Source organism: Pygocentrus nattereri, chromosome 23 (genome assembly GCF_015220715.1).
Source record: "Pygocentrus nattereri isolate fPygNat1 chromosome 23, fPygNat1.pri, whole genome shotgun sequence".
Lineage (NCBI taxonomy): Eukaryota > Metazoa > Chordata > Actinopteri > Characiformes > Serrasalmidae > Pygocentrus > Pygocentrus nattereri.
The window spans coordinates 14,383,778-14,455,866 of record NC_051233.1 but is presented as its reverse complement, the minus strand read 5'-3'; the positions used below and the strand labels follow the sequence as shown (position 1 = coordinate 14,455,866).

Below are 72,089 nucleotides of genomic sequence, written 5' to 3'. Positions count from 1 at the left end.
GGTCCTACTTCGGGTTATACCATAAGCCTCGCATAGCTGCTGGAAAAGTGCAGACTCGAAATTAGGCCCTCTATCAGAATGAAATCTTAGTGGACACCCAAATGTCTGGATCACATGCAGCCACAAAGCTTTTACCGTAGTCTTAGCTGTTTGGTCTCTTGTGGGGATCGCCCATGCATAGCGAGTAAACATGTCTACTGCTACCAAGATATTCTGGTAATTATCTGTTGGCCTACCTAAGGACAGAAAGTCTAGTGCTATCACCTCTAAGGGAAAAGACACAGAAATGGGGTGCAAAGGGGCCTTAAGCTCCATATTACCTTTCTGCAAACCACAAGAGACACACCCAGACTGGAACCCTCTCACCTCTTCCTCCATTTGGGGCCAATAGAAATGCCGCCTTATGCGAAGCAGGGTCTTCTCAACCCCAGAGTGTCCTGTAGCCTCATGGTACCGCAACCAAACCTCTTTCCGCCACTGTACTGGGCAGACAATCTGGGAATAGGGCTCATTCGTGAAGGGGTCAATAACAATCCTGTACAAGAGTCCATCCTTACTTTGCAACTTTCGTCTCTGTTGGAGCAACTGTTGTGACACTCTTGGCAGAGCCTTCCTCTCAGCAGCCGTGGGGAAAACCCCTTGTTCTACATACCATTTCAGGGTACGCACACCATCATCCTGCTCCTGGGCATGCTGCCAGTCCACAGCTTCCACGGGCATCTCTGTTTCGCCAGAGGCCTCCTGCAGTTCAGCTGCCATCACCCCTACACTTGGGGGAACCTTGACACAAGGGAATCTAGATAGTGCGTCAGCATTTCCATTTTCACGACCCACCCGGTACTTCACCTCGAAATCAAAGCTGGCCAATTGGGCTACCCACCGTTGCTCAGTGGCCCCCAGCTTAGCAGTCTGCAAATGAGCCACCAGGTTGTTATCGGTCATGACGGTGAACTTGGCTCCTGTGAGAACCACGGAATTTCTCAGTAACTGCCCACTTCAGCGCCAACAATTCCAATTTAAAAGAGCTATAATTGGCATCATTTCTCACTTGGGTGGAGGCTCCGACTAGCATATGCAATGACACGTTCACGGCCATCCTGCATCTGAGACAAAACTGCCCCCAATCCTTGATTACTGGCATCAGTGTATACAATAAAAGGTTCTGAAAAGTTTGCATAAGCCAAGATAGGAGCTTCAGTAAGATGCTGTTTCAACTGTTCAAAGGCGCTTTGGCATGCAGGTGTCCAACTGATTTGGCGATGGGAGGTCTCTCTGTCCACTGGCATACCTACCAACAGTGAATTCAACGGCCGTGCCAGCTTAGCAAACCCATCAATGAAGCGTCTATAATAGCCAGCAAGTCCCAAAAATGCCCTCACCTCCTTGATGGTTGTAGGAACCGCCCACTCTTGGACAGCAGCAATTTTCTCCGGGTCAGGACGTACACCGCACCCATCCACCACATGTCCCAGGAACTTAACTTGCTTCTGGAGCAGGTTGCACTTGTCTGGCCTCAGCTTCAATCCGTACCGACTGAGGCGTTCAAACACTTGTTCCAGGTGCTGTAAATGCAGAGAGAAGTCCGCGGAATACACAATTATATCATCTAAATAAACAAACAGAAATTCAGCTACTTGGCCTCTCAGGCAATACTGCATTAGTCGCTGGAAGGTAGCTGGCGCGTTGCACAATCCGAAAGGCATCCTACGAAACTGGAATAATCCTAATGGTGTAGCAAATGCAGTCTTTGGTTGATCATCTGGATGTACACCCACCTGCCAATAGCCACTAGCCAGGTCAAGAGTGCTAAACCACTGTGCTTGGGTTAAGGTAGTCAAGGTCTCTTCAATCCGGGGCATGGGAAAAGCATCCTTAAGAGTGACAGAATTCAATTTTCTGTAATCTACACAAAATCGCCAATTTCCATCCTTTTTCCTGACCATCACGACTGGGGCAGCCCAAGGGCTAGAACTCTCAGAAATTACACCACTGTTCAGCATATCGGCAAGCAATGTTCGCATCTCTTGGTACATCTTAGGGGGTAGAGGTCGGAACCTCTCTCTAATAGGAAGGGCCCCACCTGTAGGTATGCTATGATGGATAGCATCGGTGCATCCAAAGTCTTCCTCGTTCTGAGCAAACACACTCGTCCACTTTTGGAGTAAGTGACCTAATTCAACCTGCTGCTGATCTGTTAGATCCGAACGGGTAGCAAACTGGCTCACCTCAAATGTGGGGGTACCCTTCCCCACAGGAACAGTCTCGATTACACTCACTTCCACCACGCCTTCTGACTTAACGTCCAGCTGGAGATCATATTGTCCATGGACATCAGCTTGTTGCACTTCATACAGTTTGCCCAGCTTCTGAAACTTTCCTATAAACATAGGATACGGGTGAACATTACACAGGCGGACAGGGATTCGTCCATACTTTACCCTCGCTACTGTCCGTGCCACAGTCAAAGCACCTCCATCCAACACTGGCTCCACTAGGCCACAGTATTCTTGGCCCCTCCTGTTCCCCCGGACACGTCCCCACACGATCATTTCACTTTCTGGGGGAACACAGATCCTACGCCGGCTAGCAGACCAGACATGACCCACAAAGCCATCTCGCTGCTCTTGGGCAGCAATCCGTTGGCAGGTCGCAAGTGTTTGCTGCCACAGTATTCTGTCATTCCTGGGGGAGGTTCCTTTCCACCTCAGCCACTCTCGTTCCTGGAAGAGATCATTCCAGCATGCAGACAGGACATTCATGCCAATAATCATTGGGTAAGTAGAACACTCATCTTTAACGATCACAACACCCCGTTCTGGGATCTGAACTCCAGCGACTTCGAAGTTCAGAACAGCATAGCCAACATAGGGTATTCCAAGTCCATTAGCAGCTTTTAGTGTTAAAATAGGGGCTCTACCCATCTGATACTGAGGGAAATACTTCTTCAGCATTTGGTGTTGCATCAGGGTAACCTGAGAACCAGTATCTAAAAGTCCTGTACATTTTACATTTTCCACCAGAATTTCTACTATAGGGCAATTTCCAATAAAAGTCTCTGTGGTCCTATTATGGTCTGTCTCAGCCAAGGGCCCCACTGCTTGGACCTCTGCAGCAGGGCAATTTAGTTTAAATGCGGCCCTACAACAGCAGTTCCCCTGCAGTTCCTAGCAAAATGTCCAGGTTGCTTGCAACGACAACAAATAGGCTTACCATCAGCATCCCATTGATTTGGTTGTGTCGGATCCCGGTTTCGGCTGGTAGTAGCCCTAGTAGGCGGAACATTAGGGCTGGGTTCACACCACAAAGGTTTCAGCTCTTTGATTACCTCTTGGGTCAATTCGCGCATTTGGCCACGCATTTCTTGCAGCAACTCTTGTTTCAGCTCCGCCCTCCAATCCGCCTGTTGTGGACGCGAATGAGATGCACTGGTCTCACGGATCACTGAACATGACATATCATACCTGTTGGGCCCATATTCGGTTTCCAATAGTAAGGCTTCTTGGTGTAGGTCTGCGAAGGTCCCTGCAGGCATTCTCCTAGCAAAAGTCTGCAAAGCCCGTCTGAACGGTCCATCTTCTAGCCCCAACAACAGCTGGTCTTTCAACTGTGTTTCAGTGAGGGCTCCCTCCGGGTTTCGCCTCTGCAGTCTGCAGAAAAGTTCCCTCAATCGTAACACAAAAGCTTTAAAAGTCTCACCTGGCCTCTGTCTACAACTAAAGAATTGTGTTCTTAGGACAGGAAGTGGTACTTCGGCTGCATACAAGTTATCCAAGTGTTTGAAAATTTTCACTGCTGTATCTCTATCCCCAGCTTCTAACACATTTACTTCTCGCTTTGCTTCTCCCGATAGAGCACCCATTAAAATCTGCACCTTCCTAGGTTCTGTAAGATCTTGTACCTCCAACAACCCTTGTACCTGTTCTTTCCAATCAGAGTACATAAAATCACCATCAGGTCCTTTAAACTTAGGTACCCAAGGGGCACCTGGAAACACCGGCATCATCATTATGAAATTTTTTTTTTTTTTTCTGTTATCCTTTGGGAAAACTGGCACTCTTTCACTCCCAATCCTGCCGACTACGCCAGAAAAGGGGCGGGTGTCGCGTGGGTTAGTTAAATATAGGGTAGTGTTAAACCATGTATGTATTCCTAAAATAACCAGGAACTTCCAACATATCACATAGCCCCTAGGAATAGAATTTTAAAACAATCTAGAACACTTAAAACCTACTATTAAAATTTACTACTCCTAGGAACCATTGAGATAGAGAAAGATGTACAACCAGAACCCAATCTAACCCAAACTCCACACGACTCACCCACACTAGTAAAGAAATAATAAATTCGTTTGGGAGGGAACAGAGTATGAGCCAGTGATCCCAACAGGAGACAGCATACTCAAACAAGCAATGTTTTATTTTATACTTTGAGCAAATATATACACTAAAAACTAGGTCGTTGCGGTAGATTAATGGGAACAAAAGCAAAACAACAGGAAAATAAATAAACAAAAACGCAAAACAAAAGAATAATACCAAATAAACCAAAAAAAAAACACAAAAGGGAACCAAGAATACACAGGAACTAAAAGAAAGGAAAGTCCGGTTCACTGTTTCAATAAAAAAAGTCCATAACGACCAGGGGAATGTAGACACGGCTCCCTTGAGTCTCACCACGCCGCTCTAGGACAAAATAAAAGAAAAGACTGACCAGTAATATGTCCTTTGTGTACTCAAGCTTGGGTTTAAATTAGCCTAGTGGCTACAGAGAGGGTTTCCGAGTGTAGTCAGAGTATTTAGAGTTAATTAATAAAAGCAATGGCAGTCCAGCACTCCTGGTTCCTTAAAATATACACCACCTGTAAAACAGCTGCTCGTACTCACACAGTTCCGGGTAGTGATCGAAACCACTACCCAGAAATTGCAGCAACACGCCTGTGGTGTATAGGATGACCCTCGGTCTTCTATCCAGCATTCCCTTTGAGCCGCCGCTGACGTCACCGCATGCACACACTCCAGCAGTTCCTCCTGAATCTGCTGCCAGCCGCTGCACTCACGCGCCACTCGGACCAAGCCCCTACTGCCGGCTAATGCTGCGCCGAATCCTGCTGCTCCCTAGCCACGCTCCCGGCTGCTTCCGCCTCTGCTGCACTATCCACACCCGCAGCACACCTATGCCACCAATCCTTCCCCGGATCTCTCTCCCCGGATCTCTCTCCCCTCCTGTAAAAGTCCGCTTTTAAAATAAGAGTCCCCGAGCACCCGCGCTCGCTTTCCACGCTGATAGGCTGATTAAAGAGACAGTTATTAGGTTCAGGTGGAGATAGTCAGACGGCCCCAAAAGAAATCAAAAACACCCAAAATTACACAGCACAGCACACGAAAAATTTAAGTAAAACCAAACACTCAAAACATAAATACACCAACACAAATCCAAAATGTATTTTAAAGATAAATCAAGAAAATAACACTTTTTTTTGACCCGTCTAACATTATCACTGGACCACTTAACAATGGAAGAACAGGAAGAGCTTAGAAACATCATTCCGTATGGATTGTTTACTGAAGAACCAGGGAGGACCACAGCAATCCAGCATGACATCTGCCTGCAAAAACATGACCCAATCCGGCAGGTCAAGTGCCGGCAAGACTTATCCGAAGTTTAACGAGGAGGTCAACAAGATGCTTGACATGGGCATTATAGAACCCTCTACCAGCCCATGATGCAGCCCAGTGGTTTTAGTTTTAGACTTTTCAAAACTGAACTCTGTCTCAAGTTTTGAACCCTACCCAATGCCAAGAGCAGATGAGCTCATTGAAAGGCTCGGCAAAGCCAAGTTTTTATCAACAGTACATGCAAAGGGTATTGGCAAGTACCGCTTACGGAGTCAGCCAAAGAGTTAACCGCATCCAGGGCTCCAAATGAACTATTCCATTTTGTTGTTATGCCATTCAGACTCAATGGGGCAGCGGCTACTTTCCAGAGGCTGATCGATGCAGTGCTCAAAGGGACAGAGGAATTCGCAGCATCGTATGTTGATCTTCTTCTTCTTCTTCTTTCGGCTGCTCCCTTTAGGGGTCGCCAAAGCGGATCATCTGCCTCCATCTTGCCCTATCCATTGCCTCCTCTACTTTCACACCAACCATCTACATGTCCACCTTCACTACATCCATAAACCTGGGGTCTGCTGAGGTCTACCTCTTCTCCTTCTACCCGGCAGCTCCATCTCCAAGATTCTTTGCCCAATATATCCACTATTCCTCCTCAACACATGTCCAAACCATCTCAACCTGGCATCTCTGGCTTTATCTCCAAACTGCTCCACCTTCACTGTCCCTCTGATCTGCTCATTTTTAATCTTGTCCATCCTTGTCACTCCCAACGAAAATCTCAGCATCTTCATCTCCGCCACCTCCAGCTCAGCCTCCTGTCCTTTAGACAGAGCCACAGTCTCCAAACCATACATCATAGCAGGACGCACTACTGTCTTGTAAACCTTCCCTTTCACTCTTGCTGCTATTCTTCTGTCACACATCAGCCCTGACACCCATCTCCACCCACTCCATCCTGCCTGCACCCTCTTCCTCACCTCTTTTTTTGCACTGTCCAGTGCTCTGGATGGTTGACCCAAGATATTTGAAGTCATCCACCTTTACGACCTCTACTCCTTGCATCTTCACCTTTCCACCTGCCTCCCTCTCATTCACACACATGTATTCCATCTTATCTCTACTGATCTTCATTCCTCTCCTCTCCAGTGCAAACCTCCACCTCTCCAGATTCTCTTCCACCTGCTCTCTACTCTCACCACAGATTACAATGTCATCTGCAAACATCATGGTCCATGGAGCCTCCTGTCTGACCTCATCTGTCAACCTGTCCATCACCATTGCAAACAAGAAGGGGCTCAAAGCTGATCACTGATGTAACCCTACCTTCACCTTGAAACCATTTGTCACTCCAACTGCACACCTCACCACTGTTTCACTATCCTCATACATGTCCTGCACCACCCTAACATACTTTTCAGCTACACCTGACTTCCTCATACAGTACCACAGTTCCTGTCTTGGCACCCTATCATATGCCTTCTCTAGATCCACAAAGACACAATGTAGCTCCTTCTGACCTTCTCTGTACTTCTCTACCAACACTCTCAACACAAAAATTGCATCTGTGGTACTCATTCTGGGCATGAAACCAAATTGCTGCTCACTGATCTGGACCTCTCGCCTTAGCCTTGCTTCAACAACTCTTTCCCATACCTTCATGGTGTGGCTAATCAACTTCTTACCTCTGTAGTTACTGCAGCTGTGCACATCACCCTTGTTCTTAAAAATGGGGACCAATACACTGCTTCTCCACTCATCAGGCATCCTCTCACTCTCCAGGATTTTGTTAAACAACCTGGTTAAAAAGTCCTCTGCCTTCTCTCCTAAACATCTCCATACCTCCACAGGTATGTCATCTGGACCAACTGCCTTTCCATTCTTCATCCTCTTTAAAGCTGCCCTCACTTCCACCTTACTAATTCTCTGCACTTCCTGATCCACTATGTCTCCCCCCGTTGTCCTCCTCTCTTTCTCGTTTTCCTCATTCATTAGTTCTTCAAAGTATTCCTTCCATCTACTCAACACTCTCTGTTCACTCACTAGTACATTTCCCTCTCTATCCTTTATCAGCCTAACCTGCTGTACATCCTTTCCAGCTCTATCTCTCTGTTTAGCCTGAGCCTTTGCCTTTGCCACCATTCTTTTTGCTATGCGACTAGCCTCACAGTACTCCTGCCTACTTCCTTCATCTCTCTGGTTATCCCACTTTTTCTTAGCTGCCTTCTTCTTCTGAATACTCTCCTGGACTTCCTCATTCCACCACCAACTTTCCTTGTCATCTTTCCTCTGACCAGACGAAACACCCAACACATTCTTGCCAGTTTCTCTCACCACCTTAGCTGTATTTTCCCAGTCCTCAGGTAGCTCCTCACTGCCCCCAAGGGCCTGTTGCAATGTTTCCCTGAACTGCCTGCAACCATCCTTCTCCTTCAGCTTCCACCATCTAATCTTTGGTTCTGTCTTCACTCTCTTCCTCTTCTTTGTTTCTAATCTCATTCTACAGACAACCACCCTATGCTGCCTTGCTACACTTTCCCCTGGTACCACTTTACAATCTGTGTGCACCTCCACCTGTGTGCACCTCCCTCCACTCTTGTATGTCACCCTGTGTTCTTCCCTCTTCTGAAAATATGTGTTCACCACAGCCATTTCCATTCTCTTTGCAAAATCTACAACCATCTGACCTTCCGCATTTCTGTCTTTCACAGCATACATACCCAGCACCTCTTCATCCCCTCTGTTCCCTTCACCAACATGTCCAATGAAGTCTGCACCAATCACTAATCTCTCCTCTCTAGGAACACCATCTACCACTTCATCCATCTTACTCCAAAATTCCTCTTTCTCCTCTAACTGACAATCAACCTGTGGTGCATATGAACTGACCACATTCAAAATAACACCATCAACCTCCAACTTCAGGCTCATGATCCTGTCTGACACTCTCTTTACATCCAGAACACTTTTCCCAAGCTGTTCCTTTAGGATTATCCCTACTCCATTTCTCTTCCTCTCTACACCATGATAGAACAGTTTGAATCCACCTCCAATTTTCCTAGCCTTGCTTCCTTTCCATCTGGTCTCCTGGACACACAGAATATCTACCTTCCTCCTCTCCATCATGTCTGCAAGCTCTCTGCCTTTACCAGTCATTGTCCCTATGTTCAGAGTCCCTACTCTAACCTCCACACTCCTGCCTTTCCTTCTCTCTCGTGGTCTTCTAACCCGCCTTCCTCCTCTCCTCTTTGATGGTCTTCGACCTACAGTAGTCCAATTTTCACCGGCACCCTGCTGGTCAACAGCACCGGAGGCGGTTGTTGTTAACCCGGGCCTCGACCTATCCGGTATGGCAATCATATTCATGATCCGCATGATAGTTTTGGCACAAGTTTTACGCCAGATGCCCTTCCTGACACAACCCTCACCATTTATTCCGGCTTGGGACCGGCACCAGAAGTACACAAAGTACACCCCTAATGGCTGGTTTAGCATCGTATCTTGATGACATTGTCATTTACAGTGAGTGTTGGCAAGAACATCTGCATCATCTGGAGACGGTGCTAGAGAAGATGCTTGCAGCAGGGCTAACAGCTAACCCTGGGAAATGCCATCTGGCGAAGGGGATGGTGTCCTATCTAGGCTATTTCCTTGGGGCAGGAGCTATCAGACCGCAAGTAGATAAGGTGCAAGCAAGTGATGTGGTAAGTCCTCCAAACTTCATGTGGCCTTCAGATTAGCCCAACAACAGTGCGTAGAGTATTTGATGGAATGGTTTTCCATGGCCAAGCAGTTGCATCCAAGCCTTGCATCACCAAGTGCAATGCAAAGTGTTGAATGCAGTGGTGTAAAGTGCCACCACTGGACTCCAGAGCAGTGGAGACGTGTTCTCTGGAGTGACAAATCAGAACTTCTTTGTCTGGCAATCCAATGGATGAATCTGGGTTTGGCAGTTGCCAGGAGAACGGTACATGTCTGACTGCATTGTGCCAAGTGTAAAGTTTAGTGAAGGGGGGATTATGGTGTGGGGTTGTTTTTCAGCAGTTGGGCTCAGCCCCATAGTACCAGTGAAAGGAACTTTTAATGCTTTAGCAAACCAAGAGTTTTTGCACAATTTCACGCTCCAAACTTGGGAACAGTTTGGGGATGGCCCCTTTCTGTTCCAACATGACTGCGCACCAGTGCATAAAGCAAGGTCCATAAAGATATGGATGAGTGAGTTTGGTGTGGAAGAACTTGACTGGCCTGCAAGGAGTCCTGGCCTCAACCTGATAGAGCACCTTTGGGATGAATTAGAGTGAAGACTGCAAGCCAGGTCTTCTTGTCCAACATCAATGTCTGACCTCACAAATGAACTTCTGGAAGAATGATCAAAAATTCCCATACACTCACTCCTAACCCTTGTGGAAAGCCTTCCCAGAAGAGTTGAAGCTGTTACAGCTGCAAAGGGTGGGCCGACATCATACTAATCTCTATGGATTAAGAATGGGATGTCACTCAAGTTCATATGTGTTTGAAGGCAGATGAGTGAATACTTTTTGGCAATATAGTGTATAATACACATGTGATGTTGGGGTGAACCTGTGGGGAATAAAAGTGTGAAGGTGCTATGTCCCTTCACTCTGTTCTCATCCTACACAGCCTACTGTGTGTGTGTGTGTGTGTGGACAACATGGACAGGCTACAGGTGCTAAAGGAAAGCCTTACGCTGGACACTTACATAAATTGTTACGGCTGTATTGATTAAAAAAAAATAATAATAATAATGAGGCAGGTCCACCAGACCACTGAGTAACAAAAACATGAACACCACACAAGAGTTAAAAGCAGGCATCTTGGAACATCTGTTTCAGCAGTATAGTTTGTTAAGGGCTGATATGGTTGAAGGGATAAAATAATTCGCAAAACAGGCTGTTTTACATGCTAATGTTCTATATCTCGAGCCTAATGGAAGTAGAATGAAGAAGGAGGGCCTTATTGTTCTGATTTGTCCCCAAAGAAAAGTTTTCTTTCAGATTTTCCACTACTATACCATCATCAACATTCCATATAAATATTCAGAAGACATAGGTTCATTGGTGGCTTTGAATACTAAACAAAATGGTTGTGGACTTGGCAACCGTTGGTTCCTATCACCACCACTGTAAAGCAAACAATTAACTATTTTATATCAAACCATTTTGAAGTCTTGAAAATCAAATGCTGCTGCAACAATCACAAGTTCAGATAGAGGGGAACAAGCCTTTAAAGAGGCTGAGTTGGCAGTACTTTAAAAGTTGTTTTGTTATGACCATACAAGTTGATTCCTAAACTGAGATACAAAACACTATCAGGGTTCAAGTAACAAAAACATGTGAAGTGTATTCAAACTAATATAAAAAAGTATGTGATGTAAAATTTTGTTATAAAAAATGAATAAATAGAATTCAACAAAACCATTGAATACCACTCTTCCATAACTTATCTTGCTCAGTTTCTTTTTCCTCTCAAAAATAAGTACACTTATCAACGAGAGAGTACAAACAACTTGCTTAGATACAGTGATGAAAACTGTGATAAAAGTTATTACTCCATGCGTCATAATTATATGCTTTTATTTTGAAATGTGACCTCTTCAAGCCTTATGTGGAGCTACCTTTAGAATGGTATATGTGAGAATAAATGAAAAGGTAAAGGTGAATGTAATAGGTGGGGACAAAAAGAATGTGGAATGAATTGCTGAATAAGTGTATGATGGCTGTGACAAATGAATTCTGCACAATGTAAGCAGCTCAGTGTGAAAATAATGGGTACAAATACAAATACCCTGCACTGCCACATGATGGAGACATTTGACAAATTATATGGTAGATCTTTGAGCCGCTTCACTCAAGCTCTTTAACAAAAAGTTTATCAGGAACTGTGGGTTTTTTGTCTGTTAAAATCTGGTGTAAAACATATGTGAAATAACATATGTAATAATGTAAAATCCCAAACTTTCATTTTCTTATTCTGTTAATCATATACACTGCTCTAGACTGTTGGCTCTGAATAAAGGCTGTAATGACTACAGCTATTAATTCCAACCATGCAGCACCTAATTTCACTAATGAACTGAACTCTTTAGCAAGAAAAGAATCAAATCAGTGCTGCACCACACAGTTGCCACAGTTCCTTATAGGCACATCAACCCTTTATAAATTTAGTATTGTACAGCTGGTCACAAACAGGGATGGAGAGTAGCAAAGTAGCGCACTACTTTTTGTAGTTAGCTACAAATTTTAGTAGCTAGTAGCTGTAGTGCCTACAAATTTTTTTGTAGCTATAGCGAAAATTTTGCTACAATTTTGTTGCAGGCTTCAGGCAATCTGCACAAAATTAACCACAGAGTGCGGTTGGTAACTGGGCTGGTGGTGACTGTGCAATCCTGACTGAGCCGCTGACAGTTTGAGCAAATGCGCTGATCACCCCTTACTAGTAGGCTTAACGGAGGGGTCACAATTGAAATGTTAGGAAGAGCCATTTTGTCCTTTCAGCAAAAATCAAACCACCTGACATTTTATCTCCATTTTACCGTCTTGGCTATAAATATATCACAGTATGAGCTGATATTTTTTTGATTTTTGTTAGTAAAAATTTAGAATGATTGACTTTGCATTTAGTCTTAATTTTTGTTGGGTATCACACCTTTGGTTGTATAAGTTTTATTATTGGTTACACTTAAACTCACTTTTTGGTGATCTTTTTGTATATTTGCAGCTTTTCAATTGAATCTTTCTTTCTGGCACATGATTAAATACAGTGTCTTGTTCACACTATCAGATGGGCTTGTTTGGTGTGTCAGGTGGAGTTTCACAAATGTTTTGACAATCGCACTTTGAAAGTAACTAAAAAGTAGCGCACTCCTTTTCAAAAAGTAGCCACTACTCTTTCTGGAAAAGTAGCTAAATTGTAGCTAGTTACAAAATAGTTAACTACTAATTTTTCAGTAGCTATCCCAACCCTGGTCTTAAACTTTTATCCCACAGTCCCATTTACTGTTTTGCATGTTTTAATATGCCTACATTAATTTACAAAGGATTAGGAGTGGAAGATTAACTGGAACATATGAATAGAGAAGCATAATCATTGCACACCCAAAGTTTCTTTCCCAAACCCGGTGCCAGTGGCCCCCGCTTCAATATGTTATATTAATTTATATATAATCTATTTACAGCATAGAGCCAATTGCCTCTTACTTTTGATGGAACACTTTCTTTTATTTCCATTATTTAAATAATTAACTGACCATTTTAAATGTAAGTTTAGTCAATCATTTTATTGGAACTTTGGCTCTACACACACATACACACACACACACACACACATACACACACATTCGGCTTTTTTTTCTTTCGCAGTTGGTGTGGAAATCAAATAAATGAAAGTGGTCTCTGTCTTTTACACAGTACTGTATGGATCATTCAAAATACATTTTAGACTATAATCCTTTTGCTTTGAATGACTCTATACCAGGATTATAATTATTTTTTTTTAATAAAAGACTGAATATTCTACTTCAGCATTGTCAAAAAATGACAACATTTACAACAAAAAAAAATTTACTAAATATTTCAGTGGTGACCAGAACTCGCACACACCTTTGAACACACCTTTGAACAGCTGTACATACATGAAGTCACATCTTTTAAATAAAAAAACAAAAATGTTGTACGCAATTGCAGAATTTTGACAGTGACAAACTATTAATGTTCCATGCTGATTTACTGTCCTTGGGACTCACCAGGTGCTCATGAGGGACAGGGATGCAGTCTCATTTCCTGCTCTAAAATTGGCTTATTACAGTCTGCACATCATATTGCAATTATTGCAAATATCTAAAGCCTTCATACTTAATTTGTTGGGGTTTTTTTTTGTTTATATGTCTGTTCGTTTTTTTTACTCTAGGACCACAGCTTGAACTAATTCAGTAGAATGATTGACAGTAATCATAATTAATCAAATAAAATTATTAGTATTTTACATTTGTTTCAGAAAGGCTGCAGAATATACTTTTCCTCAGTTCAGGCAACATCTACACTCTGGTTGTTAAAGCTCCTTGTACAAAACCAAGTAATTGGTCAGTTATAAAGGTCTAATTCAATTTTAGAAGACAAATACTGGAACACCCGAAGGTTGACTGGTTGTGACTCCAAAGACAAGGTCACTTTTAAGGAAAGGTCACTTTAAAGGATGTTTCAAATCAGTTGGTCATGAATTAACATTAAGTCCACCGCTGAACCGACAGTGCTGTACCAGCAAGCAGTCATAAATAATGTGTGAGACAGCTAGAGGAAGGTGATGCAGTTCAGAGAGGCTTTACTCACCAGGGCAGGTGAGGCAGACAGCACACAGATCCCACTGCCCTCACAGACCACCCCTGTCTAAAACTCACCACCCTCCACGCACACAATACTGACCCCAGACCACTGGAGAAACCATATATTGCAGAGACCTATTACTTTTTCCAGGACAAACAATCTACTTGTTCTTTTTGAGCGACTCACTTGTATGAGGTTATCGTCTCTTCAGCAAAGGAGTGCATGTAAACTTGACATTAAACAAAGCAAGAGGAGAGAACTAACCTGCCTGGGGAACTGTAAAGCAAAAACATAGAGAACTTTGGATCTTTTGACATAAAAATTTTAGTGAAAGCTCAGGGACTATAATGAGATTGTGAAGGGACATGAAATAATTGTGAATATTATGTCTTGTGTATTATCTAACAAAGCTTTCACATTTAATGTGTTGACATCAGTCTGAGGTTTATACCAGTTGTAAAGTGTTTTTCATTTGCTCTATGAGAGAAGGCATAAACCTGAGAAACTAATAATGCTGTTTCTTGTAAGCCATTGGTTCCCAAACCAGTCATTTTTGCTCTGTCACTATGTGTTGGGAGTTGGGATTGAGCAAAAATGTGGACCAGCTGTGGGTTTACTGTTGGAAGTTTTTCTTCATGTCTTGAGGAAGTGAGGATGTTTCAACTTATGATCAGTAGAGGGCAGCAGAAGATAATACTAAAGCTAATGAAAAGACCTTTTCTTCTTCAATTAAAAGCAGAACTTATTGGCTATTAGATCATATGCAAAGGTTTGGGCACCCTTGATCAAATGACACATTTTGTTGATTTTCTAAGTGAAAATACTGCTGAACGTAACAAATTGTTGGGGAGGATAAAACATAAAATGTGCCCTGCCTATGTTATGGCACATTTTATATTTTATGTTTGATTTTTTTCCAGTATGCTAAACTTCACAAATGAATAGACATTTCCATATCTAAGTTTTCCATAGAAGACATTTGATCTTTTTTTCAAATAGAAAATGAATTTGAGTGTTTAAATCTTTGCACAAGACTGTACATTTTGACATTCAGTTCTGATTTCCACTACTAGCAGTAGAAAATTCAGATGGCCAGAATGTCCCAGAATGCATCCTGAACATGACATAAACACATGCAGAACATGTTCTGGATCTTTTAATGACTATGACCTCTGAGCACATGCAGGCTATTCTAGCCTTTCAATTGTACATGTGTGTGCATGTGCATGCCTGGCATGTGTGTTGGTGGGGAAGGGGGTCCGATTTGATGAACCCACTGGTGGGAGGCTTGTGGAAGTGAATGGAAAAAAAAGGCAAAGGACCAGGGAAGCGGAATGTTGGTCCGGTGTGTGATGTGATTGTTAGCAGAAATATGTCAGCCCAGGGCCCACCAACCCCAGAGCCCTGGGCCCCAGACAGGCTGTGGAGTTGTGAGTGAGGCGTGAGGTGTGGGGGACGACGCTGCTGAGCGGTGTGCTCTAGTAAGGCCCCAGATACCTTATCGGCCCTGCCTTTAGTGGAACAAGCGAACACAGGACAGGCTACGGTGGGAGCCCCAGTGAATGGCCATGTGTGGCCATGTGAGATGCTAAGAACCTGGAGGTCCAACCACTGGTTCTGCACCAGTTGTGCATGTACTTGGGCTGGACTGCAGAACATCAGAGACTCTGGATTGGTTCTGCAAAAGCATGGACTTCTATGTTAGAGTTATACTTTCTAAATTCTAGAAAAGACAGAAAAAAAAAACAACCGATCACTACAATTCACATGTCCACTACAATTGGAAAGAAAGGAACATATAATGGCAAACATGTTTCTATAGACTAAGGAGTTTCTTGAAACATGTTTTTAATGCTTTAATGGCTTTAATATGAATATACTTCTGGGTTCACTGCACATGCTGCATCTTCTAAGATCCAATCTATACCCACCCATCAATCGTCAACTATGTAGTCATGCTCATTAGGACATGAAAAGTAAAAACAGAACTTAGATCCTATATCCCAACCCAAAGCTCACTCTATTGAAGGGCCTACATCCTGGAAAAACGTTTTTTTTTTCTAAACATACCATTTATTTCTCAGTCTGCACATGAAAAGTTTGATTTTTTTAGGATGTCAGAATAACAATGCTTTTGCAAATATCTGCCTATTCAGCCTACAGTTATTTAACTCTGCTCAATGAGATTAAGATATGAGGAAAGTTTCAGCTTGGACAACTTTTTCAATAAGACACAATACAGAGAAACCAATTAAAGCAGAGCTCATTTACGTAGATCAGTAACTAAAGACACAATAACAAACAGCCAGTTTAAATATAAGCGAGGAAGGTTGAAAATGGTAATGTAAAATTGAATTCTGATAGTCATTAGTATGAAAGTCACAGAGATGTCATAGAATATGCAAAAGTTTGGGCACCCCTAGACAAATTACATTTTATTGAATTTCCTCTACAGAGAACACACTATGCACATTATAATTCAAAATTACTGCTCATTTGCTGAACTTAACATATTGGGAAAATATGCAAAAAATATGCCATATTTAATATTGTATGTTTTATTTTTCCAATAAACAAATAAACAGAAATTGTGTACTAAAATTAGCAGGAATATGCCATATTTAAGCCTGTTCCCTGTAGAGCTTGTGCTAACTTATTTTTACTTAGAAAATTAACAAAACATGTCATTTGACCAGGGGTACTCAAACCTTTGCATACCACTATATAAGTGGATTTGGAAATAACATACAGAGAAAGGTGTAGGATATGGAACCCTTAACAACATGTCTCTCAATAAATGGAAGATATATTGGGTGCTAGGCGCTCTTCCCATCACTGACAATTCAGAATATGTTCAAAATATACTCTGTAGATTACTCCTGGTTTCTTAGTTGAACGCAACACAGAGCAGCCTCCTCTTCTTATTGTTCCTCATACAGGAACATAAGTAACAAACCCCAAACCCACTTCCAGCACCTGCTCAGATCTGGAAATCATGCCAGGCTCCTAATGGTTCATCCATTCATCGCTCATGGGAATGCTACACACATGTACATAAAAAGATCTCCACCAGCATATTCCCACTGAGGTGCTAAGAAATATGTCTGTGTATGTGTGTGTAACAGTAGAGTAAAGAGTATTATCCGGAGTATTTCAAAGTTATGCACAAGGAATGACAGATCTCACGGAAACTCCACCAGTGGTGGGTCTCTTTGACCTGTTTTTTTATTTGACTGCTTTCTTCCTTTCTGGCAGTGAATCTGGGCAGTGCTTAAGCAAGTTAATATGTGCAGCATGCAGTTCGCATCCAGCTGCCACCTCAACCCGCTCTGATTACACAAGCATGTGCACCCCTCATTATGCCCACCAACGTGATCAGGCTTCACATACTAGTCTTGTCAGCAGGTCAGAAGTAGCAACTTCCATTCTATCATGCCTCCATGGGCACTTGCTAAGTTTTTCTTCCGCACTATGTAGAGATTTTTCATCAGCCTTTACCACCTTTTCAGTTTTTGGGGGATTTACTCATTTTGACTTTAGGACCTTCAGAGTCACCGGCTTTGAATACTTAACCTGCACTATTGATCACATGAAATTATGTAACAGACAGCGTATTGAGAAGATTATGAAACTGTAAAACTATTCCTAAAAAAATCCACTTTGAACTTGTTTACTTCTTTTTTCCGATCACTCTGAAGCTTTTTCAGTGCTCATGCTATACACAAAAATGAGCTCCAAAGTCTTGAACAGAATGAAAATAATTCTCCAAAAATGACATGAAAATCTAGCATCTTACTCGGTTTTAGCATTTTAGAAGACAAACTTAGGAATTACTAACACTGTTTTTATTTTCTTATTTCTTCATTGATATAATTTCAGTACTACCACTTCTCATTTTTGTTGTTTGGATTGGCAATGAGCAATCTGAGACAGTGAAGATATAGATAAAATAGATGCTATTCAAACATATTTAGCCAATGAAAAACACAATCGTTTAGGTCCTCTGTCTGACGGCATCAGCGATCTTTATTAAGTATAGCATTTAGCTTAACATAAAGTTAAATAAGTTAAATAATGCAGAAAATATTTACAGAAATGCAAATAAGGTGAGGAAATTCAAACTTAATCCAGTCCAAATCCAAACTTAATGCAGGAAAAAGAACTTGTATTTTTGCACTTGTTGTCTGGTTGTTTGCTTGGTTTATTTTGTTGTTGTTGCTGTTTTGTTTTGGTTTTTTTATATCTACCACGCTGCAGCATCATGCAACGTCTTTTAAAGGTTTATTATATTTATTCTGATGTAAAAATTAGTTTTTTGTGGATGAATAGTTAATGTTTACTAATAACATTAACCCCTAAAATCTCCATGTTATAAACCTAAGTGCGCTCTTTTAAACAGTGCGCGTTTTCTCTCCGTGTTTGCGCTGTTCTGTGTTTTGGTGCAAGTAAACGGTAGTAATGTGGAATATATTAGTGCTTGTAACATTAAGTGCGCTTGTTTTGGGCTGCTTAAAGAGCTGTGGGCAAAGGGAGACCGAGCAACTACAAAGTTGCTTTACTTTGTAGAAGAATTAATTTGGCTTGGGATCATCTGCACCTACAGCTTCCTCCATATGAGCTACGAATACACTGTGACTTTATTTCAAAGCTTATTCTATGCTTCTCAGAGGTGGTTCGGCTTGGAAGGCTTTTTGGGAGCCTTTGAAGTCACAATCCCAACGCACGAGCAGCAGTTTCAAAGAAATGATGATGTGCAGCGTTCTATTGGAACCACACAATCAAAGACAAAAAGGAAGTGAAATGAGTAGTCATTTTGCAGGCGGTTTTGTGAGTTAATTGCACAAATATTTACACAGTCAAACAGAAAGATTTCACGGTGAAAACAAATCATGGACCACAAATCCGTGTGGACAAGAAGTTCTTCAGAATGGGATGTTTACACTGTCTTGACGCTCAATAGTTACCCTTTGTAAAAAAAAAAAGTTACAAAGCTATTTAGAATAACGTGTATAGACCTGCTGAAAACTGAAACAAAACAACAAAACTTTCTTTCGTCATTCCACTACAGTAATATTATAAGAAAATGCATTAGATAATGCTACATAATACTTCTATGATAATCTATATTTATGCCTTCTACTACACTCGTGTAATGCAGTCTCATAGTCTATAATCGTTGTGTATACTATAAACGGTGCAAATTTACTGTAATACGCTCTGTAATCCCTGTAGCATCACTAGCTTTTTATGAGCTAAAACGGCCGTTTTTCTGTTACTCGTGGAAGCAAAACTTTAGTAAATGCACCAGTATTAAAGGAACTCTTATAGAGTGAAATAGCTATGTTGGTGTTGGTGAACAGGCTGTGGATTATCCTAATTATTACATAATCTTCTGAGCAAAACAAATCTCGACCCTTAGCTTGACATCCTTTGTATATCTATGCAATCAAGCATCAATGTGTAACAAATGAGGCGTAATGCAGCGATTTAGTCACGTCACAGAAAAAATGCCCAACTTTCTAAAAAGGTTGTAAAAAGTTTTTTTTGTATGTCTCTGAGCGCACGAGCACTGTTTGATGAACTTATGACGGAAAATCGGCGAATCCAGAATGTGAGCAATAGTCTACCTGGGGTTTAAACTTCTTGATGTTCGTTAAAAAGAAGATTTTGAATGAAGTAAAATATTAAAATAATTCTGAATTCAAAGCTTCGCCCAAATTGTTAATCATATTTTGTAGTGCACATCTGTAAAAAGCTTATATTGAACTGCACGGAATTTCGCATTCTCTCAATGTTCTGTGGTACCATATGAGGAAAAACTGATGCAAATTAGAAAATAAAGTGATATTTTACAGGCTGCTTATTCTTCAGCACAGAACTTCTTTCAGATGGATGGATGTCTGTAAATATTGAACCCAGGTGGGTTATGTTGAGTATATCCCCTGCTTTAATTGAACATTGTTTATGATATTTATGACACCTAATCACGCCAATATGATCATCAGTATTAAAGGAAGAACAATCTGAATGTGGTCAAATGGTTCTTCTCAGTGAAGAAAATCAAGTGGTATAAGGTCCATTAAAGAACCCTTTTTAGATGGTTTTAAATGTTATGAGTCCCTTTTTTAGTACTATATAGAACCCATTTTGTTAAGAGTGTATAATAATGAACCCAATCATGACAATGACGTGGTTTGATTTTGCTTTCTGGACGTGATGTGATGATGGCCTATTTTTTTCTCTGCCAATGTAACAAATAATAAACATGTTGATTTTAGTTTTTTGCATAGTTCAGTCTGCTGCTCCAGGTGTTGTAACTCATAGCTGTCGCTTGAAGAACAGGTTAAACTGAACAAACTAGCGAGGTGCTGTTGTAAAGAGGCGATCTGCGCTCAGACAAACCGGACTCACCATCTTTCTGTCTCTATCAGGACAGTCGTCTGCAGTTTTCCCAACTGAACTAGCAGATACGGGGCTCGGGCTAAAGCCACTGACACTCTCACCGAAAGCGTTCTGAGAGCTGGGAGCAGGGCTGGCTCTGAGCCCCGGGCTCTATCCAGGCGTATTAGCATGCTTGTTGTTGAATCATCGTTTAGCACAGCAAACGACCTTTTGTCTTTAGTAGCCCACGTGTGCTATTTCGCTTCTGGAAGACCTTTGGGCTGTGGTGTGCTGCTGTAGATGTCAGACTCTGGGAGACGCGTAAAGGTGTCATGAGACTTTATTAATAATAAACAAACACAGTAAACCACGACTTTGATTTCGTTTGGCCAAATCAGTTGCAAGTTAATCAGGAAGCGGCTTTATTGTTTAGCTGTTCATTTAAAAGTCACATAAAAGCCTGGCATTTTATCAGCAGTCATCCTACAGCTTAACAGGCTGCTTTAAATACTGCTGGATATTGAATGGCGAGTAGGTAAGCAGACCCACATTATCAGCGATCCTGACAAAGATTAGCGCACATTAGTGTTGCAGAAGTAGGTTTGTGGTTATTGACTTTATTTGCCTGTATAAAAGGGATCAGTAAAAGGGTGTAGTACATTTTTAAATAATGGTACATCAATGGTCTGAAAGTCCAGTTGTGTACCTAAAATGAGTTTTAAAGGTATACTACATTCACACACACACACACACACACACACACACACACACATATATATATATATATATATATATATATATATATATATATATATATATATATATATATAGGACTACACTAATTGCGCTGACATTTTAGTATACATTTTTTCTAAAGGAACCCATAGTTAAACATACACTATCGATTTGAATGGAATTGAATGGAAAAGTTATAGCACATGGAATAATATTCTTCATAATATCACCATAGCTGAACCTGCATTAGCCGCCTTGGCAACACTGCCTTACTGATTCAATCACATGCCCTCTGATACATGCGATGATTTGAGTGTCACCATAAAAGTAAGGACAGGTGAGCGTTCCAGCAAATATGCATGATTAATTAATTAACTAATTATCATGCAGGACGACAGTCGATTGGCTCCACTCCGATCAGCAGATTGGCACAAGTTATCCATGGCGCTTCACATGCTCATTGATGGCCGAGTGGATAGTGGTGACTTGAATTCCGTGGTGCAGCTGAATCATCGCTCAGGCCATATCTTTTATCTTGAAGTGACACTCGCGTGGCTAATAGTAGTCCTGTAAAAATAGCAACTACAGAATATACCCTGTGCTCCTCCTCACAAACAGGCTGCCTGTTTACCTCACGGACTGCTGAGGGGCTCAGAATGCGAGAATTAAAAACTCACTCAGTGCAAAGAGGCGTCGTTCACTGCATGGTTTCATGCTGGTAGTTTGCTGCCTGAAATAGACTCGGCGTCACTGTCTGTGTTTTCAGGTGTTGCTTTGCGTGCAGTTACTCTACATCAATGCATGGTTTCTAATCACAGTAGAGCAGGAAAAGAGGTCAAATGACAAACAGCTTATTCAGTCTCAATTAACATTTTCATCTGAATTGCACTGCATTACAATTGCGTGTTAAGCTATGTATACAAATAAGGCTTTTCAGAATTGCGTGTGATTATCAATGACAGGACTTTGCAGCTAATTTTGAGAGAGCGGTCTTCTGAAGAGAAGTGGAGTAGATTTTTTTTTTTTTTTTGCGGTCGGTGGGGGGCGAGAGGCAGGAGGGGTGGAGATATGGAGTGCAGCACTGAGCGTGGACCAATGAGCGCTATGACGGCACAGCACTGTCCACAGTCGCTAGCAGCTCTGGTTCCCTCCGCTTTTCGTCTTCCGTTTTCCACGACGCATCAGCAGAGCTGACCAGCGGAGAGAGAGAGAGAGAGAGAGAGAGAGAGAGAGAGTGTGAGTGAGTGAGAGAGAGAGAGAGAGAGAGCGAGAGAGCGTGTGAGAGAGAGTGAGAGAGTGAGAGGAAGGCGGTGACAGAGCTTGCTCTCCTACAGGAGGAATACTACAATGGTATGCGCGAGCACTAGGCTAGGTCCACCGAAATACGGTGCTGCCGTTCTGCACGCGAGCGGCTCGTCGTGAGAGTCTGTTGGTCACGCAAAGCTCTGCGAATTCGTCGAAGAACTCCCCCCGTGGACATTAAGAGACCCCATGGGTTCGCAGGGTTGCATGCGGTGAGCTGCGCGGTTGGAATATATGTGGCGTTGAAAAAAAGGAGTCTTGCTGTCCAGCAACGTATTTTGGGAGAAGATTAGGCTACCGAGCAGCGATTGATCGCGACGTTGCACGCCTCGCATCAACATACAAGGTAATACCATCTCCGCTGCTGACCGTTTGACTTTGGCTTTTTCACTGTTACTAGCAAGCTCGAGTCATTGTTAACTCGAGCCCAGTCCTGATACAGGGCCTCAGGAGGAATAACCTCTTCTTGTCGTGTCCACACTGCATATGTGTCTCCTAGACGTGTTTACGTGCTGGTGTACTCTAAAAGCAAAAACGTCCTGTTTATTTCTTGTTGTCCTTGTTCGAGCGAGAGCACCATTAATCAAGAGTTCCTCGACGTAGAGTTTCCTAAGAAAGTGGAAAGTTTGGCATGACATGCTTGAATTATTCTGGCTCTTTTTACCATCTTAGTCTGAGTTCATAAATGCAAGGAGGGTGGTGATTTTAAGTGATTTGCCAATAATAATAATAATAATTTACAATATTACACCTTGTAAAACTAATCAGCCTTTGTAAACTAATTCCATTCCTCAGTCACTTCAGAATAATACTGACTGGAAAGAGTGAGAGAAGAGCTATAGATTAAGATAAAGACTACTTAAAAGAAAAATAATCTATGACCTTATTTGTTGATCCAAGTTAGCTGTAGACCTACTACACCTTTATGATTTATACAATGAAATAATTCTAAGCCAAGTAATCAATTAATATATGTAAAAGATAACGATGATTAAAATAATAATAATCTAGCCTTCGTTGTTGGTGCATGTTGGCTCTGGACAGCGAATGTTTAGTGCACCTTTCGGCCCTTTTTTACTGCTCATTTTGCAGAATGTATGGCATCCTGGGAAATGATTTAGGCTGTAGGCTGAACTCTTCGTTTAGTTATCGGTCAGCATTGTGTGTATATATCCCTAAAACATGTCTCGCGATTTGATCAGATTATTCTGTCATCTAGGCCTCACGGTAGAACTAGAAACGGGCCTTCTGACATGGCGGACAACGAAGAAGGCTTCGGGCTTCAGAACTCTCCGAACGACACCCAATCTAAGGATTTACACGAGAGTAAATCTGAGAAGCAGAATGGGAGCTCCAGCAAATCTCCATCATCCCAGACAACTTACATTCAACAGGTGAGTGCATGTGCTGCTGTGAGTCTGCTAATTGTAAACGTGTATAAATAAATAAGTGCAGCAAATGCTGTTTTTTCTCTGTTACTTTGTAACCAGTGGCACAAACTACAGCTTATATCACACTATCAGAGGATCCAAATCATATGATGCAAGAACTAATTAGAATCAAACGGATTGCACCAGATTAGTCAAATATGACATTTAACTCGCGAGAAATGTTTCAAACTCGTGCGGGCAAATTATATAAGACGTTTTATAAAATGTATATTACTAGTTATTCATAATTAGATACCAGTACTTCTAGTGTTTTGTCTATTTTTAATGATTTCAGAGCATTTAAAGCCAGTTCGTCTTAAATTTACATCAAATTATTAATTTAATTGTTCATTTCCAGATGTTATTTTCTCTCAAGCTGCTTTTTATTCTTAGCTGTCTCACTGAAAGTTGGTCGTTCAAAATTTTTTAATGAGATTGACAGAAGCTAGTATAGATATATATATATATATATATATATATATATATATATATATATATATATATATATATATACATTATAAATATGTACTGTGTATAATAAACATATAATACTAGCATCTTACACTTTTCTACTACATCTTGCTCTTGTTGTGCTCTAAATGCTGTGTTTAATGGCTCCAGCAGATGACAGTGTCATATTAAGCTCATGCTCCATCTTGAAATGTTTCCCCTTTCCAGGGAATGGAGGGAATCAAGGTTTACTTACATGAACGAGAGTTGTGGATGAAATTCCATGAAGTAGGGACCGAAATGATCATCACCAAAGCAGGGAGGTAGGTGTTTTCTCAATGCTAAAAAAAAATCTTTTTCCGAAATAAAGGGCACGAAATGAATAAGGTGCAGGCCATCAGCTGCTGCTGTTTGTGTTTGGTTTTGTCTTGTTTTTATTTGATGACCACACGGGCTTCTTTGAAGTATCGATGGAACTACTTCTACTGAAACACTAAAAAGAAAATGATTCCGGTTTAAAAGTTTAGCTTCCAGTTGTTTTAACGCTCGCGCTATGAAGAAACGTGAATTGCAGTTACAAGAAATGTCCAAGCTGGACCTAGCCTACTGCACGCGCTCATCTACGTTTATTTAACCCCAGGGCTCATTTCTCCCCTCGTGTGCAAGTACGGTATGTTTTGAGGAGCGAATAGATTATAGGATTACCTAGTCACTATATGAAACGTTGGAAGCGCACCTTTCCTAAGTTTCTTGCGTTTTCCGTTTTATTTCAAGTGTAGTTCTTTTCAGTTTTTACAAATATTGTTAAGAATATTGGTGTAGTCTGTAGGCTTATTGTGCTCTGTAGTTTGGACAATGCTGTGATTTTATTTGCCTAATTTCAAATCATTTGTGAAAAATCAAAAAACGTTGAAATGCAGAACTGTAGTCTGCAGTCACTGCTTGTTTTGCTACGTCATTGTCCATGAATAAATGACGATCGATTACACCAAATAAAATTAAGTTCCCTGCAAACAACAATTTCAAGAGTGGACTGTACCAGCCTCGAGTCCAAGGCCTCAGGATGTGGATGGGACATGTGCATGTTAACAAATTGTCCTATGGGTCTCAGGCATTTATTATTTATGGTGGCCACGTTGCAGTAAGCTTGCTCTGAGAGCTGCCGTTTATTTATTTAATTATTTACTTCAACTTAGCTGCATAATGCTGCTTTTATAAACCAGCTCATTTCCCCTCCGTTCTACATTAGCCGTGCTTCCCTGCTTCAACTCCCGAAGGTCGGGTGTTATAACACCTTATGCCTGTCTCCAATCGGCCTGACACAGACTTCACCCCACATCACCGTAATGAACAGACCCAAATGTGTTGTATGGGCTTTTGTGCACGCACGTCCACATGCGAGTAAGTGGATCAACATGCATCATGGAAAAGAACAAATCTGAAAGCCACGTGTTGCAAATTTGCTGAAGTTCTGGAAGTTTAAGTTCTGGAAGTTCTAAGAGGGTTTAGGCCTGTATGCACGACCACATGCTCGATCAATTAAACGCATTCTTTCACAACAAATGAATTTCCATCTTTTCTACTTTTAACCAGTCTAATTTTCAGAACGAGCCATAAAAGAGCAGACTGGAGTGAGGTTATATGGGGCACCAGGTTATATGGAACAACTTGTTTTTTCCTAATTATTTTTCCAATGAATTCCTTCTAAGTTAAATAATTTACTAAATACTTGCTGCAGCAAAATCGGCTAATAAAAATTGTAAAAATGTGGGAAAGTGAACAGACCTATGACCCCTATTCCCATATAAAACATATAAAACACGTCCCAAATTAGCTTAAACCCTGTCTCTGACACTGTCCCACATTATCTATGTCTGATCATGTTTAAATTCGCCCTGATAAAATGGGGGAGGCTAAAGCGATGTTGCTGTGTCGTTTCCTAAAGGCAAACTGAAATCGTTTAGCTAACGTGTTAGTATGCCAGAATAATTCTAAGGTTCAGAGCTCCCATCTGGAGGGCAAATTCAATGAACGTGCAAAACCCGTGTTGTCTTACAGCCGATGTCATTGAGAATAACAGCAGGCAAACAGAGTCTGGAAGCCGGACAGGGACGGAGGGAAATCCCACTTTGTCCTTTATCACTGCAGGCAATGTCGTATTTTCCAACGTTATAATATTCCCATTTTTCGTCCGCAGGCGAATGTTCCCCAGCTTCAAAGTGAAGGTCACTGGACTGAACCCCAAAACGAAATACATTCTGCTGATGGATGTCGTGCCAGCGGACGACCACCGCTATAAATTCGCCGATAATAAATGGTTCGTAACAGTAACTACCTTTGTTATATCTATGAAAGTTATTTATGTATGTTAAGATGAACTTTCTCTAGCCTATAGCAGAACTGCACTTTCAATAAAACTGTTTCATTCTTCAGACGCTGAAGGGAAGAATATTTTAGGAAGACTCAGGAAGCGGGAACCACATTCAGAAAAAAGAGAGAAAGTTTCAGGTTTTCCAGTGTAGTCTGGAGTTCTGGGGCGAGAGGGGGGCGCTTTGTCATAGAGTAGGTGCGCTCTGTTTGCACTGAAAAAATATTGAAATGTGTCGGTTCACACAAGTGCAGTCTTTCAGTTAATTACTTTAATCCACGTGCAGTCTTTTGACAGATTTCAATTGGGATTTCATTTTCATAAAATCGAGCAGAATCATTGAAAAAAATATTATACATATATATATATATATATATATATATATATATATATATATATATATATATATATATAACTACTCATTAACAAACAAACAATAAATTCTTAACACATTTACTACACTGTATAAATGGCTCATTTAGTAGTTCAAATGTTCTTACTTTATGACGTAATTTTTAGGTAGATCTGATTAGCCATTTCATACAGTGTATTATACTCTCAAGAAAAAAGTTAGTGAACTGTGTTTTATTTGGGCACAAACGCTAAAACTGGGTGGTTCCGTGTGCGTCTTCAGTACTTTAGTGAACATATTTTACAATATTTATTATTATTATTCATATATTTATTGATTTTAGATTTTAAATCCTGTCTTGATTAAAGTTTTTCATCGCATATTTTAAAACGTTATGAAAACGTACAAATATGCAACTTTTCATACACTAAATTCTCAGATAAATTCTCAGGAAAAAAAGGTACTAAATGCTGACTGGGGTGGGACCCTACGTCTTTGGTATCTTTAGTACTGTACCATAATCCATTTTGAGATGCACTGACTGCATATACACTGTCTTGATTAGAGACTTTAATTTTATTTTTCTATTTAAAATGTTTAGCTTCTTATTGCGGTACAAATATGGTCCTGGAAAAGTTACCTTTAGGACTTATTTACGGACTTATTCGTGTACTTTTGAGGGTACATTTACATTTTAAATATCTTGAGTGTGTGCAAAACGAATGCATTGAAACCCTTTAAAGGTGTCATAATTGGACATTAATGACCATGTTGTACCTTTGAAGGTGCATTTACAGTGCTTGAACATTCAGCGACCAAATGTCGCTCTTCGGTAGCCTTTTTCTGACAGTGTGGCAAGAAACCTTGCCTAGAGCCGTTTGTTTCGAGGTGTAACATTACTCATTTTTGATGTCAGTCTGACAAATCGCCAGTGTGTGTGCGGTGAGCGTAACAGGGTTGCTTTGCCAAAACCTGGCTCCTTCCTAAATAAGCGGAATGTCTTAAATATTTCTCGGATGAAACAAGTCGAAGGATTAGGAAAGGGCGTTTTAAACGCTTTGTCGGCACCTCTCTCTCTCTCTCTCTCTCTCTCTCTCTTTCTCTCTTTCTGCAAGCACATGTAAACTGCGATCTTTCGGGGTTAGATCTCTGCTTCTGCAGCTTGTCTGAGTCACCTCTTTTCTGGGTCAGTGCTTTCCAATGGACGCGTTCGGCAAGGATGCCCACATGTCAATATAACTGATGATTATCCGCTCTGTGCGCGCACCGAAACTAATCACTCTCTTGATCAGCTACTGTTTTATCCAGGGTTTTTTTGCAGCTCTTTCGCAAATCAGCCGAGCCTTGCTGGCGGAGAATCCGTATTCGTGTCAGTATGCCACTACGCAGGCTAATGAGCCGTACACACTGAGCAGCGCAAATTAGATTACAGCCTGTTGCGGTGAACTGGACGCGCCTATGGATCTCACCAGAAGCAAACGCTGCTTTGCATTTCTGTGATTCAAACGCGGCAGTGCGGTGGCACGTGTTTTTGACAAAATAATTACACCGTTATGTCATATTTAATTCACATTTGAAGTAAGCGTATTCAACGCAGTGTGTAAAAGGCGCAGACACTGGCATACTGTCATTGTAATCAAAATGTAATTCATGTGTACTCTGCGAGATTAGAGGCGCTCTGTACATATCAGACAAACTGGGTGGGTGATGGATTAAAAACGCAGTTCTTTTCGGTCTTTGGCGCAGGTCGGTGACAGGGAAAGCAGAGCCAGCTATGCCTGGCAGGCTCTACGTGCACCCGGACTCTCCAGCTACTGGAGCGCACTGGATGCGCCAGCTTGTCTCCTTCCAGAAGCTGAAACTGACCAACAACCACCTCGACCCATTCGGACATGTAAGTACGCGTTACCGCTTGCCACACATATATATATATATATATATATATATATATATATATATATATATATATATATATATATATATATATATCACTGCTGTGTGAAAGGTTTAGGCAGTTGGTCAGAAGTATGGCATGTGTTATGTATGGCAATGTGTTCGTTTAACCATTTCCAAAAAAGCCTGTAGAATTTGTTATCATCCAGTGTCTGGCTGGGATAATCAACGCTTCGTAATGTTAAGCGTGCTGGTGATGGAGTTCAATGACTGGGGGCGCCTATGAAAAATCTGGAATTTTTTTTCTTCAAACAAGCTTACAAGATACCAACTACTTTACTGGAAATAAAATATATATATTTATGTTTATGTGCATTTAATTTAATTATATACTGAGTTGTTTTTGTAAGCACACCTTTTTGCACTCAAGCAAATTGTTTAAAATCATTTCGCAGCAGTAATTGTGCTTTTGCTAGGGAACAAAAACGTATGACGGTATGAGGGTAAATAAAAATAATGGAAGAAAAATGAACAATAATCTTTCTCGATGGATTTATTAAAATACACCATCACCACACCTGATATAACAGGCACTAAATGGTAACAGAGACTCAAAAGTGGTTAAAGGAGCACACTGACATAAAATCACTATGTATTGTATTAATGTATTCATTGTAGTATCAGTGTTTTATATATATATATATATATATATATATATATATATATATATATATATATATATATATATATATATATATATATTTCTAATCCTTATTTTCACTTTGATAAGTAAAAAAACGGGTAATTTGGACAGCAGTAAGTAATCAAACTTTTGCACATGACTGTAAGTTCTTACTGTCAGATTAATAATTATGATCTACGTATACAAAAGAATCAGTTTGGGGTGTTCCAGGACTATGGAGTGTGTTGGTTAGATTTCCTTTCTTCCTTTTTTTTGCAATACATGCAGAGAAGAAGGAGAGAGAGAACGCCCCTCTGCAGGCGCTGCTGACAAATGCCAGAGCTCCTGCATTAATAAAAACGCCTCTTAAATGCAGTAATGTTAATTGTGACAACCAAAAAGCCAGCTATGATAGTTAAAAAAGCCTCTGATGTGGATGGCGTTCTTTTTAATGTACTATGAAAACTGGATTAAAAATGTAGTCACTGTAAATTGGTGGGAGAATTGCAGAGAAGTTGCAGTGCCATAGACGTGATCCATTTGTGCTGGACCTGAAACGAAATGCCTCTATTCTATATTTTAGCAGCAGCCTGGCCATTTAAGCAGCCCATGTCCTACATTTTTGCTTCTATTTTATTTATTGCCCCAAGGTCCACCTATGACACCTTTAAGGTTTTATTTACCAAAAACAGTCCTGATTTATTTTTCATGTCAATTTCTAACTTCTCTTTATCCCTTAGAACCAAACAACCTGTCTTTGTTATGCTTTTAAGACTGATGCATATAAATGAGCTCTGTCTTGATTGGCTGCCATGTATTTCATCTTACTCAAGGAGTATTCTGAGTTGAAACACTCCTTATAACTTCAGTACCAATGGGTGGGACAGGTCATGTGTAAATGCCTTGGTTTTCTTGACAGTGAATTCAAAACAATCCAGTTTAGATTCCATATATGAACTGTATGGAACTGTAACAATGTTTACTTACTACATCCAATCCTTTTATTTATAACAAAAATGAGGAAACTTCAGTTTTCCATGACGGAAAAAAGTTGAGTGGGTGAAATTAACCAGACCTTCATGTTTACATAGTGTGCATGCACTGAAATAAGTAATGCATTGATTTATATGTCTACATCATTTCCACATGAATAAGATATGACACCAATGCAATTATTGGCAAAAGTAAGCAAACTGAAAGACCAGACAGTTGACATAATGTATTTCATTCAGCCAATGCAATGCATCAATGTCTTTATGCTGCAATTAGTCCCTAATAAAGAACTTACTGCACAATCTATTACAGTACCATAATGCACAGCATCACATTTTTAGCTCTTCATATTAATTTTGGGCAGCTCAGGACCTTTCACAAAGGCCTTGTGATTCATTTACTTGCCTAAACTTCAGATGATAGACACCACAGACAGACTAAGCACCATTGCATAGCATTATCCTGTCAAAGGTAATTCTCCACTGAAAATCTGTTCAAATCTAGAACCAGGCTTAATCAGTCTCAAAACATCCGTATGCTGCCTGCTTGAGTGTTTCAGATCTGTGTTGTTTGACTTTTTAATGCTGTTCCAAGAGCAGAGATGCAGCGTACCGTCCTATGTCACTATTTAGTGCTGATCACAAGTTTCCGCTGGCTTGCATTTAAAGTTGATCATGCTTGTTGTCCTGCCAAACCCCAGCTGGTAGAGTGAAACTGGAGCCCAGTTGGAATGTGAGCAGTGTTGTAAATTTCTGGCCAGAATGCATTTTTGATTGGTTGCAGTGGTTCTTGGCATGCCACCCCCCTCCCCTTTTTTTGTGCTGAAAGAGCACCCTGGGATTTATAAATGAAGTATGGCTTCTCTACCAAAATAACAATCCATCGACTTGTTGTTCCAGGTGGTTGAAATAATTTCAGACCTATTTATAATTACTAACCTCCGAGATGTGAGCTGAACATGCAACGCTGTAGGCTGGATCCAGTTAGGGAATACATAAAAACAGGGCCAGTGTTTTTGAGATCTGTCCTAATTAGACTCACATCATGAGACGAAGATTTCTGAAAGGGAAACTACAAAAAAAGCTGCATTGGTGAAGGACCGTAGTTATAACCAGGACAGATCATAAGAACCTCAGTTCCTCTGAGCTTTCAGACTTCTTGTTTTTCTCATCTAACTCACCCAAAGCTTTGATCATTTTAGTACCATTCATCATCCCCTCAATAGGCTTACACATTCCCCCCCACCCCCCCACCCCTTCACAGCCATCTAGAAATATTTGAGTCAAAATTGCGGAGTTTGGATAACTGTGCTTCAAACTGTTTATGTTTTAATGACAGTGCGAGATGAGTGATGGACAAAGGTATACAAAGACTGTTAATCTGGAGGGTTTCAGAAACCTTGTGATGTCAGGGACATGAAAGAGAGGGCCAAGCGTTCAGGACCCTCTGTGATCCCTCGCTATCATTAAAAACTATCATACAGAGCTGGGGGCGAATGGAGATACGGAGCAACGGGGGCACCAAACTCAGACAAATGCTGCACTCCTAGTGGGTGGTCCTGCCACAAGCATGCTAGAAAAATGGCCCTCTGTTTGATATCAACACAGATTTCCAAATACTGGTGGACTTCTGTGATAGAGTTTTGTAAATTGTACTCATTATTTTGTACGTTTTATGTTATGTTGTTGTGTTGGTAACTTTCTGCTGTACCATAAAAGAAGAATAATATAACAGTTCTTTTTCTATAAGGTTTAACGGTGGTGGGAATGGCTGTTTGGGGCTGAATGCAGTGTTTAAAGTTTACAGTAGACAGGGGAAAGCTATGCAACTAGTTACTGCTTTCAAATTCTCAGTTAGCGTGGTCAGATCACGACCACCACAACGGGAAATGATGGATGGCACTGACCAGAAGGGACATGTCTCCAGTGTAGTTAGTATTTAGAATGCCAGAAGAGTTTATATGTTTCCTGAGTGATGCTCAGCAAATCACAGAGTAAAATTCAATAATATTAATTGGCACAGATCAAATGTCCCATTTAACTAAGAGATCGTTTTAGTAAAATAATTAAATAATGATGCATTTCTGGTAAGTTACTGAGTTAAGAACTAGAAGAGTCAAACTACTACAAGAACAACAATAACAGTAATATGCTACAGATGTAGCATATTCAGAAGAAAACTCCCTATTTAACATTTAATTTACTGTTGTCTAGTAGTGCACACCAATGTACAATCATTAACTTATTAATGTCCATATCTGAACATTTTGTATTTTTAATTTCCTCTGGTCCACATGCACTGTGAAAAAGTTAAAGTGAGGTCAACATAAAATTTTAACTTTTTAAAAACTTTTATTATTTTAAGTTAGCCTGACTTCTAATTTTTAAAGGCACTCTGAGCTTGCATGAGCAGTTGACATTTTTCTAACTGATTAGCTATGTGGCTAAAAGGGTTATTTTTTATTTATTTTTTAATGAAAAAAAGTCATTTATAGCACCACAACAGAAACTGATCATGTTTTGAAAATAACTCCAGTATTTGTTCATACAAGACACAAGTACATAAAATGTCATCACCTTCCACCAATCAGAACAAGTTCTGTGGTTTTCCTAATCACACTACATTCAGCTGTTGGCCATGAACGGCAACAAAGCAAACCTTTGCAAACTGAGTGGTTCCTTATGGGAAGGTGGGCGTTTTGCTATCGTTACGTTAAAGCGGACATTAAAAGCTATTAGATCCCTCACGGCCGATGCCCACGGCTCCCAAGCGTGTCAGTACAATTAGGCTTAGGCCTGCGGATAACAGGGGCCTTTAGAGTAGAGGTGCAGGGCTCAAGTTCACCTGAGCGAACAGCGTCTCCATGTCGCCGCGCCAGCGCGGGTCAGAGGAGGTCAGGGGGAAAGCACAAGCAGGGAGAAGGTGTCCGAACATCGCAGCGGGGAATAGAAAAAACATCATGCAGCCACGTAGAGCGGCGCGGGATCTGTTTGCATTGCCTTTTACACCCCAGAGCAACGATTCACTAGGAAAAAAGTCGTTTATTATTTATTTATTCATTTGGAAATATGACAGGCTTTTCTCGAATCTTACAAGCCCACACAGCCTGTTCCACAATGCAATGAGAAGCATAGAGGAATTGTGTACCTTAAATGATTTTTATTGTTTATACCTTTTTTAAAACAGTACAATAAATGAAGCCTGAGGCGAGACACTAACACACTAGCTAAGGGTACTGAAGAAAACCACGCCAGTGGCAAGAACCTTCCCACCCCAGTGATAGTTTGGTTACCTTTTTTCTGAGAGTGAAGAGTTACATTTACTCATAAAAACTTTATTAACTGTAAGCAGTTTAAATAAAGTGATTTTTTATGGGCCTAAAAATATTTTATTCATTCAAAGTATAACTTTTTCTCAAGTCACATATGAACAAGTTTTACGTTGCAAATAAACAGGAAGTCAAAGAACCTTATTGAAACTATACCGAGCCCTTTTGGCTAGGAGTGTAAGTAGGTATTGTGCTCTCCGCATAACTTCTTAGAGTCTATACTGTAAACATTCTCAGCCACAAAGCAAGACCTATCTGTTCATTCTGATCATTTCAGTGCTTATATTAATGTCCCATCACTGGCTAGTAACAAGCAATGCCATACCTGTCTATAGTTTGTTAATGGTAAGCATATAAGAGGAAGTGAGTCTTTTTCTCTTTTTCTTCATTCAAAACACTTTTCTCGAGTCATGTATGTTCAAGAAGTTACATGCTCCACAACGTAATAAAAACCGTGCACAGAAAAAAGTGCACGATTCAAATGTGCCTCACCAACACAAGAATAAACCGACTGTTTGACACATTTCAGTGCTGTTAATTCGTATATAGACGATCTACCAATATAACGGTTCCATAACAGTTCTATATAACAATCAGAACAGTAAATGTAATAGCATGTTAGTAATAGTAATGTTAGTAAAGAATGTAAGTACAGTGACTTTTTTCGAGTTAACGTGTTTGTGGTACCTTTTATCTCCCCTTTAGATTATTCTGAACTCTATGCATAAATACCAGCCAAGGATCCACATCGTGAAGGCGGATGAAAATAACGGCTTCGGCTCTAAAAACACAGCGTTCTGCACCCACGTGTTCCCCGAAACGGCCTTTATAGCGGTCACTTCTTACCAGAACCATAAGGTAAGAGCAGCGCTTGATGTATACCTATCGAGTTTATGTACATAGTAGATATTATTATTATTATGCTTTGTTTTTTATTTTTATCAGTGAGAATGCGCGTGCGTAGCGCTGCAGTAATTAGGGTTTTACACTATAAGTCCGTGACCATATTTGTGGACTGGACAATTTGTCAAATAAATAAACTACACGGTATACAGGCGAATGGGAGGATCGCTGGTCGGCCTAGTCCCTGTATAATCATTCGCAGCCGAGGAAGAGTGCAAACCAGTGATAGGTTGATAAATACGACACGCTTAAAATGATGGTTCTTCAAGGGTTCTTTACTAAAGAAAATGCAGAACCATAAAAAAATCCAAGAATGATTTAAGGGTTCTTTGCATCATGAAAAGGTTCTTCAGATTGATGGAGAATGTTGAGTATGGTTCTATATAGCACCCAAAGGGGTTTTTTATTATTGCTATCATTATTTCTATTATTAAGCTTGACTTCGTAACAACAGTAGAAGCCCTTTGGTGCTACATAGAACCTTTTTCACAAAGATTCTATACAGAACCATTTTCTCCGTCAAAGGAATCTTCAATCATGCAAAGGGTGCTTTGAATGTTCATGGTTCGATTTAGAAGCATTTTCTTTAGTCATCAACCATATAGACTACTCATGTAAGAAATAGATCAGAATACATGCGAACATGTGAATTCATTTATTCATTTATTTGTTTGTTTTTAATGTTTTTGCTGTTATTTTGGTATATTTCGCAGTAACGTGAGTAAATAAACTGGGTACATTTCACGACTGGCTTTATTAAAGCTTTCAGACCAATGCAGTAAGCGCAGCCTATAGTCTAAGTCACTAAAGTGCTTAAGGCTGCTTGTGATTAAGGGAGTAAAAAGCTCGTTAATTCTTTGGCGATGTGGCTTCATTAGCAGAACCTGATAGGCGAACGCTGATTTGTGGTCTGAACTAAAGTTGATCTTGGTTCAAATAGTTCAAAGAAAAATACAAAGACGGAAGTTGCTCTCTCTCTCTCTCTCTCTCTCTCTCTCTCTCTCATTCGCTGAAGTTTATTCTGTGGTCTAGCAGATGTTTGTGGACACTCTATAGTAGAAGTGGTGATTTCCATTATGAAATGATAACGGTGCAGCCAGTCAACTTTCCCATTTAGGCGGGCGTCTTAGGGGTCGGAACCCTCTCAAAAAGAATTCTTCCCGCTGTTTGTTGTTTTGTTTACATTGTTTAACTGCCCATTTATGAGTGAATCAGACGGTCAGAGGACAATCAGCCCTGTGCACGCCCCAGACAAGTGTGTGCAGCTTACAACCTCAATGGTTCTTCGAGCGCAAATGACTTGGCTATATGTGAACACCCAAACAAAAAACTGAATGTATAAATGGTTCGTGTTCTTTTAAAAATGGTTTTATGTAGTATAGAACAATGACGTAATAGAACCTTTGTTGGAATTCTTTAGAATGTGTAAGTGTAAGTATAGGTAATGTGGTCTCAGCTGACTGCTAAAAGGTGAATACCTTTAATAGAGTTTAGACGTTGAGCACTCTCAGCAGTGGACCACAATGCGAGATTTATTGTAGTAAATTCAATAACGCGCATTCTTCTATTAATGTTCTATCACTGGCTGTTAACAGTTGTTTGAAGACAGAATCTTTGACGTGCTTTTAGCTCCATGACTGACACCACACGACTCCTGCAATTAAGTGGGAAAAGTTCTACAATTTAAAAGGCTTAAAAGCGTTTCTGCTTCTTGCACAAAGTAAATGTGGCTTTCCAGCAGGTGGTTTCATCTGGGAACTGTGGCTTCTTGTGCGACTGTAGTGGGCAGGTCCGACTTGCACACGAGTAAAATGTAAAAATGTTAAAATGTACAGCAATACACATGCATGAATTTATGCTTCTAATGTTTTACGCGTTTATGTATTTATGTATTTCCATCTCGCTCATGAAGTATGGTGTACATTACGTTCACCAAAGTACCAGTACGCATGTCTGGAATTATGTGGAAGTATATCTCAATAGTTACTTTGTCTTTCGCAGTTCAATGAATGAATGAATGAATGAATGAATGGATGGATGGATGGATGGATGGATGGATGAATGAATGAATGATTCTAACAGTGTACTGCATAAGCTTTCGTGTGGTCTCAGCGGTCTTAAGAAAGTCATTCGTGTTGTCGTAAATCGAGAAAGTATAGCCGTCAGTTCATGCCGGTTAACTCATTCGCTGCAGTGATTAGATTTTCCGATGTGTAACAGAAAAGGCAACAGTGAATAGTCATTACTGTTGCTCCAGGACGCTTTAAAAGAACAGCTAATGACATCTGCTGATCTCTAATGAGAGGCGCTCGAGGCAGACCCGCGCAGCCATCGTTCAGAAACGCTCGCAGATTAATGTTCAGACTTCCTGCGGTGGGCATTTGCAGAAACATTCCTGCCGTGTCTGTTTCACATCCTCGCAGTGAGGCCGGGGCAGGTGCGGCTGCTGCTGCTGGTTCTAGTGCTGGACTGCAGCACTGAGCTGTGGGAGGCAGCTGCTCGTAACGCGCCAGCAGCCAATCACAACTCAGTGCGTTCAACGCAGGAAAACCCACTAACACTCATTATATTCAGAGACCTAACTGACGGGTTCCAGCAGCCAAATTCCCTTCCCACCTTTATTCCAGACTTTGGAAACTCGGAAAGGCGTTTCGTAACGACAGCTATAAAATATTACCTAAATCCTGAGTTTGTTGGCCTGTTAGTTTATTTAGCTGGCTTGCGTGCCTGTTTATTTATTTATTTAGACAGCTTGTTTTCTGTATTTTTTCAGCTACTTTCTTTATTTGCTGATTTGTTTTGTTTACTTGCCTATTTAATTATTAAGCCAGCGTGTTTTCTGTATTTATTTTTCCAGTTACCTTATGTATTTATTGACTTGTTTGCTTGCTTTATACATTTATTCGTTTATTTAATTATTTAGTCGGCCCGCTTGCTTATTTGTTTATTTATTTATTTATTTATTCAGCCAGCCACCTTATTTATATGTTGACTTAAGCGTTTGCGTCAATATACGTGACTCTACAACTGCACTTTCAGTTTATTCAGCCACTCTTTTACTTCGGAAATGTTGCTATGTTACTTATTTATCTAATTAATCTTTTTTCTAATCGATACACGTTGCATTAAACATCTACGAAAATCATGTAAAATCACATTTGCAATCATTACCAGATATTCAGCTCGAGTTTAACATTAGTAGTTACGAAAAAGACGGACTAGTAACTCAAACATTATTTCAGACTAAACGAAAACTCATGAACACAGTTTATCATATAACTGTTTAAACATTGTTTGATTAGAACAGACATAAATACGTAACACGTTTGTTTCAGATGTCAGCGATGTGTTGTTTTCTCAGAACCTTTTTATTTTTCTCAGTATAACATTTTCTACTTCTCACTCAGTTCTACTCATTCACTACTTCCCAATTCCTCTTCCATTGTTGTTGCTGTTGCTTTATCGTTTCATTTTAAACTGAATGATCAGAGAAATTCAGAAAAAAAGAGAAAATTCAATTAACCCTCTTCAGTCTCCATGTTAATATATGCTGGGAGAGGTTCCACTGCAGCTCTCTGGGACTTTGTTCATCACAATGGTTTTGGTAGTTACAGATTTCTACTCCAGTTATTATTTCATTACAGTAACAAGACACCTATTTGAGAATGGGCAGCATGTGGCACCCTAATCTTAGACTGTCGACGCTCTGACCCTGTGTTTATTGGCATTATAAGCGTAGCCTACACAAAATGGCCATATTTGAAAGACGCTGTCTGCGTGCCAAGTGCTCAGCGCGTTTACGAGAGCTTAAAAGCGCGTCCCAACAAGGAGATCTTTTACAAGGTCTGAAGTGAGCGCCAGCTCGCAGTCAAAGTTCACACACCACGCCCGCCACCAAACACCCTGCCAAGCAAAGCCGGCAGTTCTTCTGGTCCTCCTGATCTCGTTTCAGTGGGAGCAGAACCTTACCGCTTTAAAAAAATCCTCTCTATGTCTAAAAAGTGTCTGATTGCAGAGCAGCACAATTAGATAAATAAATAGAATTGTAAATGGGTAACAATAATCCTATTCATTTATAACATTGCTTACAGTTGTGTGTGGATATACTACATATGTGTGTGTGTGCGTGTGCGTGTGCGTGTGTGTGTGTGTGTGTGTGTGTGTGTGTGTATCAATGCCCTATATATATATATAACTTCTCCTCGTGGAAGCCCACTGTTATTTGTAGTTATTATCCAATACTTGGTAATCATTGCTTCATTATGCTGCAGGTGTGTAATAAATCTACGGCTGGGGGCATCGAGGAAAAATCCAGAAACAAGAGAAATCTATGATACAGTGTTTTTTTTTCTGACACTCATTTGCCAAGATAATATAAATAAACAATCTAGGTCGTCATAGAACATTAATGGATAACATTAATACAATAGCTTTTTCTAGAGAAAGCCCAGATTTGTAGTTAGCTAGTTATCGTTCAATTCCTTGGTTTATCTTATCAGCCCTTCATTAAGTTAAATGAGGTGTGCGGCTGATGGAACTGAATAAATCTGTGTGGTAGCTGAGGACGTCAAGGAAATATCTGCTCAGCAGTTCACAAGATATTAATAACTTTATTGAAAAACACACACACACACACACACAAACACACACATATATATACATATATATCATTTTAATTATTTTGACAGCATTAATGTCTTTTTGTTTTTGGCGCAAATGGTTTAGAACGGCATTAAAAACACTACGCATATAATAACAGAGTTTCAAATGCACGTTTTTATTAAGTCAGGCCTCCTAATGTTCCCTTCAACAAAACTAAAAGATAAAACTGGGCACGTGGTCAGTTAAAATGGACAGCAAATCTATTCTAAGCAACGCAGCATTCTTTAATTCATCTTAACTAAATTACACAAAAAGAAACATATGGAGGTGGAGGTCAGGTTGTTTGGTCACATATAGGCCTGTCTGCGGATTATACTATGAGTCCTATGGAGAAACGAGAATTTTAACACAATCGAAACACACTGATTAAGATATAAGATTAAGTTTGCGCGAGTACATACTGTGTGTGCGCGCGCATGAAGAAACCCTGGCCAGCCTTACATTTAAATGCGCCATAGCTCTACTATAATCTCCATAATTACGCACAGGATGCCATTTTCACCCTGTTAACCTTTGGTTTTATTTCTAGCTTTAAACGTGTTTGTTAACGTCCAGAGAGAAAATTCTGAAATATAGTTTGGCCAAATTTAGCTGCGTCTATTCTTGAACCGCCAACTGATTCTTTACTCAAGACAGGCATCAAACAAACCGCAGTGCGTGCGGACATCAGTCGCGCCACTCTCCATTGCAGAGCAATCTACCCATTTAAATTCAAAACAAAGTCATTAATTGCACTTTAGACAAGGTAGAAGACCACTGGACAAGGGGAGCTGTCTATCTTATGGTAGCCTTGATCAGCTATAGAACATTCACCACTGTAAAACATAAGCATTGTTATTTTTTGGTTTACTTTACTTATTTGTTAAAATTACTATTACAAATCTAGTAACATGTACTATTATATAATCATTACTTACTTAAAGGTAAATCTAGTTCAGATCAGTTAATTTGATCAGTTCATCCTACAGACTGAGGACAACAAGATTCCCAGCATCCTTAGTGTTAGGGGGGGGGGGCTTCTGTTAACTCTTGGATGGATTATTCTACTCTTACCTAAGTCATTTATGAGTTACAATCAATTTAATATAAAAGTGTTTAAATGAATGCAAATGCATTATGCAATGACTAGTACTTGATTCAAGTTAATCTAACTAATTTCAAGAGTATGCTGAATATGAAACAGTAGAGCACTGCCAGCACAGTGCTCTACAGCACAGCACATTTATAGTTACTGGGCTGTTTGAGTTAACCTTACTTACTGAAGAAGTATGGATTACTGAAAATTAGAAAATAACTAGAACTCATATATAAAGTTAGTTAAGTGTGAACCTGTACTTAATCTTTTATTTATGTTTCTTAGCATATCTCTGCTTATTCTCTCTCAGTTTACTGCTTTTGGTAGCATTTCATTTCCAACATCTAGACAGAACACATGAAAAATCAATCAAAGATGAAAATTCAAAGATCAATCTCATACATTGATATGTTGCTTGTTTTTGCAGATTACACAGCTGAAGATTGAGAACAACCCATTTGCAAAGGGCTTTCGTGGCAGTGATGATATGGAACTGCATCGCATGTCAAGAATGCAGAGGTACAGAGAGCCATTGTCCTCATAAGTACAGAATCTAATACAATAAGCTTTAAAGAGTTTTATAAACAGGTTGGGTTCACACCAGAGTGTGTACAATCTGTACAAAAATCAACATGACCACAAATAAGACTCAAAAGTTGAACTATATTCTATGAACTATGCTCACATCAGATTTTACAATGAAACTACAATAGGCTTTTTGTTATGGAGAGTGGGGCACAACTTAACACATACTGGTTTTGCTCAATAATTAAAAAAATATTTGAGCAAGATAAATATTCATTTTATATAATCAACCTGTTACAAATTAAAACACAAACTTTCTTTCTAACACCTACTGTATGTAAACAATTCAGCCAGAAAGGAAGTGAGTGCAAAGGTCCCAAATAACTGCATAGGTACATTTCATTTCAACAGGTGGAGGGGTCTGTTAAAACACTCACCAAAAATGACTGGTATATTGATGCAAAACACAATTAATTCTATACAATTCTATGTAGCTTGAACCAGACAAGCTTTCCAACCCAAAGTCATAAAAACATCTGCATCTAAATAAACATGATTTTGAAAAGACAGTTGGCCAAACAATAACAAATGTATTTCTACACAGTAGAGCAGCAAATATCAGCATAATATACTTGAAATACATCATGCTTACATGATATCTATAGTATGCCTTTGATGAATCTGTGCATGAAATTGACTGTTTTGAATTCAGGTAATATAAGGACCCATAGTTCTCTTAGGAAGCTCAGTTTTAACACTGTGTTAAAACTAACCCTGTCCTGTGGAGACTGTACTTTAGCCTGCATAGCTCTCAATGTGATTTTTTTACATGCTTCATAATAGTGTGATATTAGAGCCTCGTAGGTTTAAAATAATACAGATATGAAATACATCTCTGAGATAAAACAAAATACTTTTATGGTACAAAAAGTCTTCAGGGTGAATCTTGAGAAATATCTGTCCAAGTGCTGAAAATCCACATGTTTATATGAGGGATATAAGCACCTGTTTAACTATACAGCATATCCATTTATTCTTGTTCTAAGTTTGCGCGCCTCACTATCCCCACTAGAATTGGTTTACTGTGCACTATCCTAGGCAGTTTGAAACTGAATGTAGCCTTGTTTGCTGGAGTGAGTACTTTCCCACTAGATATAGGTGCCATAAATACATAGGTCTCACTGAAAGGGCATCCCTGACAAGAGGCTTGATTGGCATCACGAGATAGACCAGGCTTTACAGGAAGAGCCAACAATCTAACAAGCTCCCTAATTATCACCAAACGGAGCTGAGCTAATCAATGCGCACACACACCCAGAACAAACAGCCTCTCAGATACAAACCAGAAGTGCTTGTTTTGTGAAAGAAGTTGTCTCTCCTAATGGGAAGGTTGTGATGTAAGTGTAGCTCTTGAAGAAGGGCCAGACTTTCGGCTGATGGCTTTTATGGCTGATCTGGCTTGGCCTTGAAACCACATACAACATCTTATTTTCATGCAAAACCTCGGCTTTCCATGGATATTCCGAACAATTGTCTGTGGCAGTGTTGCCCTTGGTGCTTTGGAGGCAAAGACCACATGGCTTTTACTCTTATTCGCTCCAGATGACTGCTGTATAACACGCGTCCATACAGTGTGGAAAAACACGTTTTCAAAGCAGAAAATCTGGTCTTATGGCTCACAGCGGCCAGCAAAGGCGTTGTCCTCTCTAAAAGGGGCAATACTTAAGGGAAAAGAAATGGGACTGGGCTTTTCATGATGTAGTTAACATTGTCTGTCATTACTTTCAGCCAAGCGAAGAGCATACTTACTAATGTTGTACACAAAAAGCTCTAAGGGATAGTTTTCTATTGAGTTTCAATATAATGATTTGAAGACTTCAAACAGTACCTTAAGCAAGCATATTCAATAATCCAGTCTTCCCATCTTCACTATGATTAAGTCTGTAAATCCTATAATTAGCATACAATAGCCCTGAGTTATCATCCCTCCATGCAGCACAATCCCCTACTGCAAGAGAGGGATGGAAAATGTTAAAAGAGTACCGGTTTCAATTATACATAAAAAAGGACTCTTCATCTTTTTAATGGTTTTTATGTTACAAAAATGTCTCATGAGAACCATTAAGTATAAGCATCATTACGAAATAAGCAAATGTGTAAAGAAACCGTTCTCGTCCTCTTTATCACACATCAGTCGAAGGTCCTGCTACCCTTTCAGTCCTCAAGCACTTCCTTATCTGAGGAAAAGCAGATCTGTTCTTAGTTAGGAATTGGACCAACACCCAAAAGCCAGGTCCCTAGCTCCAAACGCCAAAGAAACAGTGAAGGAAGCATGGAAAAAAAGAGAAGCCTTTATGAGTTTCACAGTTTAACCGGAATAAAACAGATCCTTGTCTTTCACCCACAGACTTTACAAATGGCTGAGAGCCTAATATGATGAGTGGTGCCTATTGATAGTGGATGTGGTTAGTTACCATTCAAACTGTTCAGAGATCCGGCAGTGAAAGATTGAATGTAAGTGTATGTCGATGCATGGCTAATGGCCCAAGCTAAGGAAATCCTCGTCTGTTCTTGCAGCACTAAAGAATATCCAGTGGTTCCTCGAAGCACAGTGCGTCAGAGAGTGGGCACAAGTCAGAGTCCGTTCAGTGGGGACGTTCAGGGCATACCTACTCCAAGTGCCATGAGCTCTCAGTACTCCTGTGAGAATGGGGTCACCAGCACCTCCCAAGATCTCCTGCCCCAGTCCAGCTCCTACCCACTACCCCATGAGCACAGTCAAGACTATCACTGCATAAAGAGAAAAGGTGAGGAGATTGGCATCTGTATTTCACATGCATGCTTCAGGCCTATTGGTAGTGGCCAGCACTGCTAGTGCTGATAGTGTTCATTAAGTATACACAGTAAATCTGAAAGGACTGAAGGTCTAGCAGTAAGACCTTTACTAATAAAGCACAGTAGAGCACAACAGTAAAGTACAATAAAGTACAATAGTTCCAGTTGTTACTACCAGTGGGGAACTTTCAGGACCTTATAGGCCCTCAGAAAAGAATTTCTGTGAAATAAAACAAAATATCTGTAATTTTAGGTCATTTTAATATGATCAACACACTTGTATTTAAACTCTGCAAGTACTGTGGTAATTTTATGGTTAAATGGAATCAACCAATCACATTTTGATTTATATTGAGTGGGTCCAATTTTGTGAGAAAAAATGCCACTTTCAGAAGTCCTAGACATGTCACAGACTTTAAGTACTAGTGGTAGTCTAACTAATGAGTTTCTGTAAGCTGATAGAAAAGGAAAACTGTAGCAGCTCGCTGCCATTGCTCTTTACTGAAAGAGTCACTATAAAGTAAATAAGTAAAATATATGTTAATGTCTGTTACAAGCTCAAAGTAAAACATATGGAATTTTTTTACAAGGTTCAGATGCCCATTCAGTGAATCATGGTTAGTTTAAATGCCAGCATACTATTAGAATCCGATAGGTGCTTTAGCAGAAATTAGCATTATCATGTTTTTTTTCTTCATTTCTGAGATTTGACATTTATGGCCTGAACTGAAGTCCTAGCTCTAACAGACACAGTTTGTCACTGTTTTCTACTATGTCAAATCATGACTTACTTACTACATGACTTACTGTCTTCAGTTCATTTCAATAGTTCAATATTCAGTTCAATAGCTCTTTATAGTATGATGTGTATGTATGGCATGCTATTATTATACCATATTTGCCATGGCAGTCATTCAATTTCATTTTATATTCCCTTAGTTGAAGATGACTGCCACACAGGAGATCACTCCTACAAGAAGTCCTACATGGAGAGCTCTTCCAGTGAGGATGACCATTACTACCGTCCTGTTAGCTATTCTCAGACCCTGGGCCTCACCGGTGCACCCTATCGGACCGAGTCAGGACAGAGGCAGGCATGCATGTACGCCAGCGCTTCACAAGCTACCGAGCCAAGCCTGGAAGACATCAGTTGCAACACCTGGGCTGGCGTCTCACCTTACAGCAGTTGCTCTGTGACCACCATGCAACCAATGGAGCGGTTGCCATACCAGCACTTCTCGGCCCATTTCACCTCTGGACCACTGGTGTCCAGGCTCAGCAGTGTGGCGGGCCATGCCTCACCACAGCTAGGCGACGCCCATGCCATGTACCAGGGCTCAATGCCACACCAGACTCTTGGCCGTCAGTGTAGCCCTGGAGCAGGGATCCAGTCACCAAGCAGCAGCCTGCAGGGGAACGAGTACTTGTACACGCACGGCATACCCCGCACTCTGTCCCCCCATCAGTACCATACTGTTCACAGTGTAAGCATCATGCCTGAATGGAATGAGGGCAGCTAATTGGATTCACACATACAAGTATGAAGTACTGTTGCAATGCAAATTAATTGTATATTTATATTTCTAAGCTCTCCACCGCTCTGTGCAATCATGTGGCATCATCGATGTGGACACAAATATTGTATGCATCAGTGCGGAAGGAAGAAAAACTGGCTAAAACAGCAATGAATGTCTCAGCAGTGCAGCATGTTTGCTGTACTAGAAGGCAGGAAAATACAGAGATTCTTTCTCATAGTATGGGCAGGAATGAATGAAAGTTTATACTGTATTCTGTAAATCAGGGCTGAAGACAAATTAAATAAAAACTATTCATTTTTAATTGAAGGACACTCATCGATCTGCCCACAGTTTTACTGACAAAGTTTTCTTAAAAAGGAAAGAAAAAGTCCAGTTTTATAGTTTTTTTTCATCTTGATGTTTGTGTTATGCTCTGTTTTTGTACTCTGAAATACTCGAGGAAATTATGTAGAAGTCTTTAAAACGTAGTGTTTATAAGAGAACTTTTTGAGTTGACTTTCCACCAGTTCTACTATTTGTACTACATTACAACTCAAAGCTGAAAGAAAAGCCTTTTAAATCAATGAGCACATGTCAAATTCACAGCTTCTGTTTTGATGTACAACATTTAGTTGGCGCAGATGAATGCACTTAGTAGTTTTACACATTCAGGGATATGGTACATGTTTGCATCCTTGCATCCCATCTGTGTCTTTGATTAAATCTATTAGGCTAAAGTGACTGTTACAAAAAACAAAAACTTCTCACAATATCTAGAGCATGTCTGCTAGGCATAAACATATGATTTGTACCACTAGTGAAACCCCGCAATCTCCATTTAATGGAGTAAATCAGTACTTTTTAATAGCACTATTATAGCTAATGCCAGCTGTCAAGGACTAGTTAGGCCATTGTAAGTCATACAATTATAAGTAATAGTTTACAGAACTACATGGAGTCGTATGCACCCAACCCTCAACTCATATAAATGACATTTATATGAGGACCATAGAACTATTTAAACAAATTACACAGAAGAAGAGCTTCAAAATAACCATCATTTTTTTCAGGAATATGGCTGGGTATAGACAAATGTCCATTTTGGAAGATGCTCATTGTAACCACATCTCTCCCTGTTAATAGTATTTATTTTCCCTGTATGATAAAACCTCTGATTGTTTTATCTGAAATATTTGTTAGTTTGTCTTTTCTGTTACTACGTAATTTTGTTTTGCTTAGATATCTATTCTTTTCTTCATGAAAACAAAACAAGCTGGTTTAAGAAATCTATACACCTATTGAAAACTGTCAGAAGAACAAAAGATACAGTATAACATGAACTACTTGGATGTAAATAAAATACAATTGTACATAGAAAACAGAACAAATAAATCTAAAAGATCTTCCTTGAAACTGATTTTATTGAAGTTTATTTTGCACAGTTTTTTTATGCAAAATATATTTATGCTATTATAGAGGAACACACAAATTCCTCTATTCCATTTTCCTTTAACATCCGAAGACAAATAACAATCAATAACATGAGCAAAACAAGCTAGCCTCTTCAGGTTAATTAGAATTTTTCTGGATGGAGTTTTCAACTATGCTATCTTACCACACACCCATGGGCTAATAACAGGCTTGCTGCTTGTTGGACTATGCTGATGAGCTCACCATTACCCTCTACTTCGATCTCTGCCTTCAGAAGATACTGGTTTGGTTTAGAAATTTCACACTCAGTTTGTTTCCAGCCTAATATGTCTACACTCCTGCCCACATTTGGCCCAAAATTTAAAATGTCCCAGATGTTATTTTTTATCAGACCACGTCTGACCCCACGAGACTACTACAAATGTGATCTGAGCTGCAAATAAGAAAAGATAATTTGCTTAAGGGTTGCAATAACTAAAATCTCCATCCTAAATACTTTGCTCTGATCGTCGTTCATTCTTTCAGCAGAACATAACGAGGAGCCTCTTGTTACTGGATACTATAATACTGTCTGTCTAACCTATGAATAACTCTATATAATCTTGCGGTTGAATGGAAAATCCCCTGGATTACAGGGGTGCTTGTCTAAACTCTACTGCAACACAGCTATGCTTCAGGGAATATTTCTCTCATCCAAAATGTCTTAAAACCACTTAACTTCAAGCCAAATAGAGTTAACCTTTGATCTCAAGACACGCAGTCACAGTATTAGACTACAGACTCAAAAGAAGCAAACCACCAACATGTAAATTCTGGGCTGATATTTAACACTTAATTGTGATTGGTCCTGATAATGGTAACAGATCATTGTAATGAATGATTAAATATTCATAATTTAATTAATTTTAAGCTTACCATATGCAGACATTCTTCCATAAAACCCCTTACAATAAGGAAGGGTACTGTGCACATTTATTATGCACTGAATCATGTTTGTTTATTGTGCTGTCTTCTGATGATCAAATCACCAAAGACATATGTTAATGTCAGGTATTACTAACGTGTCATTCTCTTTTTGGTGTAAAAATAGTGTTCTTCATATATATATATATATATATATATATATATATATATATATAGTCATTGGTGTGCTTGCCTGGACACAGAACTAAATCCTGGTCTGTGACAGTGGTGTTATCCACTATGCTATACAGTTACTTAAGCTTTAATTATCTGTTATAAAAGATGGCATGTCACATCTCATTCAGGTGAGCAAAATTATCGGTTGTCATAAGAGGTGGTGTGTCATTATATAGTCATATAAGCCATCGTAGTAAGACATCAATGAGTATTAGTGTCAGGTCAATACTCATTGATGCTGGAATCAGAAAAAATACTGGATCAGATATTTGCAGGAAAAAAAGAATTAATTTATATTCATTCCTCTAACAAAAATAGTCTGCACACATTCACACTATGTGATGTCATGTTGTAAGTTGTAAGTAATTTTAGCATGATAATCTACTTTTATGTGCTTGTCTCACATGAAGTGCTTCAGTTAAAAATAGCTAATTTCCAAAACTTAGTGGTTTTAAAAAGATATCAGATTAATATTTGTATTTAATAGTAATACTTATGGTTTCAACAGTGATATCTTTAGTTGTAATGATAGGTAACTCCAAAGTTAACCAATAATAATAATAATAAAAATGTTTTTCCATTTACCACTGAATAATATATCATATATCCCTACAAATGTGGATATGGTAACTAAGATTCTGGTGGTATCATCTAAGATGAAGATATGATGATTGTACGTATGGGGGAAGTGATGAGTAGGGCAGATTTTAAGCACAAATATGAGACTGCACCAGATGTTGCAAGACCTGTTGAAAGATACAAAGCTTAAGCAATTAGGGCATGTTCATTCCAGTTTTCTTGAGGAACAAGAAACTGTTACCCTACTTACATAAAAGTACTTAATGTCCACAGCAAATATTTTAGATTAAAAAAAAATAATTTATTATGTATTGTATTGTTCTGTTTTTAAAATTAAATATAAAATTTTTTTTTTAAAATGTACGTCCAATTTGCTGAGTACTGCAGTTACAATGCAAACAGAATGTAAGATCAAACTAAAAGAAAGCCTATTCACATGCAATATCAAACAATGCCCCAGAACATTTCAGGTAGCCTTTCCCAAGGAATGCAGAGTCTACATTTTCAACTACACTTAAAGAAAGTGCAGAATGACAGCCAGCAGTGAAAGCAGAAGCACAGAAAGACAGTTTCTTAGTTCCATCCCCCCAGCTTGCTTTTTTCCCTTCCCTCCCTCCCTTTTTCCCTTTCTCTGGGCAGGTCTTCGGCCAAACATGGTGACCTTCTCTGCAGACGCCTTTGATCTGATAGATGGGGCCTCTTTGGACTACCTGCTCCTACGCGGCCAGTCTTATCCATCCCTGAAATCCTCAACGTCCCCCCACCACAGGCCAGAGAAATTCATTAACCTTGCAAACCCCCAGCCCCAGTCCTACTGCTTAACGTCTGATTTATTGCCATGCCCACCCTACGCATCCTTCGATCAGACAAACATGTATGCATAAGACAAGATAGATTACACTGTGGACTTTTTTTTAAGATGTCTTAAGCCAGGGTCAATTTTCAAAGCAATTCCTCCAAATCATAGGTTCAACTGACTGTCACAGTTTGAGTGGTCAGAGTTAGCATTATTAATAATGAATGGATTCTACAGTGGTCATTGATAGGCCTGGTTAAAGAAAACAAGATTGCCAGACCATTGAAATGAAACATATTCAATAAATTGGGAGTTGGCTGAGTACAGAATATGTACATTAATCAGAAAAATAGCAAGCTGAAAATCTCAGATATTGCTAAAGGGAATTTTACTGTAGTTGGCTTTTGGCGCGTACGTTTTTGTGGTAACAATTCCACTCATATTTAACAGCAATGATTCCTCATTAATACAAATATTGTACCGGGTGGAATTTTTTATTTTGGCTGGGCTTTAAGCTTTTTCTGTAGCATTCAAGGTATCACACGGCCAGCAAACTGAAGATTTTCAAAAGAGATACAGAGTCAGGTTGGAGTAATGATAAGCCATGGCCCTTCTCAACCCAGAATCTGAAATGAAAACAAATCATCACTGGGGTGCCTTGAATGAGCAAAGAGAAACAGACAGAACAAGAGCATTCCAAAGTCGAGAGAAAAAAAACGAGAAAGGGGGGATTACTTTATTAAGATGTACTGAAACGCGGCCAGCCAGTGATGGATGACTAGTTCAAAAAGGAAGAGTCCTGGAGACAAATCTATCTGCCGCGGGAGTCGCACAGCTGCTTTGAAAAGTTTGTTCAGGCCGAACTGTAGCAGTCAAAGCCCAATCATTAGAAATGCAGAATGTCTCGCTCCCAGACAGCTCTGGCCTCTCAGACGGCTCTATCAGACATGGCTTGAGGTATGAGCAGACTAGCAGCCTGGAGACAAAGCTTACTTACTTGGCATGCTGTTTTGCTTACCTGCTACCATGGTTACATACTAACTCATAAATCACTAAAATGAGTAAGTTAAGAAAATTTAAGTACTAATCTATGCCCACTATTTGTCAAGTTGGATTTTTTACCAAGTACATTGTAGAACCTGGCTGGCCTTTACTTGCAGCTAAGTAGGGGACAGAGAAAATTCTCACCACCATTCACTCAGACCATGCAAGTGAGCGATTAAGAAGCAATGCATTAGGCCAAGCCTCCATCAAACAGTATGTTTTCTGGTTCATGTAAAGATGTCTAGCGTATCAACAGGGACATTCTTCACACAGCTGACATACAGCATCTGTGCATAGTACTAGCTCTGCGACCTGGCCGTGCTGAGATGGGAACTGAGGCCCTCCACCTATCCCCACATCGAGTCTTTCAGCACCCAGGCCAGGCCTGAAGCTGGAAGAACAGGGGTGTTGAGAGGGTGAGAAACAGAGAGAGTTGCTAAGCTTAGGAGCCAATACAAATGCTGTCAGACTTAAAGATAACTGAAATTCACATTTGATGAAAAAATGTAGGCATTAACAAAAATGGTGAGCGCTAATCTCAACAAATGAATTTAGTGAACTAATGTGATTCTTTGCATAATGTTGCTTCAAGACATAATTCATTCAGCATGTGCTAATTAATTTATGTAGGGATACTGCAGCCTTTTAAACAGAGAATAAATTACGTATACAAACACGTACCTTACGGGGTGGGTGATATGATGACATTTATTGCTCTTATGAGAAAGTATGTCACACTATCACAATATGCTTGTATAAACATGAGTATAGTTGGTTAAAGATTATTGATCAACTGCATAATTCATTACAAAGAGAGCATAATTAGGCCTGTTTAATTAGATTTAGTGCAGCACAGTAAGTAAAAAAATATATATTGTGTTTACATGTATAAATATGTGGCAAAAATCTTTTTTTTTGTGATCTGACTTATCAAATCTCGTAAAATATTGCGATGCATATCACATATCAAGATAGTATCCTGAATCTTGCCGTATTGTGATGTATTCTTGCCATATCGCTCACCACTAATACCTAACTGATCACAATCAAACCATGATAGCCTTAATCTGCAAGAACGAAGAAGAATCCAAGTTAATATGCTGTTTCTCTGCTTTTGTCATCACCTCAACAATCACAATACACTAACACTCAAGCTAATCACAAATTCATTTCATCATTATACTTCTTGCAGTGTGATTCATGAGATCCAAACAGGATCATGTGATTGATGACAAAGTGAAAATCAAAGGCCAAGAGATAACGAAGGGTGAAATAATGGCATTGATGTAAAATGCAGTCATATCAGATTTTTAATGCATGTCAAAGCGCATCCATTTGTCCTTGTCAGGGAACGGCTGGATGGGCCAGTGAAGGTTTCAAAGCTTAATCTAGCCTGGATGGGTCTGGAAAATGGCTTCCAGCTGTCTAATCATTAGGGCTGATAAGGCACCCCATTCCCTCCACCTATATGCTGTCTGTGGGAAAAGGTAAGAGGCCCATGGGGTGCTCTGGTACACCCAGCTAGTTCTTTCACCTGCATTTGTCTTCCATATGGAAGACATTCAGGCTCCTTCCTTGCTTGGAGGGTGGGTGGACATTACGTAGAGGGTCTGCGTCATTTCAGACTCTGTCTTTCTCATTATTTGTTGACAGCATCACTCTCACTCACTATTCTCTTGTCACGTATTCTCATAAAGGTACTGCTGGGACATTTTGGGGGGCTAAATTACATATAAATTAACCACTGCAGGCCTGGTCTGTTTTGCTCAGGACAAAAAATGAAGATTAAAATCTATTTTCATTCTACATACTATCAACAGCAAAAATGATTTAAATCTTATACATAAACCAGGTATCTGACAACTTGTACATGGTTGTTCTGATTTATCATGTTTTGGCTGTCCACAACAAACTGGAGCAGAATGAATAGGGGCAGTATCATTCGCAATCAGTGGTCATTAGTGACATGAGGCAGCAGTTATGTGGTCAAACAAGAGCTGTAGGTGAACCAGGATTGTGACAGGAGAGCACATATTTTCCCATCCAAGAGGCTGTCTATCATGGTATATGGACAATGAGATATCCTGTGAAGGGGCATGGAGCTATTGGAGAACATCTGAGGACCAGCAAAGCCCTACAGGAAACCTGTGGAGGCAGCCCAAAGAATCAATATACTACCTGGTGACTGACACCCTGCAGTGTCCCCAAAGGGCATAATCGGTCAACACAACAGGTCAATGAGTCTCGCCACATCGCTATGGGGCACCAGCTTTAGTGAACTAGTAGGAATTTCTGTTCTTGTTAGTGTTTTATTGTTGCTGTTGCTGTTGTTGTCATTACTATATTGTTTTGTGGTTGCTAAAAAGATTTTATTGAGGTTTTAATTATTGGACATTCAACTCTTCCTGCTACACTTACCAATAGGTTTATTCATCAACAAATTATTGTGGCTCTAAATAATGCACCCAGCAAATACTGCACAACTCACTTGTAAAAAAAAATCCCAGAAACACCCATGTAATGTCATCTGATATGGTGTTAGACAGCCAGCATTATTGATGAATCTGACACCTCTTGACCACAAATGAGATTCACAGTCAATTAACTCGCAGTCAGTCATTCCCTCTGACTTAATGAACACATTGTTACTGTAGGCTTTATTTCCATCGACTGCTTGGGTTGTACTACTGATCCACCACAAACATAGAAAATCCCATCATAAGACTCTTTATTTGGACTTTGCTGTTAACATTAATACTTAACCACAAATAGCAACAGCTGTTCCATTGACAAATTCACAACACAACACCAATTGTTCTCACCAAAGGTAAATATATACAGTACTGTCTAAAGAAAAGACCACGCTTACCAACTCTATCTGCTTGCTCTATTAACACCAGTCAGAGGTCGATATGAGCCTGTCCCTCGACATTGCTCAAGCTGTTATTTGAGGGGTATTGATCTCTTTAAATGCAGGGGTCTGGAAGCCTCACTCTCTTGTGGGAACAACAGCCTCTGGACTGTCTGAATGCGAGAGCACCTGCCTCTGCACACCATGCAAGACAGCAAGGAGTCTCTGAAGAGACCAATGTGTGATTTGATGTTATCAATAAAATTCCCTCCTGCTACAGACTGGAGTCACGACCCACTGCTGTCAGATGGAGCGTTGCTCGTGACTCACCTCAACCGAAAGCGGCACTGTAGGATGCCAACACTCAATATCGCTCTGGTCTGTCTGGCGGTCTCAATCCATACAACTTAACATCTCTGGGTTTTTTATTTGTGCATGTGCCCTCTGGGCTGGAGAAGTGCATGCTGACACTTGTGCAGAAAGGCATGGTCACACAGGGTGTGTGTAGGTCTAGAGAAAGGTCATCTTTGAATGGAATGGAAATTGGAGGTTGTTGGTTCACAGGGAGTTTTGCAGACTACAGAAAGTTCTAATTTTAGAAAGGTACCGTTTAGAAAAGAGGTCTGAAAAAAAGTTAGAATTACTTTTATGTGACCATTTTCCAACAATCTTTTTATCTCTTAGAATAAACAAGCTGTTTTTATTACTGTTACTATTACAGGACATACAGTTTTGTGCAAAAGTCAGAGACCACACTTTGTTTATAAAACGTTCAGTCAAAATGACCATTAAGTAAAAATTATTAAATTTTTAGTGTCAGGAAAAAAAGCAGATATTACATATTTAACAGAACTTCACACAGAAGCCTCAACAACTAAGAAATCTGCACAGATTTGTTTTCCCACGTCTCCAAAGTTGAGACTTAGAAGTTGGTTACACCTTCTGTTTGTCACAAATCCAAGTAATCCCAGACACATTTAGTGATGTTGAGGTGTGGGCTCTGGGTTGGTCATTACATTGCTGTGAACAACAGCATATTCTATGTTTTTACAAGTCAGTGACAGCTTCATACTTTAAGATCCATTGCATTGAGATGTGGGGGGATGGGCAGAAAAACTTGAAGCAAGAGTAGAGCTTTGTAGATTCTGCTTATTTTCCTTCGACCTTTCTCTTCCTAATGTAAGTGAATCACCATATATCTAATGTCCTCAGAAATATCTGCAGCAAAAAAGAATAATAACATGTAGAAATTAAATATAAAGAGTGGTCTCTGGCTTTTGCTTAATAATGTGTCAAACATTTGTTGAGTTCATATGTAACACTTATCCAGATAATGCTTAGAACCTATTTATGCTTAGACTGAGAAGTATAACAAGCTCCTTTTGTCTTCCCTAATACACAAATGAAATCACAGACTACATATAAACCAAAAGCTTATTGTACTTTTGTATTAAACCAAAGCCCACAGGGGAAAAAAAAAAACAAAAAAAACTGCACGATACCTGGCATGAACGAACCACTCCTCTGCAGTAGCGTGTGCTTTGCATGCTCTCATTGTCCATCACTATGACTAATGGCGTCTGCTGTTCACAATGTGTGCATCAGAGAAGAGAGACAAATACTCTGTCAGCAGGACATGCACGAGGGCCAGCCTCCAGCCCATCTGCTGCACTTAATTGGAAACACAAACAGAAAACATGAATTTGTCAAGCGAGGGAGAGGTTGACAAGCTGGGTGAGAGATTCTTCGCTCGCCTTGCGAGGTCTTTTGATAGTCCAGGCATATTTGTTTAACACTGTGCCGAGGGCTGGAGCGATGAAGGGCCTAGTTTGTTTGTAAGGCAAATGTGGTGCTGGACCACCAGCATGTAGAGAATAACAGTGTCCCCCAAACATACACACATGCAGACCCACAGCTCTGAGGTGAGTATGTGCTCTTTGAGGGTGAGGGCTGAGCTCTTACCAAAGCCAAACAATCTGTCACTGAAGAGAGAAGACAAGTGGATGGCAGAACAGTGTTTGGGTGCCAAAGCCATGATGCCAATGCAGATCTTCACATATGAAAATTCTTTGAAATGCAAGATTTTAATGATGGGCTAAATGATACCATGAATATGGACTTGATTCGTTGTTGCAATTGCATTTATAGGCCACAGTTAACCAGCAGGTTGATACATGATTCTTCATAATAACTAAGTATGATACATATTGATGTGAGGTTACTGGAAATATATTTACTGTATGCACCTAGGGCACAATATAATTTGGTTTAAAACATAGCTATACACTTTTTACTTGCTGAGCTTAAACATATGGCATTACATTCATACTGTGTGTTTATGTTTGTACTAACCACGTTGTTTTTCCAAATTATGATTTTTATGATTCCAAATTATTATTATTTCACTATGTATATTGTGGGTTTCATTGCTAGAATCTGATAGACATTTCATTGGAATTTATTTAAACTGACTTAAACTGACTAAACTACTAACATACTTGAATTAATTACACAGCACTCTGGAGTTTGTAGCCAACAACCTAAAGGACATTTCATTGTAATTTAGCTATATTGTCTTGGAACTTAAAATCTCAATTATCTAGTACTTCGGAATTTGTATCTCTTTGTTACCTAGTTCATACTTAGAACTTTAAGGACTGCAAAAGAAGATGCTGAACTACTTACTGTATTTACTGGAATCAAATACAAAGAACCTCTCCTACTGCTGGGTTGGGTTGTGACAGCACGGGAGGCAAGCTGAAACAGTAATACAATAAAACATGCCTAAAACAAAATGTTTATGTAAGTTTATTCAGGTATATTTGTTATGTATTTTCTTTATTTTTATTTTTTTAGTCATGGCAGGAAACAAACAGGAAGAACATTAAAACTGAACCAGTCTACATTGATACATTTTAAACCCATAAACTGTGTGTATGTGTGAGAGAGAGAAGACAGCATGCAACATGTTCTCTATCCTCTGTGAGCCCACCACTTCCTCAACTTAATAAACAGAAAGCTAGGTAGGTTACCACCTACCTAGCCACGTCAGTCGCAACATTGCTTTTTGCATTGCTGGCATGTACATTTGAAACGGCCATGCATTTTACACAGCACATTAAACTTGAGGAACTGCTCATTTAGACTATATGAATTAAAATATTTCATATGATATTCATATAATATTTTTCTTTTACCTACAGTACTATATAAAAGTCAGAGACCACTCTTTAATTTACTTAATTACTGGTCAAAAAGTATAAGTTATTTATTTTCCAGTGTGAAGAAAAAAGCAGCAAATTTCTTACAGAAAGTGACAAAGTTATTATAAAGTCAAATCTGTTAATGTTTATTTTGTCTCACCTTTCCTTTACACTCATTGGTACTTTAACTCTTTCATCTTTCCATTCCAGAGTCTAGAGCTATACTTGGGATTATTTTATAAATAGCAGAAAATGCAACCAACTATGACTGAACTTTGGAGGTTACAAGAAGCATGGGAAAAAAGAGGATAGAGATTCATTTGAAAACTGAAAGCACGTCTCCTGAAAAGACTAGAAGATGTAAGAAAAACAAAAGGTGTACACAGTAAATCTGACATTTGCACAGTACTGCATTTACATCAATGTTTCACACAAAGCCTTCCAACATCTGTCAGCTCAGGAGACATGAGACATGTCCGACACTGATATCATCCCTGTTATTGATATAAATCTGTTACTCTGTGTGGTTCCCATTCTCCGCAACTGTAAATTTGCCATACTGCTAAAAATTCATACCCTCGATACATCTTTAACTAAATCTGCACAAATTACTCAGCAGTTGCCAAAGCAAGTGCCAGACTAAGGTTATCCTAAGAGAGACTTGTCGTGTCTGCATGACATTAACAAGACTGCCATGTGACAATACAAACAGGGAAGAGGACTCACTGTCTCAGCTATCCATACCAGACGCCCTATCATGATGAATGTGCAATGCAGGCCAGTCACATGCTGATTGTATGACACCACTGAAGGTCCACAGGACTATACAGTGGCATGCATGCTTAAGTCCTTCTGACAATCATGTCTTCACAATCTGCAGGCAGAAAACGATTGGTTCATAAGAGTGCTGTTACAGTTCAGATGATAAGACCGATTCACCAATTTGGACAAGGCTGTGTTGCAAAGAATCCGACTACAGTATGGAGTAAATATCAGACATTACTCTTCTGTTCATTTTATTCACAGTCAGAACACAGATTACTTATCAGTAATTCAGCTTTCAATGTCAGAAAACCTGGTTAACCACCAATACTGTTACTATCAGATACAGATACTTAAAGCTTTCATCTTACAAAAAATGTAAGCTCCAATTTTGCTTCAAATGTGAATAAAATCTACAGGTGAGTCTGCCATCCTTCCACTGTGAGGAGGCCTTTACTGAGAAAAGAAACAAAAAGGTAGAACAGATTACCACAACAAAACTGGACACCTGAGATGTGGAATTGGGCTTTATAGACAGCTGAGTCTACATTCGTAATTAGGATTATTTGGATCATGAAAAACAGAAAATGCAACCTAATTTAAATCTAAAGTTTATAAATTGAGGCTGAACTTCAGAGATTTGGAAAAATATCTCAGCATATTTCTTAAAAAAAGAAATTCTCATGAAAAAAATGGAAGCTGTCCTAAAGGCAAAGGGTTATAAACTGAAAAATGTAATATTATATGGAGGCTTCTGTGTACTTTTTGTTAAACAATAAAACTTCTGTTTTCAATTAAATAAATGAAAGGGTGGTCTCTGACTTGTGCCCAGTGCTGTATTTTACACTGAACTTGACACAACAAAAGCAACAAAAAATTCATATGAGCAGAGTGCTCTGAACTTTCAAAATCTCTATGGGACCATGGAAAGGTTTTTTAGGAGATAAACTAATGCCAAATCATTATTCACTTTATGTTCTGTGAATATTTAAAGATGCATTAAAGGTAACTGCAAAGCTGGAATCTGTTCATGAATGAAGCTATTCTCTCAAGGGCCTGGTTAAAGGATCTGGATCTGAATACGTCTGTGATGTTGAGGAGAAGTACACTACTGGTCTGCAGACTGGAGAAAACATATTTTAACCCTAAAAATAGTTCAAACACTCTAGATATATAACGTTTCAAGAGTGTGTACGCAAACAGGTCTGTTGGCCTCAAAGTGCTATGCTGTAGAAAGGGAACTTGGCTACAGCTACAGTGAAGATGGATGAGAGTGTGACAGCTTTCTCTTCTCTCTCCCATCTCTATGGGAGGCTCATGTTGGGCCTTGTGCATATGTGTGTGATATGTGTGTGTGTGACAGAGAGAGCGAGAGAGAGAGAGAGAGAGAGAGAGAGAGAGATGGAAAGACGGCAAGACTGTGTGTCTGCGCTCGCACTGTGTAAACTCGCGGCGAGAGATCCCAGGCTTGGGGAAGATAAAGACTTCTCGCTAGAATGTAAACACTCTGTGAAGTGGCGAGGGGGGCAGCTGCAGTCACACAGAGACACTTTGAAAAGAGCCCGGTGTGGGTCAAGGTTAAGCGGCACACACTTTAAGGACTGCTTTCCCTCTTAACCCTCTCCGAGAGGCAGAACGGTCATGTAACGATGAGAAAGGAAAAGATAATCTTATAAAGCCTCATAAGCCCCGTTTATATCCACTTTCTGCATAAATTGCAAGCAAAAAAATTAAATAGTGACATAATTATCTTCAAAAACTAACATTGTTGCATAAGCTTTTATGAGTAGAAACAGTTAGTGACTTGTTTCCATCTCCATGTAGTTATGTGTAAAAGTTTGGGTGTCCCAGGTCAAATTACATTTTCTACATGCTAACAAGTTGATGCATCCAAACACACTTTCAATGTTCAATTATTTTTTCATTGTTTTATCAGTTTATTTTGTTATAATAACTACCATTTTTCAATCAGCAGTTACTTGAGAGACCCTGTTTCACTGCCACAGCAGGTGTGACCAGGATGACCTTCCATTTACAACCCCAATTCCAATGAAGTTGGGACGTTGGGTAAAACATAAATAAAAACAGAATACAATGATTTACAAATCCTTTTCAACCCATATTCAATTGAATACACTACAAAGACAAGATATTTAATGTTCAGACGAATAAATGCCTGCAACACGTTCCAAAGAAGTTGAGACAGGGGTGACAAAAGACTGGGAAAGTTGAGGAATGCTCAAAAAACACCTGTTTGAAACATTCCACAGGTGAACAGATTAATTGGAAACAGGTGAGTGTCATGATTGGGTAAAAAGGGAGCATCCCTGAAAGGCTCAGTCGTTCACAAGCAAGGATGGGGCGAGGTTCACCACTTTTTAAGTTTTCTTCCCCCAGTATTTTCAATTTAACAAATCCAGGATATGTAATTTTTTTTTTTTACATAAAATCAACAAAATGTGATTCCAAAGGTGTCAAAGGTGTGAGGTGCCAAAACTTGCATGTGACTGCATGGTTATCTTAACATATTGGCTGATAACAATTGATCCCACAAACGGGGAAATTCCACCTCTGCATTTAACCCATCTGTGAAGTGAAACACCATATACACACTAGTGAATGCACACACACTAGGGGGCAGTGAGCAGCCCTATCCACAGCACCTGGTGAGCAATTAGGGTTAGGTGTCTTGCTCAAGGACACCTCAGTCATGGACTGTCAGCAATGGAGATTGAACCAGCAACCTTCCAGTCACAGGGCCAGTTCCCTAACCTCCAGTCCACGACCGCCCCAAAATAAATGGGACAAATAAACAATAGAATGCTCAATAGGATGCACAGTGAAACACACCAGCACTTAGAATCTGACCTTTATGTATACTATGTTGTCTTGTCTATCATTACCTATTTGAAGCATTATGCTGCCTTTATTTTAGATGCACTGGTGCTCACACATTCAGGGTGCTATGGAACAGCTTATTTATTAAATGATTAATCAGAGTAAAAATATAATAGATTAATAAAGTATATTCCTATTTGTGTTAGCTTCTTTCAAAAAATGTAATATGTTTACAAAATAAAAATCTCCGACTTTTGTCTGATTGTGTTCTTTATGTATCAAAATAAATGCAACATAACAATGACACATCATTAAATGAGGAGGATTCAAAGGAAGAAACAACTGCTTTGTGGGGTCAGCATTAAAGCTAAAGGTTAAACTTTTTAAAGGGATAAATTCCAATGGAATTGGAATCCAATTTCCAATTAATGTTTATTTTTTTACTACAACCATACATTTAAACCAAAAACTATTTAGGAATCTTTACTGTTAAGACTGAAATGATCCAAATATGCATATTAGTCTATTTTTTATATGGGAGTTTTATATGGGAGTCACACTGTGAACTAAATACAGTTCGATTCTACTATAACATCTTATTGTATTGCTAAAAAAAATAAACCGTTAATTTGTTTTCTATGGCAATTCATTTCTTGTTACTCATGGTCTCAGCAGATACTGTGGGACTTTAGACTTTGATCAAAAATGCAAACTAAAAAAGCAAAATGAGAGCTGGAGTACCAAATATATATGTGGTGCAAAAACCTCAAAGCACATTGCATCATAAAAATCAATGCAGATAGTCAAACTCGCACTGCATTTTTCTTTTTATTTTCTCATTAGGTTAACTGAGATAATCTGTGGTTAGAATGCTAAAATGAAAAAATAAAAATATCTACACTAGAACATTACTGACATACACTGTTCTCAATGCAAGACAATCACACTGCCGTTCAGTGTTCTCTTCAGCGTCGTACATCCAAAGCACCTAGGCGGCTAGACCCAGAAGCTTTCAGTAGTCCTGGAAAAACAGAATTTAACCAGGCATCAGAAGGAAACTTTTCATATCAAAACTTCTTTCAAAGATTTGGTACGCTGGACTAACCTAAGTGTGGGGGAGGAGCACGGGTGTTTCCAACATTGCACTTGATGGATGGAATTTTGAGAAATGGCAGTCCAGTTGCAGTCCAGTCCTCTGACTCAGCCTCGAGCCTGGAATGCAGATGAATGACAAGTCAAAACACTATCACGAGAAGACAAATAGAAGCGATTACATTAGCAAGGAAAAGTGTGGAGAAAAATCATGTACGAGGGCCAGGTTGAGGCACTCGATATCAGAAGCGAAGCCTTTTGTTCCACTTTGTAATTTCTACAAAGGCTTATGTCTTATCTTAGAGCGTGTATACAGTTTCATGCTTATCTCTCATTGATTTGACTCTGGTAGAGATTGATGAAAGCACAGGTGGCTGATCAGCACTTATGTTTGAAAAATCCTCCGTGTTCGTTTAGTCTGCCTTTGAGGATCAACCGGCTGGGCATGTTTAGAAGGAAATTCTTTATGCTGAAAGGCCGCAATCATGATAGATAAGGAAAAATGAAGCTAACTGCATGGCAAGATCCAACCATATAGGTCCACAGCTATATATTTTAATATCAGTATGTTGTTTGATATTTATGATATGCACAATACAGGAGTGGGAGAACAAAAAAAACAATACGTCACTGCATTTTGGGTTTAGGAATAGAATTGATGCACAGACACATATAAATATGTCTTTAAACATTGGCATTGTTAATACATAAAGTACATAAATACATAAAATACTGACATATGCATCGACAACTTCTATAATCTTCTATAATTTTCATGCATTACCAAAATGCATTCTGTCTTAAAACACAATATTTTGCTGTTTCTTTAAAGTAACATCAAGGCTCCTGTCAATGGAGGCCTTAAGAAAGGTCAGAATAGTGAATAACACACTCATGGTACACTCAAAGTGTCCACTTGCACTTTTTCTTGCACACCGCGCTGGATCTTTCTGCTCACCACATGTGGGCATTTCTTATGGAAATGAAGGAACCAACATAACATTTCTGGAGCAGTGCACAATCTGATATGCTGTTTGATGTTACACAGGAGCCTGCAATGACAATAAAATACTGACATATGCCTTGACAACTTTTATCATTTTCATAATCCCTCAGACATCCACTCATGCTGGAGAGTCAGCTCACTCAATAACACTATGAGTTTAATTTTAGACAGCTCCTATAGCAAGCAACTTACAAGCTCCACATGATCTAAATTTTGCATTCCCGCTCAAACCATGTGAACATTATTCAGTCAAATGTCTTTCCTCTAAATCCTCACTGTCAAGAGATAGCTAGAGTAGTTGGTCTGGTTTATGATCTCAGCCTTCTCAGCCACATCTTTAAGAATCCATCCTTGGTTACTGGTACTTTGAATGGTTGAATCAGATAATCAAGTACCAATGCACCCCCCTAATGTTGTATTTGGCATACTTAGCAGACCACATATCTTCAGAAAATATCTTCATGGCTCAAGTATCATGATAATATCATATCGTCTGTCCTTCCCACCTTTAACCAAATGTCTAAACTTTAAAACATTGTTGTATATCTCATGTTGAAAAATTAAATACATTTAAACTGAGACTCCAAAAAATAACATCAATGAACCAAACAAAAATCACTTTTTTAAACAAAAATAATAAATATATTTTGTTTAAGTCAATAAACACTTTTTTTCTTCATGCTTTCTGCTTCACAAGTATAGTATGGTCACTGGTAAAAGTAGGACTGATACAGCTGTGGACATGTTAATAATAACTTTGGTTGTCACTGTAATATACACAAGACCTCTTCTGCGAAGGACAGTTAATGTACACTGATCAAAGTGCCTGAAGTGGTGCATAATGTTATCCACTCTCCTCCCACGTTCTCTCTAGAGAGAGAGAGATCAGTCACCAGGGCAATGTTTGTGTGCATCCTACATAGTAACACTCTTACCAAGTACTTAACAAAGTAGCTTCTGCTCTGGGGAATGCGGGCTGGAATATGACTGGCATGGAATATGGGTTGGCATGAGCTTGAGCTAATCAACCTCTCTTAGAACATCTTCTTTATCTGTTTCGATGGACAGTAAGTAGATGCTTGGGTATAAATAACTCCCTCTGGACTCTGTCAATCTTATCAACTGGTTTAGCATTTTGTTTGGTGCGCTGTCTGAATCTGGTCAAGGCTATTTTGACAAGCTTCTGTTAACTGTACATGTCTAGTGGGCTGACTAAGTAACCTAAAAAAGAAAACCAAACAAGCAAACATGTCGTCTTTCAAATGTAAGTTATTGATAGATTAATCAGTTATTCAGTAGTTTTAACAAACATGCTATTGTATGCAATGCATATTAAGTAGTATGCCTTATTCAGATCTACCCTTATAGGACCCAAAAAAGAAATTTTCAGCTGTTGTCCACCACTGTAAGTGAATCCTTCGCAGGTGGATTGAAGTCACTAAATGCCTCTTATTGATAAAACTTGAAGAGTTCATCTTGACAACAGCTTCATCCTCTTGTGTGCAACAGATATCAATCCAGCGACACAGACATGGGAAAACATTAGCTGGGTTTCAGTCCGACAAGGTGAAAAATGGAAGCTCACAGCCCATGATAGTTCCACTCTAGTAAACTATTGATTCTGTCACTGGGTGACCAGAAAACAGTGGATTCACAAGGGATCTGATGGCACTCTCCCTGGTCCACAGAGGCATGAAAAAATGGCTGTCATTCTCAAACATAACTTCCAAAGTGTGAGGAGCTGGCCACAGGAACCATTGATGGAGCTGATGAGATGTTCTTAAACTGAGATAATGGTCTGGGATGGATGAACTGGACATCCCAGGACAACTCTCACTTCTGCAAGCAACACACAAATACAGACTCTGAAAGCTTTGAGTACTGGTTGACTTGATTCACTCCCTAGGCTTTAAGTAAAGATTAGCAAAATGCATGAAGAGGTGGTGGGGACAGGTGCAGTCAAGCAGAGGAGCCGCCAACATATCAGAAATCAATACACAAGGTAGCTCTGCTTAACAATGCCAGGTGTGACCATGTTTCCATCAAGGGTTCACTGAATCTTATGGTGAGGTGTTATTCTCATGTCTCCCAAACTTTGTGGCCCTACTACAATGTAACGTCCTCATGTGACACAGGACTTGATCTTCGTTAAAGAACTCTGGATAAGCTTGTCAGTTGAAAGGTGGGTTTCATAGTCAAGGCAACACAATGCCGATAACTGTACATATTCTTTACTTTCAGCATACCAATGTTAATCTTGTCAACAATATTTTTTAATATTGTCAAAATATAACAAGATGAAAAATCCACTCCATGACAATATAAAAACTATTCAATGTACTGATGTACTGATGTCCTTACAAATAAAATTTACACTGTCATGATTATTCTGCTTCATTCAATTAATCTAATCAATCTAATTACAGACAGTCACTCATCACTGGCAGAAAGCTCAATAGGAGAACATCACAGCAATGTTACTATTTTGGCATTAGCACCCCTATGGAATTTTAAATGTTATGTTAGCTCCAGGGTAGTGGTGGAGTATGTTCACCTTCCTACACCTGGTTTGATGCTACTTACACCAGGTTTAGCTCTAACCCTAACCCTAACTCGACACTTGAAGTTTGTAGTACCGATTCAAGTAATAGTCTGTATGTTGTACTTTTACAGTGAAACATTGAAATTAAAGCCTGTAACAATATGATTGGAGGAACCTCCTCCAGCCCAGCCTAACCATATCCACAAAGGACTGGTGGGGCTTCAGGTTTTTATTCCAAACAAGCAGGACAGCACATGAGAAACTGTTTAAAGACTGAGACCAAGTGATAAAACAACTACAGGGTGGGCCATTTATATGGATACACCCAAATAAAATGGGAATGGTTGGTGATATTAACATCCTGTTTGTGGCACATTAGTATATGGGAGGGGGAAAACTTTTCAAGATGGGTGGTGACCATGGTGGCCATTTTGAAGTCAGCCATTTTGGATCCAACTTTAGTTTTTTCAATGGGAAGAGGGTCATGTGACACATCAAACTCATTGAGAATTTTACAAGAAAAACAACGGTGTGCTTGGTTTTAACGTAACTTTATTGTTTCATGAGTTATTTACGAGTTTCTGACCACTTATAAAATGTGTTCAAAGTGCTGCCCATTGTGTTGGATTGTCAATGCAACCCTCTTCTCCCACTCTTCACACACTGACAGCAACAACACAGAAGAAACGCTAGCACAGGCTTCCAGTATCCGTAGTTTCAGGTGCTGCACATATCGTATCATCACAGCATAGACAATTGCCTTCAGATGACCCCAAAGATAAAAGTCTAAGGGGGTCTGATCGGGAGACCTTGGGGGCCATTCAACTGGCCCACGACGACCAATCCACTTTGGAAGCTGGCACGTTCCCTGAGTTTTTCCAGCAAGATGGTGCACCACCACATTATGGGTGTCAGGTCCGAGCATTCCTAGATGAACAGTTTCCTGGAAAGTGGATTGGTCGTCGTGGGCCAGTTGAATGGCCCCCAAGGTCTCCCGATCTGACCCCCTTAGACTTTTAACTCATGAAAGAATAAAGATACGTTAAAACCAAGCACACCATTGTTTTTCTTGTTTGATGTGTCACATGACCCTCTTCCCATTGAAAAAACTAAAGTTGGATCCAAAATGGCCGACTTCAAAATGGCCACCATGGTCACCACCCATCTTGAAAAGTTTTCCCCCTCCCATATAATAATGTGCCACAAACAGAAAGTTAATATCACCAACCATTCCCATTTTATTTGAGTGTATCCATATAAATAACCCACCCTGTATAATCAAGTGTGCTCCTGCTTGTCTGGAACAAAAACCTGCAGGTACAATGGCCTTTTGTGGACAAGACTGGACACACCTGTGTTAGCCTGTTAGCTGGCAATGCAAGTACTAAGTACTGCCTTAGTGGATTGTTTGCAGTTACCAGAGCTGTTTGGCTGGTTAACTAATGTTCATTTCCTGCATTGATTGGGTTATTGGGAAAGTGGTTATTGGGAAAGTATGTTGGGTTAGTAAAATGTAAAATTCATGGGTTGTAGCAGAAAATATGCACAACTGTGTGACAAAATCATAGTTTTTTTTTTGACTGTATCTGTCACTGCAGCACATTCACACAAACATATATATATATATATATATACACACACACACACACTGTATATAGATGTATGTATATATACACACATACATACATACATATATATAACCATAAATAAAAGGGAACACTCAAATAACACATCCTAGATCTGAATGAATGAAATATTCTCATTGAATACTTTGTTCTGTACAAAGTTGAATGTGCTGACAACAAAATCACACAAAAATCATCAATGGAAAGCAAATTTATTAACCAATGGAGGCCTGGATTTGGAGTCACACACAAAAATAAAGTGGAAAAACACACTACAGGCTGATCCAACTTTGATGTAATGTCCTTAAAACAAGTCAAAATGAGGCTCAGTATTGTGTGTGGCCTCCACGTGCCTGTATGACCTCCCTACTACGCCTGGGCATGCTCTTGATGAGGTGGCAGTTGGTCTCCTGAGGGATCTCCTCTCAGACCTGGACTAAAGCATCCGCCAACTCCTGGACAGTCTGTGGTGCAATGTGGCATTGGTGGATGGAGCGAGACATGATGTCCCAGATGTGCGCAGTCGGATTCAGGTCTGGGGAACGGGCGGGCCAATCCATAGCTTCAATACCTTCATCTTGCAGGAACTGCTGACACACTCCAGCCACATGAGGTCTAGCATTGTCCTGCATTAGGAGGAACCCCAATGTGCAGACACATGCACATTTGTGGCCTGCTGGAGGTCATTTTGCAGGGCTCTGGCAGTGCTCCTCCTGTTCCTCCTTGCACAAAGGCGGAGGTAGCGGTCCTGCTGCTGGGTTGTTGCCCTCCTACAGCCTCCTCCACATCTCCTGGTGTACTGGCCTGTCTCCTGGTAGCGCTTCCAGCCTCTGGACACTACGCTGACAGACACAGCAAATCTTCTTGCCACAGCTCGCATTGATGTGCCATCCTGGATGAGCTGCACTACCTGAGCCACTTGTGTGGGTTGTAGAGTCCGTCTCATGCTACCACGAGTGTGAAAGCACCATAAACATTCAAAAGTGACCAAAACATCAGCCAGAAAGCATAGGTACTGAGAAGTGGTCTGTGGTCCCCACCTGCAGAACCACTCCTTTATTGAGTGTGTCTTGCTAATTGCCAATAATTTCCACCTGTTGTCTATTCCATTTGCACAACAGCATGTGAAATTGATTGTCAATCAGTGTTGCTTCCTAAGTGGACAGTTTGATTTCACAGAAGTTTGATTTACTTGGAGTTATATTATGTTGTTTAAGTGTTCCCTTTATTTTTTTGAGCATTGGGGATGACAAGTAACCAGATAACTGACTTTTCAGTTGTTTCTTGGCCAACTTAGTGTCGTCATTGTATAAGTGATTCATGCACATCAGAGCTAATAAAAGATCTAAGGTTGCATCCAGATGTGGTTAAATATGGAGTCTGTTGCTATTGTCTCTTAGCACGAGGACTGAAGAATTGTCAATGCCTGTAAAGCAGAACATCATAAGAGTGAAAAAAATAACATAATCAATCAGAGACATAGCTAAAGCCTTTGGTGCACTGCTATAGAGGAGGAATGCACTGGTGAGCTTATCAATAGCAACCAATCTAGCTAAAGACTTTAGGAATGGACAACCAAAGAATGCTTTGGTTCAGGAATAAAGCCTGTAAAACAGATTAACAACACTATTCCGGATGTTGGCATATATGTATCAAAGACTGCCAAGATCACAGCTTGTTAAAAGTGCATTTGAAAGACTGTACAGCTTCACAACAAAGTTTTATGAAAAAAATTAGACAAAGCCCAAATTATAACATAGAAACAGAATATGTGGAGGAAAGAAAAGAAATTATACATTAATCAAAGCATGCCACTTGCAATTGCAAAACACATATGACACAGGCATGTATGGCTCCTAATGGAAGAGGCTCACTTGTTTTTTATTCGTGTTGTGGTTTTCAGTAGCAGCAGCAAAATGAATTCTTAGCAGTACAGACTAATCCTAACTGTTCAGATCCATCCAAATGCCTCATATGTTAAAGAACGTCAATGAGGGTGGAAGACACCCAGCATCTGGTGTCTATGGGTCACAGATGTGAGGGAGACATATATTGCAAAGGACTTAAATACTGAACATTACAGATTTATCATGTTAATTGTTTTAATTGCATACAGTACTGCAAATGTCCCCCCTATATATTTTTTTTCCAGTCAAAACAACAAGTTATTCATTTTCGAGCAGGTATTTCTGAGAAGACTACATACAAGCTAATCCATATCTTCTAAAAAGGATGTGTAGCTGTCAAGTAGGAGTTACTGAAAAAAGGAAAGAAAAAAGAAGGAGAAAACTTGCAAACTGAACTAAGAACCTGCTGGTGGTCTCAAAGTAGAAATAGCGATAACATGACATTATCATTATCATGATACAGTTTATCATCATGACAAACAGTACTCTTTTCTGAGCATCTGGTGGATATCATCAGCACAGAACACTGAACAACTGCATGTTTCATTATAAAAAGTGAATAATTAGTCTTGCTTGGATTCAAAACTTCACAGTATGTAAAATGTTGAATAAAAATAATTTTTGATGGCTGTTTTTAAACATGGCACTATTAGTGCATCTGTGTTAAAATATCGTAATACGCATTGTGTATTGTGTAAATGTTTTTAAATATTTTGATATGATTTTTTTTTTTTTTGCCATATTGCCCACCCCTACCTCTAGCCACCCCAGAGCCCACATTACAGGGATTACTTGAATTGTGTGAAGCAGAAAATGCAAACAGCTTCTAGGTACTTTGGAGTATGCAAAACATCCATGCAAATCTCTTAAAAAACTGAAAGTTATGGAAAGTTATGGAAGCTGTAATAAAAGCAAAGTTTGGACACACTAGATACTGAAAAACTAATATTAAAGTTAGCTGTTGAGGCTTCTGTTTAATTTACTCTTAAATATACTTTCTGCTTTTGTTCTTGAAACTGAAAATTTAATGGTTGTTTTGACTGCAAAGGGTGGTCTCTGACTTCTGCACAGTACTATGTTGCCTCTTAAAAAGTGAGAACTATAAAATATAAAAGTATAGATAATAGAATATAATAGAAGTATAACATTTTAATGTGTTATATTTCAAATCCAATTTGATGACATAATGAGCAAGAACAACAACAACTGTGCCACTGTCCAATTATTAACACATTGCAGTGAACTTCCATTACACCTGTCTGAGACCTAAGATGACAGAGGTGCTTGCAGAATCAAGAGCAGATTACTGCTAACCTGGCAATGAATATTTAAAATATATTGAGAGAGTTAGTGAGAAGTCTTTGTTTCTGCCTGCAGAGCTAAATAATACAACTATTTTCCCCAAGAATTAAAGGAAGTAAAAAAAAAATCATGAAGAGCTCATGAGAACTCATCAGTAACTCAACACAAGTAACACTTCCTGATTCAGTGGGGGGCTGGTTTCTATAGCACTGGAGGTAACCTACTTAAAATCTGTTTGAGTAGTTTTATGCAAATCCTTTACAAATGTACACGTCTGGTTCATGCATGTTCAGTTTTTCAGCACTTATGCTCCAAAAACATGGTCCTCACTAGAGCTGTGTAGATGAGAAGAACTTTCCATTAACCCTGCCTCATTATACCACACTGATCTCTACCCCTACGCAAACTGGCTGACTAGGGCCAGCAGGATGGTTATATTTCCTTTTATAATGAAAATACTCAGTAGGTCATCCTGAGAGAAAAGCTCTCATTGGGCAGGTCACGGAAAGAGAGGGGGGTTGAGTCAAAGGTCAAACTAACATCAAGATACATAGTGACACTGCAGGTCATATGGTGGGCCACAAGGAGACAGCCGCACCAGAGACAAGGCGATTAGTATGCCTCATTATCAGAGCTTTGGGCACACACAGAAGTGGAGGCTGCTGGGGATGTATAAAGAAGGTCAGCATGGCATTGCCTAAAGGCAAAGTGCAAGCCACACAGATAAGACCCACCTTGCTCGGAATTTGTCCGACAGAATTCCTTTTCTGCTCTTTCCATTGTGTAAACATAGGGAGTGTGCATTCCAAGTAATTTTATTATATTCAAGTACCTGAAAGAGTTCATGAACAAATGTCTGATTAATGGCAAAGAAGGAAAAAAATGCCAAAAAAGTAAAAATAAATAAACTGATTTTGGCTGGAAAAAATTTACATTTTTAGGTGACAATACCGGCTGTGCAAAAATTATCAGAGGAAATGCATTTCTTTATTATTCAAAAACAACCAAAGAAAACTGGTAGTTTTTTGTGTCATATGAGTAACATAATGGAGACGAGCTAATTAAAAATATATCAAAACTAAAAATACAGTCAGTACAACACTGGATACTGATGGAGACTCACTGTCATCTACATGCATTTTTCTTCTCTTAAGTGGACGATGTGGCAACATGTCAGTTCGTTAGAGAAATATATTTAACTGTTTCTGGACCCCGCGGCCCTATTTGGACTAAGCGGTTAACAACGATGATGATGATGATGATGATGTTTTTGGACCTAACATCAGCCTAGCCCAATAAAAGCCATAACATATTTACTCACAAATACATTTTACAGTTCCGTTAAAACAAAATCAGTGATTCACTAATTTGTTAATCTGTGTATTTCCTTTTATCCTATCATGAAATGCAATAAATACTCAAACAGTGATTAAGTATTTGAATACTTGCATGTTGAATGTTTTATCAACTCCTCAAGTACCCGAGTACTTCCCTAGTAACCTACATATACTGCTTTACAATGGAGTAAAAGCTGTGTGCTCAGATTATGAGGACTGAAAATGGAACATGATCACAGAAGGTACCCAAAAGGATATGAAACACATAAGCTAATTAGGATTTAGGAAAACACTGTCAAAAACAGACAAGAAGGACAACATACCAGTTAATGACATAATAAACTGTACAATGGAGATGATGTCTCAGCCTTTCAAACAGAAGTAATTGGACGGAAAAGTAAACTGTATCTCTCTTCTTGTCCTGTTTTACCCAAAGCTATTAATCTCCACCCTATTCCCACACACATATACACACACACAGCAGACAGTCTGCATGGCACCAGACAGCAGTGAACAGTCGAGCGGGATGTGTGAGAGCCCCCTGCTGCCTAGAGGCGGGCAAAAGGAGGAAACAAACCCTTGCTAATGGAGACATGACATGCTCACCAGGGCGGAAACTCAAACAAACGATTAATGGGCCATGGACCCTTCAGCATAGCATCCCTCCCTCCCCCTCCTTCCCATTCTACTATGCCTCCCTTTCCCTCTCATCTTCCACACACTGTTGTTGGTTGACGCTGGCATCTCTGGGCTCGAGTCACTGTAGAGACACGGCATATTTCTGGCTCCCCCTCCCCCACTCAACACAAGCATTACCCCTCCCCAAGCTCCACATGCCTAGAGGACCCCAAAGCAAAGTCAACCAAAAGCAGCCTCAAAGGATGACAGCCATGCAACCCCACACAAATAGGTGCTATTCCATTTTGAAATAACATTAAATTATCCAGTCGGACATTTTGTTTAAAAGCTGTCGCTGCATATCCACATTTGTCAAATTTATTACTTACTATTTGTATTAACCATTCCAATTTGCAATCAACCAAAATATGAAAGAACAACCATTCCCAACAAGAATATGTGTTATCCAAGAACAGAGAAGACCTCACATGACCCAACATGAAATCGGTTTACATGGCTATTCAGTGTGGACCAATCAGAGAAGAGTATTGTCATCTCTCTCTTTACGCACATGTGCATGGGAGTGAGAAAGACCAAACGAAGGGGACACAGCAGAGGTGACGTCAAGTCACGCTAC

At 39.7% G+C, this 72,089-nt stretch overlaps 1 protein-coding gene and 1 long non-coding RNA gene across 2 annotated transcripts in view; one reads left to right on the top strand and one right to left on the bottom strand.

The window, feature by feature from the left end:
* Positions 1–22,198: 22,198 nt before the first annotated feature.
* tbx5a (T-box transcription factor 5a) lies at positions 22,199–46,792 on the top strand. The gene is made up of 9 exons (XM_017701657.1): positions 22,199–22,712; positions 23,586–23,760; positions 24,475–24,569; positions 26,444–26,563; positions 28,713–28,860; positions 34,568–34,720; positions 40,930–41,021; positions 43,605–43,834; positions 44,802–46,792. The coding sequence occupies exons 2-9, from the start codon at positions 23,620–23,622 to the stop codon at positions 45,380–45,382; spliced, it is 1,560 nt and encodes a 519-aa protein (XP_017557146.1). The 5' UTR covers positions 22,199–22,712; positions 23,586–23,619; the 3' UTR covers positions 45,383–46,792.
* A 14,040-nt stretch (positions 46,793–60,832) lies between these two features.
* LOC108429697 overlaps positions 60,833–72,089 on the bottom strand; it is a 42,753-nt gene continuing 31,496 nt past the window's right edge. Inside the window, exons 4-5 of the long non-coding RNA XR_001858024.2 lie at positions 61,129–61,235; positions 60,833–61,044 (exon numbers count right to left, since the gene is read on the bottom strand). This is a non-coding gene — a long non-coding RNA (uncharacterized LOC108429697). The remainder of the gene's footprint in view (positions 61,045–61,128; positions 61,236–72,089) is intronic.

Bases quoted from the DNA above. Each gene is read 5' to 3' on its own strand.
- tbx5a (XM_017701657.1), top strand. From the start codon at position 23,620: ATGGCGGACAACGAAGAAGGCTTCGGGCTTCAGAACTCTCCGAACGAC. The intron at 24,570-26,443 runs GTAGGTGTTTTC...TTTCGTCCGCAG, and splicing joins ATCATCACCAAAGCAGGGAG to GCGAATGTTCCCCAGCTTCA. The intron at 43,835-44,801 runs GTGAGGAGATTG...ATATTCCCTTAG, and splicing joins TCACTGCATAAAGAGAAAAG to TTGAAGATGACTGCCACACA.